The sequence below is a fragment of the Mytilus californianus genome, unplaced genomic scaffold, assembly GCF_021869535.1.
Source record: "Mytilus californianus isolate M0D057914Y unplaced genomic scaffold, xbMytCali1.0.p SCAF_7, whole genome shotgun sequence".
Classification (NCBI taxonomy): Eukaryota; Metazoa; Mollusca; class Bivalvia; order Mytilida; family Mytilidae; genus Mytilus; species Mytilus californianus.
In genome coordinates, this window is record NW_026262723.1 from 21,274,052 (window position 1) to 21,346,140 (window position 72,089).

Genomic DNA, 72,089 nt, shown 5'->3' on the forward strand with positions numbered 1-72,089 from the left:
TTTAAATCAGTTTTCAAGATGTGACCATTTGAAATTGTTTTTTTTACAATTTTCCCTTAGACTTCTATAGTAAACCCCTATGTTTTATTTTTAGCCATGGCGGTCATGTTGGTTGGATGACAGGGTCATCCGATACATTTTTCAATCAAGATACCCTATTGAAAATTGTGGCTAACTTTAATTCTATTTGGCCCAGTAGATAACAATGTAAGTGGAGAAGATTTTTGAAAAGGTTAAAAAAATTTACATAAAAAATATAAAGGGCTTTAACTCCTTAAGGGGTCAATTGACAATTTTGGTCATTTTACTTATTTGTAGATGGTACTTTGTTGAACATTATTGCTGTTTACAGTTTATCTCTATCTATAATAATATTTAAGATAACAACCAAAAACTGCAAAATTTCCTTAAAATTACCAATTCAGGGGCAGCAACCCAACAACGGGTTGTCTGATGCGTCTGACAATTTCAGGGCAGATAGATCTTGACCTGATGAACATTATTAACCATGTCAGATTTGCTCTAAATGCTTTAGTTTCAGAGATATAAGCCAAAAACGGCATTTTATCCCCATGTTCTATTTTTAGCCATGGCGGCCATCTTGGTTGATGGGCGGGGTCATCGGATATATTTTTTAAACTAAATACCCTAAGGATGGTTTAGGCCAAGTTTGGTTTAATTTGGCCCAGTAGTTTCAGAGAAGAAGATTTTTTGTAAAAGTTAACGGACGATGACGGACGACGGACGCCAAGTGATGAGAAAAGCTCACTTGGCCCTTTTGGGCCGGGTGAGCTAAAAACAATTTAATGTTTGTATGATACAAATTGTGACTAACAAATAATAACTTGTATGTGCATGTTTCGGTTTTAGTTGAAACTGGGGAGAACAGCTGAAGTTAATTTATCTTTAAAGCTGTCAACAGAAGTGGTTTCAATGATGGTATGAGGGAACACGTTCTATTGTATGATTGTGCGAGGAAGTGCGACCATTTTATTTGTCCTTTGAAGTTTGGATATGTCTGTATGACTGTGTATGGTGGTGTCTTGTTATATTGTCTGTTTGCTCGAGAACATGTGTTGAAATAGCTACAAGGCAGTGTATTACTTTTTAAAATACATTATTTCGAATTTAATAGTCTCTCAGCTAGTGGTGACCATTTTAGCTTGTTTAACATGTTTGTGACGCTGCTCGTGAAATCGTAGTTGTTCTGTACGCAGAGAGCCGATCGTATGGCAAGCCGTTTTACTCGGCTTATTCTAACTACAAGATATCTTATAAACTTTATAAGACATCTCATATAGTTTGTAAGATATCTTATATACATATGTAGTTTATAAGACATCTCATATAGTTTATAAGATATCTTAATTATATATATTAATGTAAGGATTAGTGAAACTTGGTCATTAAGATTTTTGTATGGACTCGGCCATTGATGTTATCAGGACATGAAGCTTTATGTTGATTAAAGTTTGACTATAATTTTGTAAAACCTTTTTCATTGATAGTTATGTTTGGCATTTGAGGGTGGTTGCTTCTACCTTTATCTGAAATATTATCGTATGTTTCATTAGTAAATACAGAATGAAACTGATGATTTCAAATATTTGCTTTTCCAAAATCATTATTATTGAGTTCTAGCTTAAATGTTCCCATGAAATGACAAATTTTACTCGAAGAGAATATGAAAAAAACGCATTCAAGTATATTCTCGTAGAGTCTTTGCATCAGAAATAAACACAAATATTCTAAAACCAGTCGTTGGCATGATACGAGTTATGTTCTTCTCAAATATTTGAAGATGGTATGTTACTAAACCCCATACGGGAGGGATTGTGCTTGATTTTCATATGATGAATACATGATCTTTTGATCAGTTTAATTGAGGTCTGGAGCTGGCATGTCAGTAACTGCTAGCAGTCCTTTGTTAATTTCTGTATCATTGTCATTTTGCTTAGTTTCTTCTGTTACCTATTCTGATATCGGACTCGGACTTCTTTTAAATTGAGTTTTACTTTACGTATTGCTGTGTGTTTGTTATTCAACATTGGCTAGAGGTATAGGGGAGGGTTGAGATCTCACAAAACATGGTTATTCCCGCCGCATTTATGCGTCTGTCCAAAGTCAAGAACCTCTGGCCTTTGTTAGTCTTGTATGCTTTTAATTTTGGATCATTTTTATGTTTCGGTGTTTAGTGTGACGTCCATTTTCGCTGAACTAGTATACATTATTGTTTAGGGGTCAGCTTATTTAAAAGCCCGCCTACGGATGCGGGATTTTCTAGCTATGTTGAAGACCAATTGGTGGCCTTGAGCTGTTTTCCTCTTCTCTCTGGTCGTGTTGTTGTCTCTTTGACACATACCATGTTTCAATTTTCAATTCTATTGATAACCTTTTGTAAAATAAATATCTTAAAATTAAAATTAAAATATGACTCGTCCTTTCATTTAAGATGAATATATTGATGTTTGTTTTCATTAGCATTGTTATAATTTATTCTATTGTGAGTGTTTATTTAAAAAATATGATATTTAATTTGATATTTGAAAGAATTTTCAAAACGTTTTTGCTCAGGGGGTTCACGCCTATATATTGGTGAGTTTTGGAAGCTTCTATGGGCCATTCGATATCCTGGGAAACAAAATTCTCGGAACGTCTCGAAAATTTTCGATCATTTATACAGGTAGTTATCTATGTCTTTGATACGGTCCCTCTATTGATATGTTACCACGTGACCTTGTATTAATATTTCGACAATCAAATTAAAGTTCATTTGTAGATCGGAAAGTAAAAAAATAAATAATAGATTGCAGTAAGAAAGCCATTTATATATGCCAACCTATTTGCTTTTGACAGAACATATGCGTTTTTATTTGAAAGTATTAAATATGAAGTAAAATGATATTGCAATTATATAATTTATGTTTTGAGACGTTCCCTGTACGCGTTGTTTGTGTAGTATTCAATACAACGTGTTATTGTGCATTGTGACAATAAACATGGGAATAATATACTGACATTCAATTATGTCCCAGAATAAACTGATTATATCTGAACGTTTACCATGTCATATTTGTAATTCCATCAAAGCCTGAGCAAATGTCGGAAAGCAAGAAGAAAATGAGCAAAAAGATATTACTGTTAAAAATATGTATCTTAGGTCGGAAAACAGAAAGATAATTAAACAAAACGATATTCTGTCTAAAATAGTTATTTTCATTAATAGATACTAACAGACCAAGGGAATATTCATTAAAATTATTAAAGTTTAAACTGAAACTAAATTTATCATTAATAGAATATAATTAATAATGTTATATTATCATCCCGCGGGTTTTAACAGTGAATACATTTATGAAAATCATATGCAACATATGAGTACCAATTATAAGGAATGAACACAAATAAATTAGTATCTAATATTTAAACCGTAGGGAATGAAAAAAATAGTTGCGTGGTTATAATTCACAAGAATTTTGAATCCTTGCATTTCACAAAAAACGTATTAATATTTTACAATAATCATAATTATAAACTACGTATACGCAAGGACGTATATTAGTTATAGTATACGTTACTAATTTTATACCGTTTACGTATGGTTTTATAAGTCTCTGCTTATATTTTGTATAGAAATAAAATAGAAAGTTAGACTTGAAGAAGAGATTGACTTAATAAAAAAAAATTGCCATTAGTAAATACCTGAAGTTTGTGTTTATTGATAGTATATTTTAAATTTCTGGAAAAGATTTATTAACAGCTAGGAATGTATGTTAATTAAATTTTAATTCTTTTTGTTTTTGTTTTAAATAGTTCAACCTTATAGCGTCTTAATCTTTGCAATGATTGTGCGATTTTGAAAATTGTATTCATTGTGTTGACCAGCTACCCTACAAACGTCAATTGCCGTTTATTTACATAATATTACTATTACTATTACACCCTGTTCACACGACACAACAAAATCGGATTTAAATTCTGGTTTGACAACAATATCGGTTTGCGTTGACACACATTCCTGATTGAATTGCAATGAATCCGGAGTCAAACCACTTGAGGTAGGCAGTTTGACATCCGAATTCAACTGACATTAGATTTGAACCTAGAATAAATATACGTGGAAATGCATATTCTTATCCAGAATATCAGTGCGTATGCTTGCCATTTGCTATTTCTTGCGCAAGAAAACTACGTGCATGCGTAAACATTGATTTCATTCGTGGTAGGTGATTTTTTTGCATTTCTTTCCTAAATCTAGGACACGGTAGTAAGAGCTTGACATGTGATTTTGAAGCATGCTCATCATTGAGGTACTCTGACATCTAGTTGTTTTTCTAATCTTTTTCTTTCTTTTTGAGTGACTGTCCTATTATAAACTTTGAAATTTTAGAAATACTAAGGATAACCCGAGGAATAGATAACCTTTGCTGTATTTGGCAAAACCTTTCGGAATTTTGGGTCCTCACTGCTTCTCAACTTTGTTCTATATTTGGCCTTTTTTTACTTTTTTGATTCGATCGTCACTGATGAGTCTATTGTAGTCGAAACGCACATCTGGCGTACACAACTTTAATCCTGACCACGTGTCCATGATGAGTTTATTGTTTTGTTTACCAAATATAAACTTTTTATATAAATTGGTTCTTTTGAGTTCATGTTCGGGTATTCACAAGACGTATGAAAACAAGATATTTTTCAAAACTAAGTTTTCCTGTCGAATTTTTGAACTGATTTAAGTTACTTCAGGAAATCCTTAAAATTTGAAATGTTTTATCTGACCAAAATAATTGTCAGTATATAAGAGGTCCTAATAAAGCTGGTGTGTTACTCTCAAGAACAAAATACAAAATCTTCTTATAATTTGTGTCACAGAGTTACACTTCACATGGAAATTGGACTTTCAATTTCTCTACACCACCTCTTCGATCAGTACAGACAGTTTCAATGAGTATCAGAATAATTTAACGCATCCAGGAAACAAAATATGAAGATATGAATGATAAAATAAACGCATCCAGATTATAAAGCAAACTGAGTGCTGAACTTTATATCTTGATTGGTCTGTGCAATTTGAAGAATATACAAGTTTGTATATTGGCAAAACATGAATAATATGTATGTGCTCATCATTCCTTTCGGTTATGATTTTAGAAATAAAAAAAACAGTTTTCCCCCATCAGTTCTTTGTGTCTTTTTTTTTCTACTTTTACTACTGAATCCCACAAACAATGCGGTTAATGTTTTTTTAATTGGTACATTAAAAAATAATACATGCATTAAAGTCATATGAAACTTAAAATTTAAAACAAGAGGCTGTCAGAGCGACAGCAATCCGGATTTTTTAACATTTATTTGTGTCCTGGCATTTTTCAATATCACAAGGACCATAACTCCTGAACGGTAAAAGTGACAATCACCAATATTGAACTTGACCTCCATTTTGTTATCAGTAACAACATATTAAAATTTGAAAAGCTTTTGTTGAACACTTCATGAGTTAAAGCATGGACACGACTGGAAAGACCATTTTTCAATCTTTCAAGAACCATAACTCCTGAACGGTGAAAATGAAAATCGTCAATATTGAACTTGACCTTCATTTTGTCATCAGTAACAACATATTAAAATTTAAAAAGAAGAAAAAAAATCCTAAATTTCATTTATCATTAATACAATGTCTTTTAAAAATCTATCAAACTTATCTGTAATTATCTTCAAAATGTCTAATAATGAACAGTAAATACTATATTTATACAGTCCTACAGAACTTATCACCATCAGCACTTAGGAAACTTTTCAAATAAATCTGTCACTCCAATTATAATTGTGTGATAGATATTTACCACATGCTAAAGTTATCTGATAACAGGTGAAAAATATTTAAAAACACTTAGTGTAATCAACTTGATATATGTAATTAATAGTTCCTAATATTTTTTCTTTCAATTGTCACAAACTAATATAGATCTGCAACTAATCTATCAATGTCAACAACTTTATCTACACAATGTAATGTAATGAAATATTTCCTTTAATAAAAATAGATTATTATCTAATGAAAATGATATTTGCCATTTCTGTTCAATGGGAAATAACTCAATCATGTAATAAGTATAACTTTTGGCTACTAACAGGTCTACAACTCAACAACGAGAATAGCTAAAATTGTGAAAATTGAACTTGACCTTCATTTAGTCACAGGAAACAACATATCAAAATTTGAAATAAAATGCTCAGCTGGGGCGCAGCTTCATACGACCGCAGAGGTCGAACCCTGAACAGTTGGGGCAAGTATGGGCACAACATTCAAGCTTGATACAGCACTGATTTGGATTGTAATTAAATATATGACACAGCATAGGTTTCTGACACAGAATGAATGTGGTCTAAGAACTTAAAAAATTTTAATTTACCTATTCAAACCATATCATTATTATTTGCTTTTATATATAAATCAGAAAAAAACCAATTTAAAATGGAGAATTTTAAAGAAAAAAAAGGAAAAAAAATCCCCAGCCCCCCCCCCCCAAATTTTTTGAACCCCCTTATGATTCATCACCCCAAAACTCAATCCCAGCCTTCCCTTTGTGGTATGGTACCTTGCAGTACAATTTCAGAGAGATCCATACACTTGAACACAATTTATTGTGTGGAAACTACAAAAATGCTTGTTTTTTGGCCCCTTTTTGGCCCCAAATTCCTAAACGTTTCTGGCAATTACCCCCAAACTCAAACCCAGCTTTCCCTTTGTGATATGGAACCTTACAGTACAATTTCATAAAGATCCATACACTAACACATAAGTTATTGTCCTGAAACTAGAAAAATGCTTGTTTTTTTGCCCCTTTATGGCCCATAATTCCTAAAATTTTGAGGCAATTACCCCCAAAATCAATCCCAGCCTTCCCTTTGTGGTATGGTACCTTGCAGTACAATTTCAGAGAGATCCATACACTTGAACACTAGTTTTTGTCTGGAAACTAGAAAAATGCTTATTTTTTGCCCCTTTTTGGCCCCTTATTCCTAAACGTTTTGGGCAATTACCCCCAAACTCAATTCCAGCTTTCCCTTTGTGATATGGAACCTTGTAGTACAATTTCATAAAGATCCATACACTTACACACAAGTTATTGTCATGAAACTAGAAAACTGTTTGTTTTTTGGCCCCTAATTCCTAAAATTTTGAGGCAATTACCCCCAAAATCAATCCAGCATTTCCTTTGTGATATGGAACGGGTACAATATCAGAGAGATCCATACACTTACACATAAGTTATTGTCATGAAACTAGAAAAATGCTTGTTTTTTTGGCCCTTTTTGGCCCCTAATTCCTAAAATTTGGAGGCAATTACCCCCAAAATCAATCCCTGCATTCCTTTTATGATATGGAACCTTGTGGTACAATGTCAGAGAGATCCATACACTAACACACAAGTTATGTCTGGAAATTACAAAAATGCTTATTTTTGGCCCCTTTTTGGCCCCTTATTCCTTAACTGTTGGTACCATAACCCCCAAAATCAATCCCCACCTTCCTTTTGTGGTATGGAACCTTATGGTAAAATTTCATAGAGATCCATTCACTTTAACTAAAGTTAGAGTGCATAAACCAATGTGTCTTCGGACGACGACGACGCCAACATCATACCAATATACGACCGCAAAATTTTTTTGCAGTCGTATAAAAAATTAGTCAAAGTGTTTTCATGTTAATGAACGGACACTGTTTGGCAACCGCCCAACCGCTGTACATCCCCAAATCAATAACCGATTTTTCCTTCGAAAATCCGGTTAAAAAATGTTGAATCTGTTTAATATGCTTGAATGCCAATGTTTTACTAAAAAATACATGTTCATGGACTTTCTTTTAAAACAAAATCCTATATCTTATCAAAATGTTGAAAAATGTACTGCTATTGAATTATTAGCTTCCCGTACTCTAATATGCTGATAGCTTTTCCATTTGCAGTAAGTTTTACCAACAGACCTATCCTTAGTCCTGAATGAAACAATAGTGCATTGGGTACTTAGTTAAGAATATACATGCATGACTTGGATGGAGAGTTTCTCATTGGCACTCATACCACATCTTCTTATTTCTATTAGTTCAATAATTTCTGTAACATTATAATTTCAAGAAATAAGTTCAAAGGACATTAACAAGAAATTACTTTTGAAAATAAAAATCAAACTTATTTATTAAATAATTTACCCGTTTTCAGTCATCAAATTTACTGAAATAAATATGTTATGAACTGTATTCTTTTTTATTACTAGTGATATTATAAACACAACAAGAGTGCACAAGCTGAAATATCTGGCCTGCTTTACTGACCATTGATTTTGTGTTGACAGTCTTAAAGATAAAGGTGGAACTAAAAGCATCACAGAAACTCAGGTCAAATAAATGCGGTCAGACAGACATATACACCTTACAACTTATGTATACACAAAATATATTTGACCTATTGCTTATGATAATTGAAAAACAGTCCAAAACAAAAACAAAACTTAACATTGATCTATAACCATGAAAATGAGGTCAAGGTCAGATGATACATGCTAGACACATAAACACCTTACAATCATTCCATACACCAGAAATAGTGGACCTATTGCCTATAGTACTTGAAAAACAGACCAAAACACAAAAAGTTAAAATTGACCAATGAACCATGAAAATGAGGTCAAGGTCAAATGAAACCTACCAGACTGACATGTACCCATTACAGTCATTCCATACACCAAATATAGTTGACATATTGCTTATAGTACTTTAAAAACAGACCAAAACACAAAAACTTAACATTGACCAATGAACCATGAAATTTGATTTCAAGGTCAGATGATACCTGCAAGACAGGCATGTACACCTTACAATCCTTCCATACACCAGATATAGTGGACCTGTTGCCTATAGTACTTGAAAAACAGACCAAAACACAAAAAATTAACATTGACCAATGAACCATGAAAATGAGGTCAAGGTCAAATGAAACCTACCAGACTGACATGTACCCATTACAGTCATTCCATACACCACATATAGTTGACCTGCTGCTTATAGTATTTGAAAAATGGACCTAATCAAGTAACTTTAACCTTGATCACTGATCCATTAAATGAGGTCAAGGTCAGGTGAACCCTGTCTGAGGGACATGTAGACGATGCAAAGAACCCATATACCAAATATGGTTATGCTATTACTCATAATAAGTGAGAAATTTACATGACAAAAAAAATCATTTTTTTTTTCAAGCAGTCGTTGAACCATGAAAATGAGGTCAATGAATTTGGACTTATGACAGACGCAAACTTCATAACATAAGGTATTTGCATACAAGATATGAAGCATTCAGGTCTTCTACCTTCTGAAATATAAAGCTTTATACAAATAGTTTACACAGCCGCCACCACCACCCGATAGTAATACATATGTCTCACATACTGTCGCAGGCGAGACAAAATGCTATAAAACAAAATTTCAATCAATATTAACACCTAACCTAAGATTCCTAGACTGGTGAGTTGATTGTTGGCTGCATAATATCCATTAGCAGTTTTTATACACATATTTATTAGAAACTGATCTGGTTAAGTACCAGTTACAGTTAGAAAATTGCAGTTTTAAATTATTGTTTAACAGATATGTAGAGTAACCAAAAGTTAGTTTTAGTACCCTATTGGACTTTAAATCCTCTTATTAGCAGTCAAAACAGGGTAACTAATGTGACCATTTTTTAATGGTATGCTAGATGCAAGGAAAAGTTATTATCACTTATGAATTACACATGTGCTATTTAGAGAAAATTTCAATTTATCTGAACATTAATTTCATATTTGGATATTATAAAGAAAGAAGGGAAAGGTCTGTAAAATAAAAGAAACACATTTTCAATCAACCAACAAATTCAGAAGCTGCTCTTCTTTCTCTAAAGCTGAACTTGAAATCAATATATGTGATTTGAAATTATTAAGTTACACTAAATTGAAAAAGAGCATACACGTATACTTTAATTTTGAAATGTCAACAAATTTTTGAATTCTTTTGAAAGAAATTCGTATTCTAAAGCAATAATTTATTAATTTGTCTGAAAACAGCAAAGTTTCTAAAATCATGTCCCAAAATGCTTTTCTTCCCATTAGGCATTAAGAAAACATAAATCTCCGTTTTTACATGTCTTTAATCAGATCAACAAAAACACAACTAATAAACTGAAATAAAATAACAACGCTATGTCCTTTATTGCATTAAATTCCAGGTGACGGTAACTGATGATAATTGTGGGTTCTCGTCCAGTTGAGTAGACAAGGAAAAAACTGTTTTCTACAAAATTTGTAAGAGAGTAGACCAAATAAGATAACTCCTTGCATCTTAAGAACTGTATGTTCAGAAGACGTATTTGTACTCACTTAAAGTTACAAATTCATTCATGTCTCAACAAATGCAACTGTTAACATTTTGTTTAGAACTATTTTATTAGCCTCACTGTCAATTATTGTTATCATTACTCAAGAACTATTTTATAAGCCTCACTACCAATTATTGTTATCATTCCTCAAGAACTATTTTTATTAGTCTCACTGTCATTTATTGTTATCATTCCTCCTTGACCTACATTTAACTTTGATGGATCAAACGGCTGTCCTTTAAATGGAGAACCCTCGGCATTCCAAGCTTGTGCTAAAACATCATGTACTTTCTGAAAAAGGAAACAATAAAAACTCACATTTTAAAACTGCTATGAAGTATATTTAGCCATAATAAAATATTTATGTATTTATCTTTTTTAAATGGGTTAAGTGGAAATTCTAGAGTCATTAAAATTGCAAAAAAGTGAATAAAGTAATAAAATTGAGGATTTTTTGTTTTGATTTTTTTATTTGCATCCTTGTCTTTTTGACCTTGTGCTGTTGGTTGTCTTTTGTCTATGATTGTTTGTCTAATTTTTCCCAAAAAGACGTGTTTTGGTGTTTGATGTGGTATGTAGTACTTTGTAATATTTTTGGTAATTTCTGTTATCCCTTTTTTGTATTAGTTAAGAGTAGCCCACACAAGCTTGGGTATGAAGGACATGCTTAATAGATATTTATTTAATTCGGTATCTCTTAAAGTCATTACAAAAAATTTACAAGAATATAGATACAGTATATATACAATGTTTATATGAAATATGCTCATGGTTTCAATGACTACTGATAGATTATACCTTGGATATATTCTATGCATTAAAAGAGATGAAACAATTTTCTTTTTAACTTGTTTTTGAAGATATCTAACAGTACCTGTAGTTTTTTCATATTGTTCATGTTTATAATCTCTTCAAATATAGCAATTTAAGGACAATAATTACCACAAATAGTCAATAAATGGTTTATGTAATATTAGAATTTTTATAGATATTGCATTGATTATCTTTTTTCCTGCATATTGTTTCTGTTTATTTATAGGAGTATCTGATAATTTTTTCCATCCCATTATGATTTTTAAGATTGTAGAATTAAACAGGAGTGTACACACTGAAATGGCTCATCTGATTTTCTGAAGAGTTGAAATTGAAAATGTCTAATACAAGTATCCTATAAACTTAACATCATCAATTATTCATGTAAATGAGGTCAAAGTCAGGTAAACCCAGCCAGACAAACATGCACACCTTACAATTATTCCATACACCATCTAAAGTTGACATATTGCTTACAGTCCAAACCACAAAATATCTATACTCTGACCAATGAACCATGAAAATGATCTCTGCAAATGAGGCCACGGTCAGATGAACCCTGCCAGCCAGAAATGACACTTCATTGCAATCATTGCAATCTACAGATATAGCTGACCTATTGATTGTAGAATTTGAGATTTATTTGACCACAATGCTTTTACTTGATTACTGATCTATGAAATGAGGTCAGAGTCAGGTGAACCCTGTCTAACATACATGTAGACCTTGCAAGGATCTTATATACCAAATATAGACATTCTAGTACTCATAATTAAAGAGAAATTTGAGTGACAAAAAACAACATTAATTTTTTTAAGAGGTCATTGAACCATGAAAATATAGTCATGGACAATGGAAATATGACAGAAAGAAACTTCTTTATATACGGCACATGTCTTTAAGGTATCTTCTGAAATATGTTAAAGCTTGAAACAAATACATGTACTAAACACCGCCACTGCTGACAGACTAGCATCTTTATGTCTCACTTTCATTGCAGGCCATACAAAAACTATACTCTTCACACCCTAAGTCTCTCATTGTATATCTCATATCAAACAATTTACATAGGATGATTTATACACATAATTTAAGAACACAATACCTTTTCATGTGACTGTGGTAATCCTAACTTCTTCTGTCTCTCATTGAACATCATTTCTTCTATCTTAGTTTGTGCTTCATCATCTAAATCTGTCATTGGTCTGCTAGCATCAATCTTCTGTACATTAATTTTTGGTTCTGTTGTTAAAATAGCCTCCCACCATCTTTCTTGTTTTTTATCCAAATTAATCTTCAAAATATACAGGTTGCACTTTGTAAATATAGCTGATTCACAAACCACACCTCTTTTAAAACATTTAAGTTGAACTTTGAGTTACTGCAAGCTCACTAATGTTTTCGAAACAGGATTTTAAAAGAAATGGTATAGCGTGCTCACATGAATGTTGATTCCAAATTTCAGGATACAAATGGAATATTAAAGCTACACAACATATAGATCTCTCTTCTTTCCTTGAGTTAAAAATATTGACAGTGACTCTAAGCATATTATACATTTCATACAAATGTTTTCATCCTATTGTAAGCTAAAGGCAAATTTGAGATAAAAAAAAACTTATTCATGTATACAAATGGTAATATACATGTTTGCAATAGTAAACCACATAAATCAATCTTATCCAAAAGAGAAATACATTGAAATAGGAAGTTTCATTGCCTTGTTAGGTTTACAAATTTTGCATTGACTAGCTTTTGTGACAGACAAAATATGTATTGATTGATAATTTAGTCCGGGAAAATATGGCTTATTTATAAGCTGGAATTGGCTTTCAACTAGCTTTCACTAAAAAAATGTTTACCTTGTGTTTTATGTCTTTTGATATGGATTTGTGTGTGCTTAGAGTTGTTCTGATGAGTCAAGACTTTTCCAATTGATTTTTATAATTTGTTCTTGTTTAAGCTTTTTCACCACTGTCCCATGTTAGGGGGGTTGAGCACATGGTTAACCCTGCCACATTCTTGTAATTCAATGGTTGCTGTCTGGCATGTTTGTTTTTTCGTTTATTTTTTTTAGCATAGCTCAGGCCGTTGATTTTCTCTATTGAATTAATTTTGTTTCACAATTTGTCATGCTGGGACCTCTTATAGCTTACCATATTGCATGAGTTTCGTTCATTGTTAAAGGCTGTACAGTGCTCTATAGTTGTTTCCACCCTCTTTCTTTGGTCCTGGTGGATATTTTCTCATAAGCTCAGTTAACCTCTTATTGTACATTGTATATCGACAATGTGCACAACAATCTTGGGGAATTTGTGTCCAATATTAAAAAGTTTACATAATTTGTAGACCAAAATATGATTTGAGTTAATTATACAAACCAAAATATGTTCTGCAGGAACGAGATTCCATATTGATTCATCTTTGTTAATTTCCCAGCACAATTCTCCATTCATTAACTCAACCATCTGTCCTGATTCATCTTTATGTGATACTTTAATATGTTTCTTTTCAATACAAACTTTGATGTCTTTGCCCTTTCTGATATAATTCGGAATCTGTATAGATAAATTCAACTAAGGTTTATTCACAATAATAATTTTTATTTCAGATTTATTTATCATTAGATTGTAAACACTGAGATATATATGTAAACACTGAGATATATATATATATATATATATATATAACTCGTCTCAAATTTAGCCCAACAATGTTAGATCTTCAAATTTGCGTTAGCAAATTTTTGTTCTTCCCTCAGCGGGATTCGAACCCTTGCTTCTGTGACATCGTGGCAGGGAAGAACAAAAATTGCAGATTTAACATTGTGCTGTTATTTAGAGTAATTATGAATTTAATATGTGTTTTCAGCCGTGTATCACCTTCACTGGTGATCCAATGGATGAATCTGTCGTAGAGTTGTCACTTGTTTAGACGTACTTATATATATATATATATATTGTTTTCTGTTAGGTATTAAATTAATAGTGAAGATCCATTTTGTTACTTCTGGTGATCCGTTTATCTGACAATCGCCAATGGTAGTCAGCAGGGTTTAAGAACATCCGTTGTTCGACCTGCTAGTCAAATGCATTTTGTTAAAATATACTTTTTCACTTTTTTGGTCTTTTGGAAAATGTTGTTTGTGCTGTATTTAGACCCCTCTACCAAGAAATTTGTTTTGCATGCACACGTATAAAAATTGCCGTTTTTATCCAACGCAATCATAAGTTTGAACGTTGTTTTCAATTTAGACTTGTATATATATATATTATATATATGTATCAACTGCTTTTCAGAAAGGGTGAATACATCAATGTATGGACTCTTGCAATACATGTATATTTAGTGTATATTTAGGAAAAGTTGATGCCATGCACTTCAATTACTCATCATCTGATAACACATCCCACAGCATTGTATTTACTAATTAAATGTCTCTTATCAATGGCAGTCAAATATCAGATAAATGTTCTGAAAACAAGATGTGTCAGTATAAGGAGTAAATTTATCATTTCAGTCAAATTGACATTTTTGTAAGTCTTTAAATGTGATATTTTTTGCTGATTACAGATTCTGTCAATTTTCAAGACAATCAATAATCAAAAAATGCTACAATTTATTATTTAAGAGCAATTAGTTCTAGAAGGCATTAGTTTAGGTTTAAGTCAAAGCCGGATGACCACAGACAGTAAGTGATGGAAAAAGCTGCATCTTGGCCTTTTAGTCCCAATGAGTTAATTTTATCAAAACCCCAAAGATTCTGGATTATAAACCTTGATCTTTTAAGTCAGGATGTTACGTTTTTGATAAAGAATTTGTCTTCTATAAACAGGTCACTCTCATACCTTTAAACATATATCAAGATCTGTAATACTCTGAGACCAGGAATAATTATCACGGATTGCGCCATTATAACTTTCTGAACTGGCTTGGAATATGGCTTGTTGTCTGAAGAAAATAGGAAACAGTTATATTAAATAGTTTGGATGTGCATAAGTTTGATATACAAGATGTAGACGTATTGTACAATGACACACACAAGGATATGTTTTCACATTTTTTCAACATTCGTATATAAAACAATATCCTATTCAAGCAAGCTCTTAGTTAATACATCCTCTAATAAATAGCTATATTATAGAACAGAAAATAATAATGGTCCAGTTTACATCATCCTATTTCTTTAAGAAAATAATTTTGAAAGGATTGAAGAATTTTACAACTTATTTTTCAAAAATGTCAAGGCCAAATAACAGCTCTTATCATATTTCCTCCTCTAATCCATTGATTAATTTTAAATTCTTAAATTAGACATGATGACATTGATATATGTCACTTATATAAAATATCATCTTTTTTCTTGAGAAATAAAAGATAATAAGAAAAATTGATCAACAAACCTTGCAAGTTCAGGATTGTCATCTTGTTCAATTTTTGCACTTTTTGATTTCATAGGAACAGAATCATCTTTAATATCTTCTGGTAGTTTTGAATGAACTTTGAACTCTGTGTTGGATTGCTCCGTTGATGTATTTACAGGTTTTTCTGCGTCTTGATTTGGACTGTGACTGGATGTATCAGCTTTAGAAACTTCCATGTGTTCGGAGGAAGCATCTGACACATCTGTGTATCAAGAAGAGAACAATAAAGAAAAAGAAAAGGATTTATTAATAACATATAGCAGGTAATGTTCGCAGGTGTGAAATTAATCCATGGCTTTACCTAAAAGATCTTATATACAAGATTAATATGTGTCAAATATTTTTGTGGGTAAAGCCATGGCTCATAACTAATTTTACTTTGGACTGTTTATGTCAAATCAATTAATTTCAACATATTAATGATGTCATCGTGACATTACAACTGACTTTTTCTGAACTGAAGTGTCTATATTATATCCCCTATTCATTTATCAGTAGGCAAACATAATTTTGAAAGAGTTGAAGAATTTTAATATTTTTGCAATTTCATGACCTCAATAATAACCTCCTCTTTTCACTAAAATTTATGGATTTCAATTGAAGTAAAATTTTATACTTTTAGTCTGTTGAGTAACTGTTGAAGCTTTTTTTTTATCCCTCTCAGTCTTGTGTCCTTTGTTTTTCTTCTGTTCATCCCCAGTGGCAATCTTCTCATACTTCTTAAATGCCTACCATCATGAAGTTTAACAACTATTTAACAGATGTTTATAAAAAGAGAACACTTTGTAGGATTTTAATTGATAAGGAACTTTTATTTTATTAACATTTATCTATGTCTATGACTATGTGAGGACATACGGTCATCAGAATCATAATTGGTCATCGGGATCATTTATTTATCATGTCTATACATAATAAAGTCATTTTGTGAGCTTAAGTACTGTAAATTCAGAAATTATTGCGTGCATTTAATATTTTGAATTTTGAAGAATGGACTAAAATGCAAGATTAATTATTGCGATTTCAGAAAATCTGCATGCAGTTACATTTATATATGGATTAGATTTAAGAATGAGAGGTTTTATTTTTGCGATACTCATTCAGTTGCATTATTTGCATTAATAAAATCCTCACAATAATTTCTGAACTTACAGTACCTTCAAAGGTACAAATGTATTTATTACTTGACGCCATAAGTAACAAGTGAAACTATAGAAAATATAAATGACATGATTGATATCAAAGTTTGTGGTACATGTATGTCAAAATAACATAAAATTTTACTTATTGCTTAAAATGTTTTTTTATCTATATACTCCTCTTAATTTTAATTGTATGTTATAAAATAATGGGAAAAAAATTACTGCTAAGGCAACTAACTGCCTACCAAAAAGCATGGACTAACTATCAGTCATGTTCCTAAACTGACTTAGTCTTCTACAAGTAATCTAATGACCATGATTGAGGAGTTGGGGTTAAATTTTACCCTTCCCTGGACTTTCCATCCATATGGGATGAAAACTTGATGTCATATGATGGACTTTGATTTTGTGTCATACACATTTGATGGAATGTTTGGGTCTTTGATGGAAAATTGTCCATCATTAAATTTTTGGGGTGACGATTGTTCTCTTAGACTACTATCATTTCTCAGTTTATGTAAGTAAAATGGTTAAGATTTTTGGCAAATTAAAATTTTTACCAATATTAATGTACTTCTGAAACGGCATTACTAGATAGAAGAGAAAATGTTTTAAACTAGAATAGAAATGTTTTATTGAAGCACATGTACATACATTTATATCATGTATTTTCAACACATTCAATATCTTATTTTTACTAATACAATTAATTTCAAATACCATGAAAACATTATTCTTCCTAGAGCCCCAAGCCTACCATCTCCCTAAGATTTGCTCTTAAACATTTATGAATTTTACAATAATACAGTGTACCTACAGAAACCATTAAATTTAAAGCTGTTCCGGGTGTAAATCCTAGCTTGTCTGTCTTAGATTTCATTATACTGTAGTAGTCAGTTCTGTAATACAATAAGTGTTAGAAAATAGTAAGACAATAATCACTATTTTAACATCACAGACAATATACATGTATAGGGTCACCATATGGTCTCAAGTGTTGCTTCAGATTTAAGGCCCATGTACATCATATAACAAGTTCTAAAGTGTTGAAGTTGTGAATAAAGTCAACAGAGATGATTACATATCTTAAACCATCACCAAATTTTCATAATTAGGATGGAACAGTAACTTTTCACTGGCATGACTGGTGTGAAATTATTTAATAGTCATTGGTAGCCTTTGTGCTGTTTTCTGCTCTTTGGTTGGGTTGTTGTCTCTTTGACGCATTCCCCGTTTCCATTCTCAATTTTATGATAGTTATTCTCTTAAAATTTTCGGTTGGAAAAAGATGTAAAGAAAAGTTAACTTCTGCATGTAAGTTTAGTATCCTTTTGAGCCCATTGTTGTTAAAAATAGATATATAATACAAGTTGACTTGTCCTACCTAAACAATGTGTTACCCAACCAAACACAAATCAGATTTAGGTCAGGAATCTGAGCAGGCTATTTTCCCCTATCAGTAGTTAATATGAATCCATGACAACTTGCCCCATTGTCAAATCGCCCCCCAACCAACTCGGCCCACCTTTCTACCAACTCGCCATACTAATGAAAAGGGAGTTTAATCCTGCTGAATAAAGGCTTGTCAACTCCCCCCACTATTTGAAATATGTTTAATCCTGCTGTATAAAGACCTACCAACTGGCCCAACTAATGAAAAGTAGTTTATTCCTGCTGAATAAAAGCATTAATCAAGCAAGTTAAATCAAGTGTTGAAAATAGCTGTGAAACTGTAGCTCTTTAGTCCTTATATTTTTTACCAGATTTCTAGACCATAGACAAAATATCATTAGGACCACAAAAGCTAAGGAACCACAGCTGAACTGAAAAGTTATTGTTGCATGACGCCACAAAGTTATCGACGGAGAAAGATCTAAGAGTCATTGGCATAGGTATTGGGTCTGTTCGTCCCTAACTACATGTTGGCCATGGGTTCATTCGCCCTACTTCTATAATACAAAATATAAGTATTAATGGTATTAAATTTTTATAAACTTATTTCAAAATTTATATGGTTAATATTTAAGAAAATATACATTTCTCAAAATTCATGAAAAAACATGGAAATATCTAAAAAATTAAAATTAATGGCTTGTTTTGGAGCATTAATTGTTACATTTGTTTTTATTTAAAATTACTTTTAATGATTGTTGGTTGTAATTTAGAATGCTGATTAGGTATAATTATGATGTCTTTGATCTCACTGATTGTTGTATTAATTATCTATGGTCAATGGTCATGATGGTGGATTAATAAAGAAAGTTAGCTTGGATTGAGTGAAAACAATGATGATGGAATTGTATGATAATGATATGAAAGGAAATTTTTTTGCAGCTTGGCTTCTAAATATATTAAGTCTCAGATAAATCATGGTTTAGAAATGTAGAGTGAATGGCTGTGTGATTATGTCTTTTAAGTATTTTATCTTTTATATAGAACATGCCACTTCAGTGCTCTTAAAAATAATAGTGTTAGGACATATGATACCTGGTGTGTCCTGCGAATGAGTTCGATCTTGTTATAACTGTTAATGATTTGTTTTAAAATTATTAAAATGTATCAATAAAGAGACATGTAAATACATACAGATAACTTGATCTTCAGTTGTTTTATTTTAAAAACCTTGTATTCCTATAGACTTCAGTGCGGTATCGGGTCCGTTCGCCCTAATTACATGTTCGCCCTGGGTCCGTTCGCCCATAGATTCCGTTCGCCCGGACTCAGTGCAAACAGGCATTAGGGCGAACGTGAATCAGGGCAAACGGACCCGAATTCCTTCAGTGCAAATCAAAGAAAAATAATGCATTATCCATGTTATCTGGTAGCAGCAATTCAACATAAATATTCGATGAAATTTTCGACAAACTTTCACATACTTTATTCAAATAATTTACATCATACAACATGACAAAAAATAAAATCAAAATCAGAGTGAACCGAACCAGGGTGAACAGGTATTAGAGCAAAACGTGACTCACTTTCAGTCCGGATTCATTCGGAGAAAAAGTTCAGCTAAATACCCATTAGTGTAAATACTTCAATAGCTTTAGTGTAAGCAGCAACCCTCTACCTAACAAATCATATTAGGAAACTCAATCTCTGGAACATCAAATCAAAAGGCAGATTTATACTTCAAATGCAGGAGCTAGGATGCTGCTACATAGAAATGCTAATTAACTACCTGGATTCTACCTGGAGTACTGCAGCAATCTTTAAGTTGAAAACTTCTTTAGCCGCCTCCTAATTAAACTTGTAATTAACATATACTATTAAACTATGAGCTGTGTGCTTAGTCATTGTTGTTAGTAAGGATAACTTATTTTCCAATTCTGGTAACCATGATATTTAAATTGGATCAATTACAGATTCACATTAAAAATTAAAATAACTACTATATATCATCTATGTAGGATCACACTTCTTTCCATTCCAATTCTCCTCGTTTAATAATATAATTCTTAAATATATTGACAGATTTTGCAGGACACTTAACTGTTTCTGTTCAACTTTTGACAGACTAACAAAATATTTATGCAAACCTTCTATACAAAAATCCAAATACCGCGTCTAGAAATCCAGATATATTGCCTTCATTCTGAAGAATTCCAATCAAAACATTGTCATATTGTTGGTTTTTATCGTCCATCCTCAAGCTGTCTTATTTTCTTTTTTTTGGTTTCTTAAAGGAAGCAGGGGAATATAAGTAAGGGGGAAGGAAACCAATGATACTATGCTTGGAAGATTTTGTTCGAACCTCTCTGGGTTTGACTATAATTTATGAGAAAATATCAGAGCTGTTCGAAAACTAATTTGTGTTATGCTATTGGTTTAAAAGTTTTGACGGAAGTTATAACATGAATATTTATATATTTGAACTCTGTTTTTCTATCACTAAAAGGTCAATACACAGTTTTGTTTATCTAGGCGGCGTATTAATCACAACCACGCGCCACATCGTTCCTCCATTATACTGTTGTAGATAGTATAACCATTACTGACAGTGTTTTTTTTTTATTAATTAATTTGTTTTTTCTGCTTTTTGCTGTTTTTTTTTTGTGTGTGTGTGTGTGATCGAATTAATAGCAGATAGTTTGTCGTTAATCTGCAATACTTCATGTACACCTTATACTTGGTCCGCGGTGTATTCGACTGACTGTTTCATTTTACCAAGGATTTCATTTCACTATACAAATCCTGGATTTTACCATAGATGTATGTTTTTTTTTATACAGCTATGATTTTACGTACGGTTGTTTTTTCTCTCTTGTTACACTAGTCCGGAAACGTGCGCATTATCCTTTTTTTTCAAAGGTTTTTGGTGATATTTTCATTTTTCTTTATTTTTATTCTTTGGGGGGGGGGGGGGGGGGGGGCATTTGATAGTAAAAACGGTATATAGAAAATAAAATATAAGAAATAGTAAAATAAGCAATGAAAATATCAGAAAACAGAAATAGAAAGTATTGACTCCGAGGTCATAAATGATTGAGCTATTATATTATAATTCATGCAATTTAAATTTTATGACTCCCTTTCTATTTCTTTTTAATAATCGCTGTAGCCGTAACCTTTGCTATTGGTATTGTGTTTGAAGTTTAACACACGGTTTTCATTACCTTTATGGTTTATTCCTATTCAAAGAATTTGTCAGTTTAACTGATTGTAATTTTTCTCATTATGAATTTAAAAATTTGAACTCTCGGTAGGTGGTACTTCGGTACGTGATCCTTTCACAAAACACAAGCTAGGATATGCAGATATACGAACGAATATATTTTGTATAAATTCATGATTTCCCTTAATACGTTATTTCATATCTTACTTTTTTAATACACGGGTTGGCAAGCGATCCGATAGGTATTTATTTTTCTTTCATTGGATAAATAATCCTACAAGTTTATTTGTATTGATGACGAAAAGGCATGTTACCACAGATGTAGGCCAGCCCTACATGCATTTGCTCCAGTTCCAATGTGTGTTTTCAAAACTCTTGAAGAGTAATATATATGCATTGCTTTACATCATATTTTACCCTGTTTTCATCTTCAATCAATGTTTCATATACCATATCCGTTGCTGATCCAGGATTTAAAAAAAAAGGGGAACCACTAAAAAACATCAGGAGTGGGGCATACAGTCTATATGCAAGAGACATTTAGTCCCATAAGGGTGGGCGGGTTCACTTGTCTACCCATCCCCTCACTAGCTCAATCCAATTATGTATGGATTAAGGGGGAGGGCGTAGAATGCGTACGCCCCCTTTTATTGGATAATATATCATTGTTTAGCATTAAATCGTACAAGCAATTCTGGACCGCCCCAAATCTTTACAAATTCTTTTGATTCTTGTTTTGAAAACACACTATCAGAATCAGAAACGAAAATAAAATATGAAAGCCAGCAACCAACGACAATCACCGAAATACAGCAGCACATGCGTTGAAGACCCATTGGTTTGCCAAGGGCTGTTTTCTGCACTTTGGTCGGGTTGTTGTCTCTTTTAACACATTCCCCGCTTCCATTCTCAATTTGATCCTCCATGACATGGGACAAACGCATACAGAACCTGCAGGGTTAATAATGTTTGTTAGTGCCCAGTCCTCCCTGTAACTCGAGACAGTGGTCAATTTAATTCATGACCCACTCTTTGTGACATTTTAAAGATAAACAAAACTTCGTCAGAAAGACATAACAAAGTATATAAGTTCAGCACTGATCCTGATATGAAGCTGTTATCAGTCACAGCAAAACGGTAAACTACAGGCCCAATGCGCCTAAAATGCTGATCTTTTTTTGTTTCAATTCGTCTTTTATTGACATACAATATTTAAGCAATATTTTACACACCACTAAGCACCATCGATCAAGTCACTTTGGTTTGAATTGGTTCAGTAGTTTCAGGGAAGCTCTTTTAACTAGACAATAGTCTGTCACTCACTTGGATCTATTTGCATCTTCAAAAATGGCCACTCTCTTACATTATAGACCGGATTCTAATTCAGCATTCATATCTATTTGTAAATCATGCATATTGCTGATCATTTTGGCTGGTTACAGTTTCTCTTTTAAACTACTATTGAATTTGCCCAAAATGCAATAAAATGCTCCGCTGGGCGCAGCTTGATACGACCGCTGAGGTGGAACCCTGAACAGTTGGGGCAAGTATGGACACAACATTCAAGCTTGATACAGCACTGAATTTGGATTGTGATTATATATTTGATACAGCATAGGTTTCTGACACAGTATGAATGTGGTCTAAGAACTTAAAATTTTTTAATTTACCTATTCAAACCATATCATTATTATTTGCTTTTATATACAAATCAGAAATAACCATTTTAAAATGGAAAATTTTAAAGAAAAAAAAATACCTCCCCTAAATTTTTTGAACCCCCTTATGATTCATCACCCCAAAATCAATCCCAGCCTTCCCTTTGTGGTATGGTACCTTGCAGTACAATTTCAGAGAGATCCATACACTTGAACACAAGTTATTGTCTGGAAACTCAAAAAATGCTATTTTTGGCCCCTTTTTCCTAAATGTTTTGGGCAATTACCCCCAAACTCAATTCAAGCTTTCCCTTTGTGATATGGAACCTTGTAGTTCAATTTCAGAAAGATCCATACACTTACACACAAGTTGTTATCATGAAACTAGAAAAATGCTTGTTTTTTTGCCCCTAATTCCTAAATTTTTGAGGCAATTACCCCCAAAATCAATCCCAGCATTCCCTTTGTGATTTGGAACCTTGTGGTACAATGTCAGAGAGATCCATACACTAACACACGAGTTATGTCTGGAAGTTACAAAAATGCTTATTTTTGGCCCCTAATTCCTTAACTGTTGGTACCATAACCCCCAAAATCAATCCCAACTTTCCTTTTGTGGTATTGAACCTTATGGTAAAATTTCATGGAGATCCATTCAGTTAAACTAAAGTTAGAGTGCGAAAACCAATGTGTCTTCGGACGACGACGACGCCAACGTCATACCAATATACTACCAAAAATTTTTAAATTTTGCGGTCATATAAAAATTGATTAAATCACTATTTAAGGGTAATAATTCCTTAAAGACTCATCCAAAAGTGTTTGCTGTGTACAGACTGACCAGAATAAAAATCAACAAAGTTTATACTAGACACCATTAGAACCATTCACCTCAAATTTGGTAAAAAGTTTACAATGGACAACAAGTAAGTTTATACAGTAGTTCAGTGGCTTTATGGGGATGTGAGCTAAAAGGTTTACAGACGACAAACAATGAACTGAGTATGAAGACACAATTAGTCACTTTTGCCAGATTAGCTTAAAAAAGAGGATTCTCTCATAACTCATCTATTTTTAATTTGTGTATATGTCAATGTATACATTGTTTATTGTATTAATTTGAGTATTTTCTTGATCCAAATCAAACTTGTTTCATAGGTGGCTTTCGGTTGTTGTCTGCTCTTTGGTCGGGTTAATGTCTGTTTGACATATTCCCCATTTCCATTCTCAATTTTATTGTTTAATAAGTTTATGACACTTGCCTTCCTCATGTCAGGTCAAACTTGATATCATTATGATGCCAATGATGATTCCAACAGTCTAAATTGTTATCAGGTCAAATATTTGCAATATTACAAAGCCGCGATGCAGATTTTTTTAAAATTTGTTGGACAAAATGATATATTTTCAAAGGGAATAAAAACAAAGAAGGCAAAAACAGCATTATTCTTTAAAACATATAAAACTTCTGTATCAGACAATTACTTTATTTTTGGATATATTGTAATGTGTGTGTCAGAATTAGATCCTATCAAACTAACTTAAGCAGTAAACTTTTTTGTTTTAAATATGTACTACTTTCCAGAATGTTCTTTTTCGACTTAGCCCGATTGAGTGGTGTTACATCTTTCAAAGTCTATCCAAATTATTTTTGCAAAGAATTCCGCTAAAGTCGGTGATAGGGGCCGTCTTAAACTTGCAGTGAAGTGAGAGTTTTTTTTGCTCCGAGTTGAGGTCTCAATGTGACTTTGAGATGAAGAACAGCAATAAAAGCGCTGTTCCTTTGCTTTTTGTATGTTTTTTTTTATGTGCATTTACTGATTTTGTGTCATGGTTGGATACTCCATATCCTTTGTTTTTCTATTATTATTGAAAATCTCTAAATCCAAGTCACTGCACCATATCCTAGGAACAGGGCCTCAAAATAGTTGTCAAACTGATATGTACTGATAGTAATACAACTTTATATTAAATATCAATGATCTATCACAAGTAATACCTGTCAAACTTACTAACTTAAGCAGAAAACTTAACAATTGTTGATGCAAGAGCCATCGTCGCCAGAAAAGGAACCCTTATGTCTCACTTTCCCGGACTTTCATCCCAGGCGAGAAAAAAATATATACTGTAAATTCTGAAATTATTGCGATGTTTTTATTATTGCGAAAAATGCGACAGGGTTATAATCGCAATAATTTAAACTCGCATTTTGAAATTTTTTATATGAATTAAACAGGATTTTTCTCAATGTCGCAAAAATTTAAATCGCATTTTAGTCTAAAATGACAAAATCGCAATAATAAATGCACGCAATAATTTCTGAATTTACAGTAGTCGATTGATTATAGCTTCTCATACAAAGAATAAAATTATTAATGTTTAAATAACTTATAAATAAAAAGTCAAATAAAGATAAAGTCACATATACATGTACATAAAACTATATAAGCTCAGTATTCAGAATGAATTCAATTAATTTGCTTTCATACACTCAAATTGAAAAAAAAGTTAGGTCTTTAAATAGGAATATAGAACTCCTTACACAATTTATTCCTTGTGAAGAAGCTAATGAGGAACTGAAGAAATGAATTAATATCAGTCATTTCTTATGATTCAAAACAGCATCTGTATGTAACTCCTTTCAACTACACAAACTTCCACAATCAGATGAGTCTCCTGCAAAAATTGAAATTGAGAGATGAATTAAGAATAAAACATTTTATAGCAGTAAAAGGTAAACTGTTTTATCAAAATCAAAACATAACAACTTTATTTTAATTTAACTACAAATGGTACAGTGGCCAATTACAATACAAAATATTAATACCGATTTAATTTTACTATTGAAATGTCCCCTATTCAAAAAGAACAAACTAATTTACTACTGGGAAAACTCACCTATTTCACATGTACTATAAAGACTGTTTAATATCTTTATCCAATCAGTTTTTCCCACTTACATTAAGTGACCAACAGTGAACAAACAATCTGTAAATAAAAAAAAATATTGAAATATTACACTACCAGTAATATTCTTTGAACTGGAAAAAAAGTCTTTTGTTCAAATAATGTTCTTTGATCCATTCTGTTATGTCAGGGTCTTGTATAAGGTATGGGTTTTACTCATTATTGAATAAAATTGAGAATGGAAATGGGGAATGTGTCAAAGAGACAACAACCCGACCATAGAACAGACAACAGCAGAAGGTCACCAACAGGTCTTCAATGCAGCGAGAAATTCCCACACCCGGAGGCGTCCTTCAGCTGGCCCCTAAACAAATATATATACTAGTTCAGTGATAATGAACGCCATACTAAACTCCAAATTGTACACAAGAAACTAAAATTAAAAATAATACAAGACTAACAAAGGCTACAGGCTCCTGAAGACCATTTGTTGACTAATAGTTGCTTTAATCCTGTCATTTAAACTCTGTTGGATAGTTGTCTCATTGGCAATCATACCACATATATCCTTATTTTATACAATACTTGTTCTGTGCATTTAGTATATGAAATTGTTTGAGAAATTGAAGAAATTGATTTTTTTTCTCCTCTTAAAATAACTCAAGGTTTTTCTGTGTAAAATGTTTATATATGGCAATGGTATTATGAAACTACAATATGTTTGAACTGTTCTGTGTAAAATTTAAATTAAATAAAACATGACAATATTGACAGATAGTTTCCAATGTGGCACATATTTTATCAGTCCAAGGACAATTATATATTACTTAAGAAAAATTTGTTTGGTTCTAATATACTTCTATGTATTAAATATCTTACAAAATGTAGTCAAGAAATCTCTAACAATGTAATTTTCCCTATAATATCTATTAACAAGCAGCATAACTCCTGTAAAAACAATTTGACAGCACAGTTCCAAGACCTTGCTGGTATTAACCTTTGATAATGATTTTAATAACTTCTGACACCAAAAAATGTACAATGTATACCTACCATCTGATGGACGCAAGGTACTTCTACAAAATATTCTATATCCCCCATCCAGCATGGGTCAAGAAAACAACAACCACATTACTCAGTACAACATGCATTTAATACCAACTTCTGGGGGTATTGCCTAACCTTAGAAAACCAGGTATATAATAATTTGCCAACCCTGAAAAATTCAATGGCAAACTTTACATGTTATGTAAGTATGCAGTGGCGGATCCAGAACTTTTCATAAGGGGGGGCCCGCTGACTGAACTAAGGGGGGGGGGGGGGGGGGGGGGGGGGCGCTCCAGTCATTCTTCAGTGATTCCCTATATAATCAACCAAATTTTTCCCACAAAAGGGGGGCCCGGGCCCCCCAGGGCTCCCCCCCTGGATCCGCCTATGGTATAAACACTGCTTTGTGCTAGACAGACGCACTTAGTCAGCTTTTTAACATGCCATTTCTACTGTAAACATTCTACAGGAAGACATGAGCGGCTTAAGGTATCAGACATTTCACAGTGATGGATTTTGCCCCCCCCCCCCCCCACATGGAGCTACATTTATGGTTAATTAATATATATAATACAGACTTTTTACCCATTTCACTCCAAACATTATCTAGCTTTGGGGGTTTTCAACTCTTTGATCCGCATCAGTTTAATTATTGTCCTCAGCTGACCAAGTATTTACTCTAGTTACCCCTTAAAGCAGAGGGTGCTTAGCAGAGAAGCAGCAAAACCCTTTTTCAAGTCATAGATTGACTTGGCCCCAGATCCAACTTATAACTTCCCATGATACATGCCTGCACACTACAGTTTAGTTACATTTTGTACCTGACATTACTACAAGACATCTGAGGCAGTTCATGTACATTGTACATATACAAACTGTATATACATGCATGTGTAAATGTAGAAGCAGCCTGCACTGTTAGCCACTAGTCCGATTCCCCAGACTAGTAAAATTTTATTTGGACTAGTTGATATCTGAGGCAGTTCATGTACATTGTACATATACAAACTATATATACATGTATGTGTAAATGTAGAAGCAGCCTGCACTGTTAGCCACTAGTCTGATGCCCCAGACTAGTAAAATTTTATTTGGACTAGTTAATTTTCGCAAAACTTTGTTTAGACACATAAGGAAAATGTCTGAATATTTGCCTTCGGACTAGTAGTTGGAAAAGATTTTGGTGCAGACTGTCTAAGAAGAGGAATGTACAATATGTATTTCTATTAAATAATTAATTGCAATTTTGCCATATATATACATGTAATATATGAGCTTTTCTATTGTGGTAATGTGAATAAAAAAGATACTGCCAGGGTATATATCAATGTATGCTGAGACAGCAACCATACGACACAACTAAATGACATCTAGGCCCTACATGTACATATAAATTTGGGATAGATGATCAGATGGACACATATATGATAGCCAAGGCAGCTGACCTTGGCTATGGATTATACCTTCAGATAACTACCAGACACACTGCATAACTCAACATCCAAGCTGAACATGTATATTGTTTTGTACATCATGCATGTTAAACACTAATTATTGCATTATGGTTGTAAATTGCAAATCACTTTTGCTTCTGAACATCCTTTTCAGAATTAGGGACTATTTCTAGAGTTGGACATGTACTGGGTGGTAAACAATTATTGACGTTGTGTTTCATTAGCATATCAATAAAATAACAACATGTAACATGTGCAACTGAAAACTCGTTATTTTGTTTACCGATCTTACTTTTTCAACATATAATATCAAGTAAAAATAATATATCAATTTTATTTTAAGTTATAACTTAAAATATATGAAAGTATATCTTTTATACGCCAGAAAACTGAAAAAGTTGAAATCCCCATTATCTTGGGATTTCAATTTTAACATTTTTCAATAGCACAACTTTTTTGCAGTCAGATTTAACATATTTGCACCGTGTGATTATATTAGGCATATAGATAAACCGAAAGATCATGATCTTAAATAAATTATGGCAAAGTAACAAGTCATTCTTCTTCATACGATCTGCATAACCAACCTTTTTGTAAACACAAAACTTGATCTTCCCCGGATAGCCGCCATGTTTGCATTAGATTAATGAGTTCTTTCCCCTTACTGAAGGAAGTAGGTGTAGTGCCTAGTGGGGAAAGACACTCGTACATCACCGGTTATTGTCCAAGATAAGTTCCTCCTATCTAAGGAGCACTCATAACGTATTTATTATTCACTTCAAAACCTCGAGGCCTCGGCAATTACTACATGTACTATGTAATGATTGGTAGAGAAGAGTCTCTGGAATAGTAGATATTTCAGACTTGATACTTCTTGACATTTATAGCAAGAATTTAGATGAAATATATGACAAGTTTGTTGAATATCATGTCATACAGAGTCTGGAACTATGTCTGTATTTGTCAATGATACACCGACTAAAACTACAGTCGCTTTTCGAAAGGACCCCCTTTTCTATGTTTTATTTATCTATTTGGTGTTTTAATTTTGTTTAAATTTTTTTTAGTAAAAAATAAATAGTGTATAGAAAAGGGGGGTTCATTCTTGTGGCTAATCATTTTACTTTGAAAACCAGACCAATTAGCCAAAACACCAGGTTTGTTGTAACAGAGACATATAATACAATTTTATTGTATGTCTCTGGTTAAAAGTATTATTCCTGAAATTCTTCTAGCAATTAGAGATCTCTGAAAAACAAAATAATATCGTATTTATAAGAACTACACGCTTGAAACGTTCAACTACAATAATTCCTGTCAGTTAACCTCTAGCTGTCATTGATAATGTTGATTGATTTATGTGATTTGTTCCACCGATATAATTGTTAAATAAACACAAGTATACTTCATATTGTAGGTGCTGCTGGAATGTTGCTACATAGAAATGGAAAGTTCACAATTGGGAAGCTGAAACTCATCTCTTTTTTCGAAAAGTTTTGTTCCTAGATAACCCTCATTGTCAGTTTCTAGATGTAAGTTAAGAAATAAGACAAACTTAACTGTATCCTTTATTTCAAGTTCGATGGGACAGATGTGTTCAACATTCATCAAATTTTGAATCATTTAGTGATAGGACATAATCTTTATAGCGGAAAGTTGAGTTAAAGGATAATGCTAACTTCTTTTCATTCTTGTATCTACGTTGGCCATTCTTTTTTAAGAAACAAAACAGGACCAATTCTTTCAATTTGTCTCCAAGTTTGGAATGGGTAATACATGTGTAAAGGGTAGAAAAGTCAAATGCTTTAATGTTGTTGCAAGAGGAAAGAGGAATGAAGATCTAGTCTTCATCTTTGGTTGAAATTCCAAAGAACAGACCAACGATTATTCAGGATTTCCTGCCAGTTGAGTGTCGTGAGCTTACCTAATTTCTTTAAGAAGCAGTTTACATAATGAAATTTACACACAAAAAAAATGTTGTTTTGGATTTTATATGCGGGGACAACAACATATTTATCCTGGAAGTAGGACAGTTGCATATCATTATTTGGGTCTTTAAAGATCGATGTAGCATGTGTAAGACAGGGAAGAACATTTCACAGCTGGAGAAGACCAAGGCTGAAGGAGCTGGAGGAGATAGGATATACCTGGAGCGAAGCAAAAAGAACAGCCCAAAACAGAGTAAGGTGTAAAGCGAATGTGGCAGCCCTAAGTTCCACAAGGAATGAAGAGGACGAAGTCAAGTAAGTAGCATGTGTATTTATAGACCCTTTCAGAAAAGGAAACTGAATGGACGGGTACCAATCTTTCCCAGACGATGGTAGACTGTGGTGTCCTCACTGCTGGACTGTGGCAATCACAGCCCTGAAGGAGCAGAACCGGTGTATTTGCAACATCAATTTTGATTCTCTAATAAGTTGAGCAAGGGATAAATTGAGTAAGGAAGAATGATAGAGTGATAATAGAGTGTGTGGATGGTTGCGAGTAAGAACGCCAGTACGAGAGTGGTTGGTCGAATGTGTGCGTAAATGAGCGAGAGACAGTGTTAATGGGTAAGCGATAGAGAGAAACTGTCGGTGAAGAGAGAATCAGGTAGGCGGCGATTTTGAATTAGAGCAATTGATTGAGTGGATGAATGAATTGGCGATAGGTTAGGTAAATCAATGAGACATAGAATGGGTGTGTGGTGAGTGAGAAACTACTACAATTGTACTAGTCACGCGTGGATTTCGTCAAAAATATTCCAAGACCTCCATAATTCGATTTCAGGACATCCTGAAAAAGTTCAGGACCTCCGTAATTCGATTACAAATATTTCAGGACCTTCACATTTTGATTTCATGATCTCCTTCAATACAATAATTTTGTAAATCCATGCCTCATAAGAAACGGAAAGATGGTAATCGCCGTCTTTTCAGAAGAAATTGAAATGGTACGGAATATTACGGACGCCATCAGTTGTTTGACCGTTTTGAAATATGAAAACTTATTTGTTCCAATAGCCGTAACCACAATCATATCCTCTTTTCCTCGAATGTGACATTACAGAATTTGTACTTTCATGAGCAACACGACGGGTTCCACATGTGGAGCCGGATCTGCTTATCCTGCCGGAGTACCTGAAATCACCCTCGGTTTTTAATGGTAGTTCGTGTTGCTCAGTCTTTAGCTGCTAATTAAGTAGTGTATTTGTGGACTTATTTGTTTTTTACGTTTTTCGTTTCAAGTTAGCTATGGCGTTTCCAGTTTTTCGACTTATGAGTTTTAAATGTCCCCTTGGTATCTTTGGTCTCTTTTATTCCCTGGACTTTCAGACCATGAACTTGCACTAGAAATTTTGAATTAAATTAAGGAATTTAGGGTTCGTGAGTTTTCGAATCTAGCGGATACCAGTATAGTCGTCTGATTTGTAATTTTACCGATTGTGACATTTCGATAGTGTGTATTCGCATAGCGGGTGATGCATGTATAGCAGGAGACGTTTATCCTGTCGTCGCGGCCGGTCTCGATCCCTTTGGAGTTCGTGCGATTCTTTCTTTTTGTTTGTTACCTTGATTTGTCGCTTCTTGGTCGATTTAAGATATTTGAACATCAATAAACTTCTGTTGCTTTAATTGAAAGCCTCTGAAAACGTGCAATATCATATTGTATGCTTATTTGATTATATGCTGTATTATATATATTTCTATTTACAAATGTATTTAAATCTGGTGTAATGTTTTTGTAATCAGTTGAACAAAATGGTGTCATTAAAATGTTATTTGTGGATGGCATTCAATCAATTGCCAACATGACAATCTTGCTGAAATACTATAAACCAACTTATGTTCGCGGATACTTTATTTAGCGTTTAGCCATTTTAAGCCGACTTCGCGGCAATTTATTTCCGCGGTTTTTCTCATTTTCTTGATGTATTTATATGAGAGAAGACCCAAGTGATATATATTCGCAACGATTCACGTTTTTTTCCACTCGCAAAAGGCGCGAAAATTAATCGCTCGCGAAAAAAATCGTTGGTTTACAGTATAACGTTCAACTTGTATGTCCATAGGCAACCGTTACTGTAGTAAAGTGTCATCACAAAAATACCGAACTTAATGCATCAATGGTGGAAAGATTGGAAGAGTAGTTTGAATAATTTCAAAATAATGAAAACAACATGTTAAATAATGCAAATCACATTTAGGTATGACGTGGGAAATTCCTTCAAAAAGGAAAAAAAAGCTGCTGACAGTTGCATTTATTGCAGTTCTTTAGAAAGATAAGGATTTTTTTCAGTAGATAAATGTGAGTCAATAACAGTGGACCACTTAAATGCATAACAATTTCTATTAAATTGCAATTTCATATTTTGATTAAATAATGTTCACAGTTTGAGGTTTTAGATATACGTTTTTCTGAAACAGATTAATTCATCAAATAGACTCTTCCAATAAAGTCTATAAAGTTTCCTTGTAGGACATTGGACCAGTAGAAAGAGAGACTTTGAGGTAAAGATCATTGTCTCCCCTTATATTAGCATGTAGAGGTTGTTTTTGGGGCATTTGTAAATTCAATCATAGGTAAACTATTTTACTCCTCCAAAGATTGCTTATTGCTTTTCAAAACATTTATTTCAAAAATCATTTAAAAAGATCAGTCTGTACCTATCACTTCTTATACCTATACCAAACCAATTGCAACTAAAATTTTCAGTCACGTGTTGCAGGATCTCAATACTGACGACTTCAAGTCTAAACCTCGGGATTGAACCTGTGCTAGTTCCCCATTCATATATAATCCGACTGGCCACGTTATTTCTGGTGACCTAAACATTGTCAATAACACTTCTCTTCGAAATGTGTTATCCAAAGGCATCAATCCATCAACTTCAAAATACTGATGGATTCAATCAAGAATTATGCCAAACAATGGGTTAAACGCGAGAAAGAAGAAGTAGATACTCCTTCCGAATGGATTAAGGATGCGAGGTCGTTGATACAAATCAAAAAATTGAGTTGGTCTATGAAAACACATGCTACATTTACCTTTAAAGACCCAAATATTGTAAAACATAATGTCCTACCTCCATGACAAATATGTTGTGGTCCTGCAGATAAAGCCCCAAACAACATCGATCGTGTTTGTGTGTAACTCACATTACATAAGCTGCATGCTTGATAAATGAATAAGGTAGACAATTCACTTGGAATCTCAACATATAGCCCCACGACACTTTCCAAGGAGGAAATCCTGGATAATCATAGGTATGTTCTATGTTCCTTAGGAATTTTTCACCAATGAAAGATGAAGAACTGGATATTCCTTCACTGTATGGTCTTGTATTGGATACCTAAATTACATAAGTGTCCTTACAACGTTAAATTGCTGGGTCTTCCAAGTGCTCCACGAAATTCTAAATCATTAACATTAATTTTATCAGCAATCAAAGCCGGGCTTCAAAGTTATTGTGAAACAACCTATTCTAGAGGTGGCTGGAATTATATGTGGATACTACAACATTCCAAGGATCTTTTAGAATACACACAATCTAAGACTCTTTTATCTTACAATAGTATTAACACATTTGACTTTTCTACCCTTTACACAAGTATTTCCCATTCCAAACTAAAAGACAAATTGAAAGAGTTGGTCCTGCTTTATTACATATAAAAGAATTGCCAACGTAGATACAAAAATTTTGTCTTAGGGAGGGATAAATCGTACTTTGTAAAAAAATCACTCTGATTCAAACAAAAAAATAAATTTTCTGAAATCAACTGTGCTCCTCTTTTTGCTGACTTGTTCCTTTATTCATATGAGGCTGATTTCATACAGGAGCTTCTTAGGAAGAATAAAAAGATGGTAGCATTATCCTTTAACTTCACTTTCATGATGTTCTCTCACTAAATAATTCAAAGTTTGATGACTATGTTGAATGCTACTGGGTCGATTACACTGCTGGTGGACGTTTCGTCCCCGAGGGTATCACCAGCCCAGGAGTCAGCACTTCGGTGTTGACATGAATATCAATTATATGGTCATTTTTATAAATTTCCTGTTTACAAAAGCTATGAATTTTTCAAAATACTAAGGATTTTCTTATCCCAGGCATAGCTAGATTTCCTTATCCGTATTTGGCACAACTTTTTGGAATTTTTGGTCCTCAATGCTCTTCAACTTTGTACTTGTTTGGCTTTATAACTATTTTGATGTGAGCGTCATTGATGAGTCTTATGTAGACGAAACGAGCGTTTGGCGTATTAAATTATAAGCCTGGTACCTTTGATAACTATTTACACCACTGGGTCGATGCCACTGCTGGTGGACGTTTCGTCCCCGAGGGTATCACCAGCCCAGTATAGTCAGCACTTCGGTGTTGACATGAATATCAATTATATGATCATTTTTATAAGTTTCCTGCTTACAAAAGGATGAATTTTTCAAAATACTAAGGATTTTCTTAACTATCCCATCAAACTTGAGGTAAAGGATACAACAGATACAGTTAAGTCTGTCTCATATCTTGACTTACATCTAGAAATTGACAATGAAAGTCGGTGGAAAATAAAACTCTATGACAAAAGGGATTATTTCAGCCTCCCAATTTTGAACTTTCTTTTCTATGTAGCAACATTCCAGCAGCGCCTGCATATGAAGTATATATCCCTCAGTTGTCAATATAACAGGGCTTGCATGCATTTCCTATCATGATTTTCTTGATAGCAAATTGCTGTTTACATGGAAGCTATTAAACTAAGAGTTCCAAGTGGTGAAATTGAAAAGATCCCTTCGTAAAATTTACAGACGCCATCAAGAGTTGATTGACCGTTATGGAATATCCATTTCACAGATGACGACGGATATATTCCAATTGTCGTAACCACAATCCCGTCATGTGACCTACCGAATAGACTTATCACCGGATTTGTACTTACATGAACAACACAACGGGTGCCACATGTGGAGCAGGATCTGCTTACCCTTCCGGAGCACCCGAGATCACCCCCGGTTTTTGGTGGGGTTCGTGCTGCTCAGTCTTTAGTTTTCTATGTTGTGTTTTGTGTATTGTTGTTTGTCTTTTGGTCCTTTTCTTTTATTTTCAACTTCATTGTTTGATATTTGATGCGTTTCCATCAGTTTTAGTTTGTAACCCGGATTTGTTTTTATCTCTATCAATTTATGAGTTTTCGAACAGCGGTATACTACTGTTGCCTTTATTTGAATGTCCCTATGGTATCTTTCGCCTCTCTGGCGTACACAATTATGTCTTGTATCTTTCATGACTTTTTACAGACATGGAGATTTTTATAATTTATGGCATTAAAGCAATATAATAGGGGGATAAACACAACATTTTATTGCAGTTTGTTCAGGTTGAGTTTTATAATTTTACTTTTTGTTTCAAGCACATCAGATAATTGTAACCTAAACTATTGATTACTTAAGATGCTTATTGCACTGATTATACAAATAAAATATAGACAGATTTTATCTTTTGTCTTTTCTTTTGAAAAAAAAAAGATCTTGTTAATCCTTTAACATTCATCTTTAAAATATAATTCACAGAATAATTTTACGTAGTGTAAATCAAAAGTAATCGGTAAATGATAAACATTTATCATTTCTGTACATATATATATATATATATATATATATCAAACATATGACATTATATTGAGGTCAATTGTTTTGTAATTAGTTGTGTGCGTATTGAGTTGAATAATAAAGTGTACGCTTAAATATGCAAGACTTACTTAGGTTATTAGTTCGATGATTAGCATTTAAGATTTAGGCATTACGATTAAAGCTCCACCTTGACTCTTATCAGTTTGTTGATCATTGAAATTGTCTCATATTTATATTGTATTAGTACTCTTAATTACCTAATAAAAATTACCAAACTAGCCTGCGAATGAACATAAACTGTTATCACAGAGATATGTCTCGCATTTTTGTAATTTTGATAATGCAAATGTTGAAACTAAAATAGCAATACTTTAACATGTAAGTTATGCAAATATTCAAAGTCGATGAACCATGACTGAAAGTACATGGCTAAACAATCTCCATGGAATGAGATGTGCCAATGCTAACACAACTGCATACCAAATACCATTGACTTATTATAAGTTGTTCCCTTTTAACAAACCTAAACACAAACATTAACTTGTAAACAATGTAAAAGTTTCAAAGTCAATGAACCAGGATCAGGGATGGGGCTATATAATCTCCATGGAAACGATACTTGCAAATGCCAATACATTTGCATACCAAATATCATTGACTTAACATTAGCAGTTCATCTTAAACTGATCTAATCACAAACTAATACATGTAAACTAAGCAAAAGTTTCAAAGTAAATAGACCATGACTGAGGGGGCGGGGCCAAATATTCTCCATGGAAATGAGATGTGCTAATGCTTATACAACTGAACACCAAGTAACATTGCCTACCACTAATGGTTCCCCTTGAACTGACCTAAGCACAAACTAATACATGTTAACTTAGCAAAATTTTCAAAGTCTACAGACCATGACTAAGGGGACGGAGCCAAATAATCTCCATGGAAATGAGATATGCCAATGCTTATATAACTGCATACCAAATATCATTGACCTACCACTAGTGGTTCCCCATAAATTGACCTAATCACAAACTAATACATGTAAACTATGAAAAGTTTCAAAGTCAATAAACCTGGACTTAATACATTGTTGACGCCACCACCACCGCCGCCGCCGAAACCGGAAACAGCATACCTATGTCTCGCTTTTTGACTCCGTCAAGGCAAGACAAAAATTAAAAATACATACTTGAATGAACTGCTCTAAAGATATAACCCATTTTTTTTCACAGTACATGTCTGCATATGGGAATTATTGGGCACTATATTTCAGTGTGTAATGATTTAATAGCTAACCTGGTTACATTATGTTAGTGAGGCTTCTACTTTAGGAAGGAATTGTAATTTGTTTAGGTTCCTTTTAGCCATAAAGCTCTTTACTTGTTTATATGTTGGCTTTCAAATGTTTGAGTTTGAGCATTCCCGATGAAGATTAATCCAGAAAAGGACTTCGGACGTACAAAATTAATAGTGTTAATTCCATTTTGTAACTAATTCCAATTTTTCCAAACAATGAAATTCTGCACAGAGTAATTAACTAGTGGAATATAATGATTATATTATTCATTTAAGACAGGTTAGATTACCAATACTTGAAACAATACATTTCTCGTCAGAAATAGATCTTTCAGATGCAAAATAGTCATCATTAAATTAATAATGACACCACTATAAAAAAACCTCTCTTTTTTAGCTTGGAGTTGACTGCTGTATTGAAGATGTATGGTTGCAATGCAAGTATGGACACTACATTCAAGCTAGATACAGCACTGAATTTGGATTGTGATTAAATATTTGACACAGCATAGGTTTCTGACACAGAATGAATGTGATCTAAGAACTTTAAAATTTTTAATTTACCTATTGAAACTATATCATTATTATTTGCTTTTATATATAAATCAGAAATAACCAATTTAAAATGGAAAATTTTAAAGAAAAAAAGTAAAAAAACGGAAAAAAAATCCCCCCAAAAATTTTTTGAACCCCCTTATGATTCATCATCCCCAAACTCAATCCCAGCCTTCCCTTTGTGGTATGGTATCTTGTAGTACAATTTCAGAGAGATCCATACACTTTAACACAAGTTATTGTCAGGAAACTAGAAAAATGCTTGTTTTGTGGCCCCTTTTTTGCCCCAAATTTCTAAACGTTTAGGGCAATTAACCCCAAACTCAAACCCAGCTTTCCCTTTGTGATATGGAACCTTGTTGTACAATTTCATAAAGATCCATACACTTACACACAAGTTATTGTCCTGCAACTAGAAAAATGCTTGTTTTTTGCCCCTTTTTTGCCCCTAATTCCTAAAATTTTGAGGCAATTACCCCTAAAATCAATCCCAGCCTTCATTTTGTGGTATGGTACCTTGCAGTATAATTTCAGAGAGATCCATTCACTTGAACACAAGTTATTGTCTGGAAACTAGAAAAATGCTTATTTTTGGCCCTTTTTGCCCCCCAATTCCTAAACGTTATGGGCAATTACCCCAAAACTCAATTCCAGCTTTCCCGTTGTGATATGGAACCTTGTAGTACAATTTCATAAAGATCCATACACTTACACACAAGTTATTGTCATGAAACTAGAAAAATGCTAGTTTTTTGCCCCTTTTTGGCCCCTAATTCCTAAAATTTTGAGGCAATTACCCCCAAAAATCAATCCCAGCATTCCCTTTGTGATATGGAACCTTGTGGTACAATGTCAGAGAGATCCATACACTAACACACAAGTTATGTCTGGAAGTTACAAAAATGCTTATTTTTGGCCCCTTTTTGGCCCCTTATTCCTTAACTGTTGGTACCATAACCCCCAAAATCAATCCGCACCTTCCTTTTGAAAATCAATCCGCACCTTCCTTTTCAGGTATTGAACCTTATGGTAAAATTTCATAGAGATCCATTCGCTTAAACTAAAGTTAGAGTGCGAAAACCAATGTGTCTTCGGACGATGATGACGACACCAACGTCATACCAATATACGACCACAAAAATTTTTTGCGGTGGTATAAAAATTAATAATGCGAGTTTAAATTATTGCGATTAAAACCTGTCGCATTTTTCGCAATAATAAAAACATTGCAATAATTTCTGAATTTACAGTAACATGTAGTTTCTATTTCAATCAAATAGTTTGAATTACAAGCCTAGTATTTTGATGAATTTTTTTATTGAAGATTAAATAATTTCTTCACATTAAATGATGTCTGATGAGAAGGCAACTAAATTTACTGTCAGCTGTTCCACCATGATAGAAGTCCAAGGCCAGGTTCTGATATTGATCCCTGAAAACAAAAATGTAAATTAACTGTCAAGAAAACACACCTTTTCAGACAAATTGGACTTAACTCTATATGTCTCACATCTTCGCTAGCCAAGGGTTACGATTCACTTCCCTCCTCTCCACCCTTGGCAGATTAAGCCAACATTTGTGATAACAATGTTGCGCCATCTATCGGTAGATTAAAGTCACGCCCATTCCTAATACATTATTCTTGACCAATGGTAGCACTCGAACTCTTCAATTTGGAGGTAAAAACACGGTAGCGTCTAGATTCTACACACTTGGCACAGCAGGAAACGAAAATATAAGTTCACATTAATGCATTTGTGCAAGTAACATACACAGGAACTTCTATTAGTTGATTAAAAACATTAAAATTGTCACTAAATATAGTCTTATGTTTAGGATTGTAAAGACTTGTTGCACAATAAGCATGTGGCAATTGTTTACATACACTTTCTACATTTACTTGTGATCATGTTATAGGCGCTTTTTGATTGGATGCAGTGAGTTTCAACTGCAACCAATGAAAATCATTACCTTGTGTCTCCGAAATTCTATCTCAATCCGCCAAGGGTGGAGAGGAGGGAAGTGGATCGTAACCCTTGGCTAGCGAAGATGCATGTCTCAAGATTTAGGTCTGATTTTTATACGACCGCAAAAATTGAAAATTTTTTGGTCGTATATTGGTATGACGTTGGCGTCGTCGTCGTCGTCGTCGTCGTCGTCGCCGTCGTCTGGCGTCGTCCGGCGTCGTCCGAAGACACATTGGTTTTCGCACTCTAACTTTAGTTTAAGTGAATGGATCTCCATGAAATTTTACCATAAGGTTCAATACCACGAAAGGAAGGTGGGGATTGATTTTGGGGGTTATGGTACCAACAGTTAAGGAATTAGGGGCCAAAAAGGGGCCAAAAATAAGCATTTTTGTAACTTCCAGACAATAACTTGTGTGTAAGTGTATGGATCTCTCTGACATTGTACCACAAGGTTCCATATCACAAAGGGAAGGCTGTAATTGATTTTGGGGGTAATTGCCTCAAAATTTTAGGAATTAGGGGCCAAAAAAGGGGCAAAAAACAAGCATTTTTCTAGTTTCATGACAATAACTTGTGTGTAAGTGTTTGGATATTTCTGAAATTGTACTACAAGGTTCCATATCACAAAGGGAAAGCTGGAATTGAGTTTGGGGGTAATTGCCCGAAACGTTTAGGAATTGGGGGCCAAAAAGGGGCCAAAAATAAGCATTTTTCTAGTTTCCAGACAATAACTTGTGTTCAAGTGTATGGATCTCTCTGAAATTGTACTGCAAGGTACCATACCACAAAGGGAAGGCTGGGATTGAGTTTGGGGGTGATGAATCATAAGGGGGTTCAAAAAATTTGGGGGGGGGAATTTTTTTTTTCTTTTTTTTTTCTTTTTTTCCTTTTTTTTTTCTTTTAAAATTTTCCATTTTAAGTTGGTTATTTCTGATTAATATTTAAAAGCAAATAATAATGATATGGTAGGAGATACACACCAAACAGGATGTGTAAATTATTATATAATAAGTATTGTGCAATAGCAAGAAATTTTCAATTGCACAGTATTGCACAATTGCAAGAAATCTTCAATTGCACAGTATTGCGCAATAGCAAGAAATCTTCAATTGCACAGTATTGCGCAATAGCAAGAAATATCCAATAGCACAATATTGCGCAATAGCAAGAAATTGTCAATTGTACAGTATTGCACAATAGCAAGAAATATTCAATTGCACAGTATTGTGCAAAAGAAGATACTTCGTATAAATTGCTTATTTCTTGATCAATTTCAATGGGGTTTTATTCTTGAATTCTTGGGGTTCTTTAATATGCTGAATCTAACCGTGTATTAAGTTTTTGGATTTTGGGCCCCGTTTTTAAATTGGTCCACATTGAGGTCCAAAGGGTCCAAAATTTAACTTTGTTTGATTTCATCAAAAATTGAATTATTGGGGTTCTTTGATATGCCGAATCTAACCGTGTATTTAGATTCTTAATTTTTGGTTCCGTTTTCAAATTGGTCTACATTAAGGTCAAAAGGGTCCAAAATTAAACTTAGTTTGATTTTAACAAAAATTGAATTTTTAGGGTACTTTGATATGCTGAATCTAAAATGTATTTCGATTTTTGATTATGGGCCCAGTTTTCAAGTTGGTCCAAATCGGGGTCCAAAATTAAACTTTGTTTGATTTCAACAAAAATTGAATATATGGGGTTCTTTGATATGCTGAATCTAACCATGTATTTAGATTTTTGATTTTTGGGCCCCGTTATCAACTTTGTCCACATTGAGGTCAAAAGGGTCCAAAATTAAACTTTGTTTGATTTCATCAAAAATTGAATTCTTGGGGTTCTTTGATATGCTGAATCTAACCATGTATTTAGATTTTTTATTTGTGGACCCGCTATCAAATTGGTTCATATTGAGGTCAAAAGGGTCCAAAATTAAACTTTGTTTGATTTCATCAAAAATTGAATTATTGGGGTTCTTTGATATGCCAAATCTAACCGTGTATTTAGATTTTTAATTTTGGGTCCCGTTTTTAAATTGGTCTACATTAAGGTCCAAAGGGTCCAAAATTAAACTTAGTTTGATTTTAACAAAAATTGAATTCTTGGGGTTCTTTGATATGCTGAATCTAAACATGTGATTAGATTTTTGATTATGGGCCCAGTTTTCAAGTTGGTCCAAGTTGGGGTCCAAAATTAAACTTTGTTTGATTTCAACAAAAATTGAATATATGGGGTTCTTTGATATGCTGAATCTAAACATGTATTTAGATTTTAGATGTTTGGCCCAGTTTTCAAGTTGGTCCAAATTGGGGTCCAAAATTAAACTTTGTTTGATTTCAACAAAAATTGAATATATGGGGTTCTTTGATATGCTGAATCTTACCATGTATTTAGATTTTTTATTTGTGGGCCCGCTATCAAATTGGTTCATATTGAGGTCAAAAGGGTCCAAAATTAAACTTTGTTTGATTTCATCAAAAATTGAATTATTGGGGTTCTTTGATATGCCAAATCTAACCGTGTATTTAGATTTTTAATTCTGGGTCCCGTTTTTTAAATTGGTCTACATTAAGGTCCAAAGGGTCCAAAATTAAACTTAGTTTGATTTTAACAAAAATTGAATTTTTGGGGTTCTTTGATATGCTGAATCTAAAACATGTGTTTAGATTTTTGATTATGGGACCAGTTTTCAAGTTGGTCCAAGTTGGGGTCCAAAATTAAACTTTGTTTGATTTCAACAAAAATTGAATATATGGGGTTCTTTGATATGCTGAATCTAAACATGTATTTAGATTTTAGATTTTTGGTCCAGTTTTCAAGTTGGTCCAAATTGGGGTCCAAAATTAAACTTTGTTTGATTTCAACAAAAATTGAATATATGGGGTTCTTTGATATGCTGAATCTTACCATGTATTTAGATTTTTTATTTTGTAGTCCTGCTATCAAATTGGTTCATATTGAGGTCAAAAGGGTCCAAAATTAAACTTTGTTTGATTTCATCAAAAATTGAATTATTGGGGTTCTTTGATATGCCAAATCTAACCGTGTTTTTAGATTCTTAATTTTTGGTTCCGTTTTCAAATTGGTCTACATTAAGGTCCAAAGGGTCCAAAATTAAACTTAGTTTGATTTTAACAAAAATTGAATTCTTGGGGTTCTTTGATATGCTGAATCTAAACATGTGTTTAGATTTTTGATTATGGGCCCAGTTTTCAAGTTGGTCCAAGTTGGGGTCCAAAATTAAACTTTGTTTGATTTCAACAAAAATTGAATATGTGGGGTTCTTTGATATGCTGAATCTAAACATGTATTTAGATTTTAGATGTTTGGCCCAGTTTTCAAGTTGGTCCAAATTGGGGTCCAAAATTAAACTTTGTTTGATTTCAACAAAAATTGAATATATGGGGTTCTTTGATATGCTGAATCTTACCATGTATTTAGATTTTTTATTTTGTAGGCCTGCTATCAAAGTGGTTCATATTGAGGTCAAAAGGGTCCAAAATTAAACTTTGTTTGATTTCATCAAAAATTGAATTATTGGGGTTCTTTGATATGCCAAATCTAACCGTGTTTTTAGATTTTTAATTTTGGGTCCCGTTTTTTAAATTGGTCTACATTAAGGTCCAAAGGGTCCAAAATTAAAATTAGTTTGATTTTAACAAAAATTGAATTCTTGGGGTACTTTGATATGCTGAATCTAAACATGTGTTTAGATTTTTGATTATGGGACCAGTTTTCAAGTTTGTCCAAGTTGGGGTCCAAAATTAAACTTTGTTTGATTTCAACAAAAATTGAATATATGGGGTTCTTTGATATGCTGAATCTAACCATGTATTTTGATTTTGGACATTGGACCATAATAGGTAAATTAAAAAAATTGAAGTTCTTAGACCACATTCTTTCTGTGTCAGAAACCTATGCTGTGTCAAATATTTAATCACAATCCAAATTCAGAGCTGTATCAAGCTTGAATGTTGTGTCCATACTTGCCCCAACTGTTCAGGGTTCGACCTCTGCGGTCGTATCAAGCTGCGCCCAGCGAAGCATTTTATTTATTTTGATTTTTGGTGTTTTAACGACACTTTTAAGCACCGCTTTTGGGCTATTTTCGTGGCGGCCAGTTTTTAATGGTGGAGGAAGCCAGAGTGCCCGGAGAAAACCACCGACCTTCGATGGGAAAACTGACAATCCTAGTCAATTAAGATTAGAGTCAAGTGCACCCAGACAAGCAGGGTTTGAACTCACAACCTCAGTGTTGACTGGCTAGTGATTACAGTAGTAACTACATAAACCACTCGGCCACCGAGGCCCCCAGATTTAGGTCTGAATTATGATGCCTTTGAACAATAAACATAATAAAAAAATTTCACCTATGATGCTAACAACTTCAGGAAATCATGTCTAAGTCATGAGTTTTATAACTTAGAAAAAAAATACCCTAAGAGAATAATTTGGCTAAAAGTATATTCCTACATTTTATATATTCTGCTCTGCAGCCAAACTTGGTTAAACTTTAGCAAGAAATGTGAGTTCTGAAATCAATATTGATCATATATTTCTATAATATTAATTTTTCTAATTCTTTTTTTTTTTGTGTTTTGAGTCTACTCACAAGGATGGTATTTTGGTCCTTGGTCCTGATATCAACTTCATTTTTTCAAGATGAAAATTTAACACCACCAAAAAGGCCAAAAAATTGGGATTTTGGTGAAATTTTACAAAATCTTCTGGATTTCAACCAAATTTAGCCCTGAGAAACATACAGTGCAAGCCAGGTTCAACAAAATTAATATTCAAGTCAGATCTGTCATTTGTTATAACAAACATAATATTCCAAAATCTTTTTAATCAACCCATGTGTATAATAGGTTCCCTGTCTGGAAATTCGTCTGTTTTCATTGAATATGATGGAAATTTGGAATTGATGTTACCTGTCACATAAAATAAATGCTAATACATAAACTCTCCATAATAGACATATTTTCTATCTTTTCGTTGTGATAATAGCCATCAAATCCAAACTCATTTGAAATATTTTAGCTAGAAAAAGGAGCAATATAAGGGCCTTTTTGAACCTTCTCCTTTAATTCCGCAAAACAAATCATTATGATTATACTTTAGGAAAAAATATTTGTTGGTGTTCATGCATATGATACAAAAGTTACGTACTACAATTGTGTATGGGGATTTCTTTGATTCAGGATCAGGATTATCACTGGTTTCAACACTGGTACCATCTGGTCCTGTAGGTGTGGTATCTACGAAGGTTTCATCAACAACACGGAATCTTTAGAAAAAAATCATACTGTATACAATTAAGAAGCAATTATTAACTTGACAATTTGCTACAAAGTTTCTTAAAATCAAAAAAAAGCTAATCTCTTTAATTGAGACAATTCATTGTTACTAAGGGGTCACATAATGCAAATACAACTAAAGTAAAAACACTGTATACATGATGACAGCATACAAAATATTTGTTGTGTTTTAAACAAATTGTGCTCATGCAGTGATGCTAATACAATCATATTACTGGCAATTAATTTTAGTGTATATTGCTATATAAGTAATCTAGTAATTTAACAAATCTGGGAGATAGTAAGAATAATCTGCTGATTCAAGAAAATTCAAAATCAGCTGCTGATATTACTAGCCTGGGCTGTCGACTCCCATTTATTTTTATTTTCATGATGCCCATTTAAAACCACTAGCAAGTTATTGTTGATGAGCTCATTAAGAAGACATCTTGACAAGCTAAAGGACCATTAGAAAATAGTACTAAGAGTCACAGGTATAGAGAAAGATATATAACACATCACCTTCCATCAAAAATTAAACATTCTGCCTATACATGTACTAATATTTCAAAGTTATTCGGTCTTATTTCTTTCAATACCAATGTAAAATTTAGAACTTTTGGTGCTTAAATTGACAAACTTTCCTAAGCAACAAAATATCAAATCCCATGTTTTACTGATAGAAAACTATGAGTAAAGACTCCAAGGAGTTTCCTTTTATATATTATAGTTTTCAAGATAGTTTTTAGATAAGTTACAAAATGTGGACTTTTCATACTGAAAACTATGAGTAAAGACTCCAAGGAGTTTCCTTTTATATATTATAGTTTTCAAGATAGTTTTTAGATAAGTTACAAAATGTGGACTTTTCATACTGAAATTCAGCTGAAATTTTTGCATAATGAACTAATACTGGTATTCTCTCTTCCTCTGACAATGCATTTTCAATTTCAAGTTGACAGGTATGAAAAGTTGACTTCAACTTTATCATTATGAACCATTGTTTCAGTACCTTCCATGAAAGCAGCAACACTCTTATAAACAGAATAATGATAGGAAATGAAAACTCTAGAATAACATATATGCAGGAGCTGCTGGAATTTTTCTACACAGAAATGGAAAGTTCGCAATAAGAAAATTGAAATCATCTCTTTTTTTCATCTTGAAACAATAAAACTTAAACTAGAGAAAGATGGACAAGCATAAGAATGACAAGGAATAAAAGTAACTGTCTCAAGTTTATCAGTATAATATCCTGACCTGATCTCTTCACCAATATCCATGAAAAGATCATGTTTTTCTTCATCCACTTCATAGCTCCATGCCCAGAGTTGTTCTTTATCATCACTGCATGTGTTAAAGATTCAAATATATGCATAGATCATGGCATTTTAGTCATGTAGGACTTCTGTTTCTTTAAATTAAAAAAATGAACAAAAAAATAACACAATGGTCACTAAATGAATTCATTATCAGATATGGATCAAGATAATGTTTTTTTGTGTGCACTTATTTTCACAAATTTGGGTTTTCCGATGAATAAGCATCTATTTAATTTTGTGTAAATTCAAAAAAAAAAATTTCATTTTCTTAAATTCTTCATTTGCTCTCAGATCAGTATTGCTGTTTACAAAATGTCACAATGATTATTTCAATTATCATTTCAATTATCAAAATAGTCATCTGCTAGAGGTATTGCACAATTAAGTTGTTAATTACAAAATAAAGCTGTCACATTTGTTGGCTTTGGTAAAAGTTTATTTTTTGTTGTTATGTTTAAAAATTGTTTTTTTTGTATTGATTACAGATGTTGTTTTAATGGTTTCACAGTCCAATATAAGTTATATCAAATAAAAATACATTTACCATGTGTACAGTAACAAACACAGGTGATGTTATTCAAGAAAATAAAAATGCATTTAAAAATTTTCAACACACTTTTGTTGATAACTATATTAGGATACAATCTTGAAGGGTGCTGCATGGCATCTGCAGGTATTAATATATCATCAAAGAAACCCATAGAAACTGAAAGAAAAAAAAAGGCAACACATATTGAAGAAAAATATAAGAAGTTATCAAATCTCGTAATATCATGTGACCATATAAGTATTAAATGCATGCAAGGCCAAAAAAAATAATACATGTGTTTCCGCTAACCCTACCTACCCTAATTTTTAGTGCCTACCCTAACACTTTTTATGCCATTTTGGAACAAGCACTGTTAAAGTCAGACAGATTCCCTAGTAGTAACCAGCTAAAAAATGCTTGTAAAATAAAATAATATTGCCTACCTACCTACCCTACTTGTTTTCAGCACGTTAGCGGAAACACATGTATTATTTTTTTTGGCCTAACTTGTAATAAATCTTAAATTTATTTAGAATTGTTTATCTTGAACTTGTATTATACTGAAAACAGAAGTTAATTAAAAGATAAACTGGTAATTCCTTTGGTGATGGAACATCCACCAACTGTGATATTTAGACACAATTCTATACATATACAACATTTCAATCTCTAAATTAATCTTGAAAAGTTTTGATTAGATTTAGCTGTGACTCTCAAGGATATGCAATCAACATTAAAAATCATAAAAACAAGGTGAACTGTGAGCTATTGCTGCCCCTGCTATATTAAAGTATTCTGTTAACAGGAAGTTGATAATAAATGGATATCATGAAAATGCATCACATAGTATACCATACCCTCCCTCTTAATTCTCATGACATAAAAATTTTGCAATATTTCTTCATTCACTTGTAAAACAGGTAAACAAATATAAACTAATAATTTTGACTTATAAATATGAATATAAACTTTAAATCAAGAATCTTCATAAAACAATACATAAATAATTGGAGAATGTGTCATGATGCCCCGCTTGAATATAACATTATAAAGGGGCATAACTCGAGAATTGTAAAAGTGACGCCACGCAAACTTGATCTGAATAGTGTGGTAATAAGCATTGTGTATAAGTTTCATATCATTTGGTTGAGGCAAACAAAAGTTAGAGAATGGAAACTAATTTTGGGATGTAAGTACGTACGAACAGACAAGGGTAACACTTAATGCCCCCTCCTGTGACAGAGGGGGCATAAATACAAAAGACCAAGCAACACAAACCCCAACAAAACCTAGGGTTGATGTCAGATTCTCTGGAATGGTAAGCAGATCCTCCTCCACATGTGACATCAGTCTTGTTAAAAAAAATTGATACTTAAGTAATATCAAGTGATTACGGTAGGCATCACAAAATTGTGGATTGGTAATTGACTCTTTAATTAACCCCAAGAAATCTCCAAACTTGTAAACTATTAGTCATGTAAATTTTCAAGCCCTAAAACTTTAACAAATGTGAAAATTTGAAATAGAAAAACATAACATATGTCTATTAATAGAAGCTTACCATACACTCCTTCTTTACTACAACTTTTAGTTTTACCAGTCAATACTTCGTCAACAAATGGTCTGTACACTATATATCTGAAATGGACTGTTTGGAAGCAAAGAATTCAATATGTTTATTTTTAATTTTTTATATACCTCTTTATGTTACTGTTTACATTGATTTACAATATTAACTACAACACAACTAAGGATGCAAACTATCACTTTGATTGGTTGATTGGTGTCATCATATTCATCCTTGAAGGCTTTATCAGGACAGTTTTACAAAGGTTTTTCATGAGCTAAAGTGGAATTTAGTTTGAACAAATTTTATTTGCTTAAATATGCAAAAGGCAAAAGAAAGGGATGAGACACAAGTTTATAGTCAAACTTTAAAAGTCTTATCCCACGAACAATTTGTAAATCTAGAAAATAAACAAAGGATGTTTACAATACATAACAGATATATATATTATATAAATAACACATAGCTGAGAGAGTGATAGAGCAGATTGTTACCCAGAGAAAACATTGTATTCTGAGTCGAAGCAAGTGAATCAAGTATAATTTCATAAATTTTGATCTAAAACAGGACTAATTTGATAAAAGCCACGGAAAAATTCTGGACACTTAGCTTAACCATGTCATTTGCAAAACTATTTACCATGACAAATTAAGATATTTTGCTTTACTTGCAATTAATTTCTACAATTGCAACATCATTGTCGAAAGTTTGACCTGATTTATTGATATAAACATCTTATTAGTATTTTATTTACTCTTTTGTGAAAACTGAGACAATAAGTCATGACCAACTGCACCAAATAATGACAAAATCTCTGCATTTAATATTCCCTGGTATGACAAAGCTACAACCACAATGTGATTATTGGTCAATGAATAATAATTTCTTTAGTAATGATTCAATGCTTTACCTATTGAATGTGAAGCTCCATCACCTGGGAAAATAAAACTGTCCTCTATCTTGGTGATATCCCACAATGCAATGCACAGTCCAACATTATGTACTACCTTCAACGTATAAAAAGATAAATTCATAAACAATATCTTTTGTATTTATTTGAAGAGATTTAATTTTATGGTCATTAGTTTAATTTTTTAAGGAAACAAGAGCGTGTACTGAGTCTGACCTAATGTGAAAAATGTAATTTCTTTTAATATTCCATGTTCAGTCTAATTTTTCTTCAATTTCATTGTTTTAGAAATGTTTGATGTTGAAAGTCTAACACATTAAAAAAGAATATTTTAAATGACTGCATATAACTAAATTTGATTCTGATGGTAATATACTGATGTGTAGCTAAGCCCTTGATATCCTGAAAGTCTCACTGCCTTGGTGTTTTTAAAAACATTAAAATTAAGAAATATGTGTTGCCTGTATATTAGTTTGATAGTAAAATATTCAAGGTCAATTAATCATAACATAAAATTGAGAATGGATATGGGGAATGAGTCAAAGAGACAACAACCCGACCAAAGAGCAGAAAACAGCCGAAGGCCACCAAAGGGTCTTCAACAAAGTAAGAAAATCCCAAACCTGGAGGCGGGTTTTAGCTGGCCCCTAGACAAAAATATATACTGGTTCAGAGAAAATGTAGTCACACTAAACTCCGAAACATATAATTGAACCAAAATTAAAAAAAACATACAAGACTAACAAAGGCCAGAGGTTCCTGACTTGGGACAGGCGCAAAAATACCGGGGGATTAAACATGTTTTGTGAGATCTCAACCCTCCCCCTATAACTCTAGCCAATGTAGAACCAGGTAAAATACAAGAAGAACTATCAAATGGGAGAAAAGACAAACATCGATTGTTCTCTGTCTGTCATTCTTGTTTTTCAATTATTGTTTTTATCTATTGTTTATTGGTTTTCTCTTTGGAATTCATTTTTACCCTATGTCATCTTAATGCCTTGCATAGCTTACAATTAGCCTATAGTTAAACATGTTAAAGGCAGAGTGTATGTATGGAAATAAATGATCAACGAACTGCTGATGATTTTCTAAACATTGCTAGTCTGTATATAAACCCTGCACACTGTTGAGTTCAATTACCTTATTGGCAAATTTTTTGTTCAAAGCTTCTATTACTGCATCATTGAATTTAATATTGAATAGCCATGGTGGGATCCTCACAGTATCTTTCATTTCTACCAACACAAACATTATCAGGATTTTTCTTGGTTACATCTTTTGTCTAAAATATAAAAGGTGACTGATTTATATAACTATATTTCAATGATAAGAATGATACACAATCTAATTAAAATTAGTTCTCCACACTTGCTCCTTATTTTCGTTCAGTTGTTTATATGTCACATGTGGGAATGTATACAGAGTTTTTACTTTAGTTGACCCTAGACATGACCCTCAAGCAGCTGTAGTTAGATCTCCCACACGCAACATATCAACAACCGAATAATAAAATGCTCCGCTGGGCGCAGCTTGATACGACCGCAGAGTTTGAACCCTGAACAGTTGGGGCAAGTATGGACACAACATTCAAGCTTGATACAGCACTGAATTTGGATTGTGATTAAATATTTGACACAGCATAGGTTTCTGACACAGAATGAACAATGAATAAGTTTTTAGGCCCCTTTTTGGCCCTAAATTCCTAAACATTTCGGGCAATTACCCCCAAACTCAAACCCAGCTTTCCCTTTGTGATATGGAACCTTGTAGTACAATTTCATAAAGACCCATACACTTACACACAAGTTACTGTCCTGAAACTAGAAAAATGCTTGTTTTTTGCCCCTTTTTGGCCCCTAATTCCCAAAATTTTTAGGCAATTACTCCCAAAATCAATCCCAGCATTCCCTTTGTAGTATGGTACCTTGCAGTACAATTTCAGAGAGATCCATACACTTGAACACAAGTTATTGTCTTGAAACTAGAAAAATGCTTATTTTTGGCCCCTTTTTGGCCCCTTATTCGTAAATGTTTTGGGCTATTACCCCCAAACTCAATTCCAGCTTTCCCTTTGTGATATGGAACCTTGAAGTACAATTTCAGAAAGATCCATACACTTACACACAAGTTATTGTCATGAAACTAGAAAAATGCTTGTTTTTTGCCCCTTTTTTTGCCCCTAATTCCTAAAATGTTGAGGCAATTACCCCAAAAATCAATCCCAGCATTCCCTTTGTGATATGGAACCTTGTGGTACAATGTCAGAGTGATCCATACACTAACACACAAGTTATGTCTGGAAGTTACAAAAATGCTTATTTTTGGCCCCTTTTTGGCCCCTAATTCCTAAACTGTTGGTACCATAACCCCCAAAATCAATCCCAACCTTCCTTTTGTGGTATTGAACCTTATGGTAAAATTTCATAGAGATCCATTCACTTAAACTAAAGTTAGAGTGCGAAAACCAATGTGTCTTCGGATGACGACGCCGGAAGACGATGACGCCAACTTCATACCAATATTATATACGACCGCAAAATTTTTTTGCGGTCGTATAAAAATTAGAGGCAAGTGCGGAGAACTAATTTTAATTAGATTTTGGAATGATACCCAGATTTGATACAATACATAACTATCTAGGCTCCATTGATCCTGAATCTCTCCTCTAGGACACATGGGAACGCTCTTTGAGAATACTGACCTGAGAATTTGCGACATTTGAAATTTTTACATCATACAACAATCACTTTTCCTTTGTGGTGTCAAAACTTTACAGGGACCATTGTGATGTCCAGTACTGGCTGACAAATAGCAATAAGGTGTATTTGTGGAACCCAGGTGTGAACCCAGGATTTGATGTTAGAAGGGGTGATCCTGAGAGTTAATCTTCCATATTTTAACCAAAAAATGATTGTAACTTTACCTATATATTGCATTTTTGTTACTTTTTTAGGGGTGCGTCTGTGTGCAAATAATATTTTCTGTCTTCATTAATTATTCAACCTACAGATCATGCGGACCAGGCCAGCAAAAACAATGAAAAATGCTGTCAGTCCAGTAACATTATCCTGAAAAGAGGACTCACAAGCTATATATTTCGATACTGGTCAAGGACCAGTTACAGTCATCTGCCATTTTATGTAATAACAGAAACGTTTTGTAAATGTATCATACTGCTATTACCCTCACACAATAACTTTAATCTAATTTTTACAAAATTTATCTTGTTTGATCAGATTAAGACAAAAAAATCTTTCACTTTTTTTAACACGTCGTGGGAAGATACGCTTGCGGAGCATGACACAATCACTTTATGATGTCCTCGATTTTGGAGAACTTACCATATTCAGACAAAGTAATATCAAAGGTTGATAAGAATTAAACTAGAGCCTGTGTCACTCACCTGATTCTACTTTGGTTTTGGAAATCATGTAAAAATAGATTAAAATCATAACAGATACCCTTATAATGATTGAAGCCAAATTTGGTTTAATATTGGCCCCGTAATTTAATCAAAAGCAGAAGACTTTTGTAAAGTTTACAGAAATTACCAATAAATTCATTGAAATTGTAGAAAATGACTTTATACAGTCAGGGGACTTACTTAAATGAGTGATTTTCTAAATCACTGATTCAAGTAACATTATGTCCATAAAGGTTGGAAGTAAGAGTTGTCTTTCTTTAATAATCACCTATCTAAGTAGTACAAATTAATCACTGGCGGACTAAGTGATTTAATTTTATTGAAGCTTTAAATATAGAATACCAATGATCCAGGGACTTATTATGTTGCTAAAATTATCAGAACCAACATCTGTGTTTATAGGATGACGGGGTCATGTCAGGTGATGACCTTGTACTGAATCTAGGATAATGACATAAAAATTACTTGTTTAAGTATCATACCTCAATTTCCTTCCAAAAAATCACTTCTTTAAGTATCATTATTTTAATAACCCCCACTAATTTTAACACCCCGAACAGTGAAATTTTGATCGTGAACAGTAGAATTTTATTACATAATCTGTAAGATGAAACCTTGAATTTTACAGGAAAAATACTCCCACTGCTGGGAAAAATCTGTTAAGAAAGTATCAGTTCATTATGTAAAACCATTATTATAGCATTTTTTCAATTAAAATAGAATTTGCAGCTAAATGATTTCATCACAGACATAAACCTTGCTACTTAAAAGAAGCAAAAAGTTCATTTTTTTCAATTTTACTAATGAAAAGATATTATCTAAAACTTTGTGGTTTAAAATTTTGGTAAAACTACAAAATCACAATTTGTGACAAAACTTCGAATTTGCTACTTAAATAAGTGATTTAAAAATCACTGATTTCAATAAGTCCCCTGACTGTTTATAAGGACAATAACTCCAACAAGATGTCAATTGACAATATTACTCATGTTGACTTATGTGTAGATCTTCTTTTCTTGATATTTTTGCAGTTTACAGTAGATCTCAATCTATAAAGATACATATATTAAGGTCTTCATCAGAACCTCATAAGGAACATTTATGCCATGTTTAGTTTCATTCCATTCAGTGCTCCTCTAGAAGAAGCATTTGTATGTATTTCCCATAGGGTCTTATGTTAAACTAAGTCCCCTGCTGGCGGCCATCTTGGATGATGGTTTGGCTACAAAGTAACAACACTTGGTCAGCACCTCATAAGAACATTCATGCCATGTTTGGTTTCATTCTATTCAGTGGTTCTCTAGAAGAAAACATTTGTATGTATTTCCCATAGGGTCCTATGTTAAACTTACTCCCCCTTCTGGCAGCCATCTTGGACGACAAATCAGCTATAAAGTAACAACACTTGGTCAGCACCTCAAAAGATACATTTATACCATGTTTGGTTTCATTCCATTAAGCAGTTTTCTAGAAGAAGACATTTGTATATATTTCCCTTAGGGTCTTTTGTTAAACTAAGTCCCCTGTTGGCAGCCATCTTGGTTGATTGATCGACTACAAAGTAATAACACTTGGCCAGCACCTCATTATGAACATTCATGCCATGTTTGGATTCATTCCATTCAGTGGTTCTCTAAACATGCTAAAAGAAGACATTTGTATGTATTTCCAATAGGGTCCTATGTTAAACAAAGTCACTCTCTGGTGGCCATCATGGATGATGGTTTGCTACAAAGTAACATCACTTGGTCAGCACCTTATAAGGAACATTCATGCCATGTTTGGTTTCATTCCATTCAGTGGTTCTCTAAAAGAAGACATTTGTATGTATTGTCCAGAGGGTCCTATGTTAAACAAAGTCCTGCGCTGGCGGCCATCTTGGATGATGGATCGGCTACAAAGTTACAACACTTGGTCAGCACCTCATAAGGAACATTCATTAACCATGTTTTATTTTACTCCATTCAGTGGTTCTCTAAAAGAAGACATTTGTATGTATTGTCCATAGGGTCCTATGTTAAACGAAGTCCCCAGCTGGCAGCCATCTTGGATGATGGATCGGCTACAATGTAACAACACTTGGTCAGCACCTCATAAGGAACATTAATGCCATGTTTGGTTTCATTCCATTCAGTGGTTCTCTAGAAGTTATCGATGATGACGTACGACGGACAACGACAGACGAAGGACGCCAAGTGATGAGAAAAGCTCACTTGGCACTTTGGGCCAGGTGAGCTAAAAAAGATTATAAATTTGAAAACTAACTTCTTTGCTTCTATTAATTGAATACAGTCATGACAGTGTAACTTGTTGATTTCAAGTAAAATAAATTCATGATCAGTTCAGATTTAGCAAAGGGAAGAAAAGCTTTGGAATTGGCGATGGAAGAACTACATGTTAAGTTCATTTGAAATTCAACCTTCTCTTCTTTCACCACAAAATATCAAAATTTGAAACTTATGTTCAGATTAAGCGAATATTTCTATAATTTAGTAGCTATAGATTCAGAAGTGACGTTAATTGGTTCTTATACTCGTAAAATGTCACCCAAAAACTGCCACTCCAATACCCTGTTTACATTAGTTACAAAAGGATTTGAAGTCCTAATCCATGGTGCTAAAACTAACTTTGGGTAACCTGTTATAAATTAATAGGTCCAAATTGCATTACTGTTACAATAATATTTGAGAAAAACTGTGAATTTCTGACGGTAACTGGTACCAGTAGTATACACAAATTAAAGAAATGTTGCGACAGATTGATGTTTGACTTCACTGACAAGGGCTTGTTTAGTGGGTCAGACGAGGTTTTACTGTCAACAGCGGTCGCTATCCTATATAAAACACCTAGGATAGCGACCGCCACTGAAAGTAAAACCTCGTCTGACCCATTAAACAAGCTCCTGGGGGTTTATACTTCAAAAAGTCTAATATTTGTTGAAGAGGGGACCTAGCTACTAAAGATTTTATTTTGTTTTGGCGACAACGGTTTTGATTTTCTTACATGGCTAAAAGTCTAAGTAAAATCTAATGATTATTTATATTAATTATACCTTTAGATCAAATAACTTTTAAAATTTAATGCATGTTTGACATCAACTGTCTTCATAGGACATCATAAGCGTCATCTCGACGTTGATCTCCACATTGTTTAGTTTTACTTTGTACTTTCGTTTTTACTTTGGTAATACTTGTTTCTGTCATAGGTGTACGCCGAAGTCCGGTGGCATACTGACTGCATACGTGTTACTATCGAGTTACGTCATTGTGCATTACCGATGTAAGCAGTCATTAAATTTTGACAGGCTAGCAAGTGAAACAATATTGCATGCATTAATTTTTAAAGAAATGCGGAAGATACCAGCCTTTTTAGTAGTAAATTTTGTGCAACATAAAATTTGAAAATTAAAACTGTGTAATAAAAAAGAGAATATTGAATCATATTATTTGAAAGTTCTCTAAAATAAAATTATTTTCAAAGAAAAAATCTGCCTAGACAGTTAACTTTTTTGAATAAAAAAGTCAGAAATTTCTAAGGAAACTACGATTGAATTTTTAAATGAAATAAGTTCTATAAAACGACTGTCTGGCATGTTATTTTTGCAAGATTATGAAGTTTAAGCCCTTAATTATGATTAAAAATATCTACTTTTATTATTTTACAAAACGGTTATCATACTATAAAATAACATGTCTATTATATTGCATAGATAAGATCTCAGATCAATATATAATTAAATCAGTCCCAGTAAAGATTGATATATACACATTTATAGAGTAGATTGTTATTTATTTCAATGATAGATGTCTTTACGGTAATCTGTAGGAGTCACAAAAATACTTGCATTCAGTTTTCTTTTTCAAGTGATACTTGGTAAAAAAGATATCACCATCTATCTTCAAAGACCCAAATGTTGGCAAGCACCTGTCCTACCCCCATGACAAATAGGTCATTGTCCCCGTATACAACGACCGAAAACAATATTGTTTTCGATTGTTAATCACATTGACATCTTTATAAAGTAGTTAGGTGTTGACAATTCAAGTGGAAAGCCAACACTCAAATGACACTTAAAAAAGAGAAAATCCTGAACATTCATAGGTCAGATTTATGTTAAAATCAAAGATGATGAACTAGATCTTCCTTCACTATACTGGATACCCAAAATAACATAACTTACATATTCTAGAGGTGGCGTGAATCAGATGTGGATACTAAAAAAATCCAAAGATCTTTTAGAGTACGTACAATCTAAGACTCTTAAGACTTTCATCTTGTAATAGTATTAAAACATTTGACTTTTCTACACTTAATTTACACAAGTATTCCCCATTCCAAACTAAAAGACAAACTGAAAGAGTTGGTCCTGCTTTGTTTCATAAAAAAGAATGGCCAACGTACATGTAGATACAAGTATCTTGTCTTAGAGAGGGATAAATCGTACTTTTTAAAAAAATCACTCTGATTCAAACAAAAAATTCTCTGAAACTGACATTATCAAGATGCTTGATTTCTTGATTGACAACATATTTGTTACGTTTGGAGGACGTATTTTTCAACAAACAATCGGTAGGAACCAACTATGCTACTCTTCTTGCCGACTTGTTCCTTTATTCATATGAGGCTGACTTCATACAGGAACTTCTTCACCGAATGTGACCTACCGAATTAGACTTATTACCGGGTTTGTACTAACATGAGCAACACGGCGGGTGCCACATGTAGAGCAGGATCTGCTTACCATTCCGGAGCACCCGAGATCACCCCAAGTTTTTAGTGGGGTTCGTGTTGCTCAGTCTTTAGTTTTCTATGATATGTTTTGTGTACTGTTGTTTGTCTGTTTTTCTGTTGATCTTTTTCTTTTTTTTTTATGCCATGTCGTTGTCAGTTTATTTTCTACTTATGAAATTGAATATCCCTTTGGTATACTTCGCCTCTCTTTAACAAACAACTTAACATTACTGGGTCTGCCAAATGCTCCATGAAACTTCTCTCCAAATTATTATTACTAGTATCTATTTTATCAGCAATCAAAACCAGGTTTCAGGATTAATGTGAAACGGCCTACTCTAAGGTGGTGTGATGGATATGAATTACTGAGACCTGTTAGAGTACTGAATACAACCAAAGTTCCTCTCTTAATACATTAGTATAAAATACATTCGACTATATATACACTAGTACTCCTCATTCATAACCTATAGACAGATTGAAAGAATTAGTAAAAGTGATTCAAAAACAGAATGGCCAACAAATATCTTGTTGATAAGGAAGGGACAAGTAATACTTCGTAAAAAATACTCTGATTCGAGTAAAAATTTCGCTGAAACTGACTTCAATATAAATGCTGAATTTTCTTGTTCAGAACATATTTTTTACGTTTGGAGGACACATTTTTCAACAGACAATCAACATTTATATTAGAACAAACTGTGTGCTTTCCGACTTTGTTCCTTTATTCCAATGAGACTAACTTCAAACAGAAGCTTCTAGAAATGAAAAGAATCTAGCATCATACTTAAACTTCACTTCCTCGTTATATAGATGATGACCGGCTTTCACAGAATAATTCAAAGTTTGGTGACTATGTTGACTACACATCTATCCAAAAAATGAAAACAACATGTTATAAATTTCATGCGTCCGAAGCGCTTTTCTGGATTTACTGCCTTCATCAGGAACGCTAACTGAAGCCGAGAAATGATCTAAAGATACAGGATACCACAGATACAGTTAAGTCTGCTTCAAATAGACTTACATCTTGAAATAGACAATTAGGGTCGCGCGTTTGAATACTAAACTTTACAACAAAAGAGATGATTTCAGTTTTCTCATTGTGAATTTTTAATTTCTTGGTTGCATCATTCAAGCAGTGCCTGTCTATATTGATTATATACCTCCCAGTCAAGAAGATATTCTAGAGCTTGCAAATCCTAAAATGATTTTTTTGATAGAGGGTTACTGCTTACAATCAAGCCGGAGCGTCTTTTTACCACAGAACACAACAGAATACCACAGAACACCACATAATACCACAGAACACCCAAAATATACCACAGAACTACACAATTTAATACAATAAAACTTCTAAAATAGAACAGAACATTGAATTACTTTACAAAATGCAAAACTAATAATTCAGAATTATATTATTTTTATAATTCGGGCTACACTAATGACAGGACGATTGACCGGATGAGATATAAATTTCTTTAATGATCATAACTTTTTTTGTTATTTAGTAGATCTTTTTTATATTTAGAGAACTTTAAGATACTAAACTATATTTTATAAAAATCTTTTAAAAACAATTTATTGTAAAAAAAGTTTTTCCATAAAAAAAATGATTTTCTATAAATAAATGTTTTTCTAAAAAAAAAAATGCTTTTTCTATAAAAAAATGTTTTTCTATAAAAAAAAATGCTTTTTCTATAATAAAAAGTTGACATGATGAATTTTACCGGCGCCAATTACACTATTAAGATTAAGTTTGTTCTCCCACTTCTGTTAATAAATTTCAAAATAATCAACTATTTACAAAATTGTCAATTGATTGAATTCTAATTGCCATCTGATTATGCAAGGTATAATTCAATTAAATGGTTTATTTCTCCTAAAATCTTGTATGTCATTTGTAAGAAATCCATGTAGGAATAGAAGGAATAGTTGAATAAACAAGGTATTCATCAAATTAGATTGTCAAAAAATAATGCTAATTAACTTCAGGTAAATATCCATAAAACCCAACAAGTTAGTTTTCATCAATGTAACTACTATAGGGGGTTCATGGACCCCCAAAAAAAATTTAAGACCCTCAAGTTATATCATCTTACATAATCTCAAATGACATAATATGACATAATATGACATAAAATGATATAATATAGGGGTCATAAAGAGAAGATGGGGGTCATAAATAAATTATATGAATTAAAACCTCATAATATGTAAAACTTAATGTCATAAGATGGGGGTCATAACAAACTTAATTGAATATGACCCCCAAATTATATTATTATATCTTTATAACACCTGAATTACATAAGATGGTGGTCATACATAAATTAAATATATATCTATTAAATACCTTTAAGAAACCACACACCATGAACTGAAAAAACTTATAATTATCAATCAACATTATAAACATTTATCATACAAAGTTTCCATACATTATCTGATGGGCTTCGAAAGAAAAATGTGAACCTATAGATGTGGGTGTTTTTTGTTACAATATCTAAACTGACAATTGTATAAAATATCACCAACTAGCATAACAGAATGATTAACCTCTCAACAAAACAAATGAAAAATACAATAGTATCAACAACAACAAAAAATAAAAAGGATATGTAATGAAATTAATATATACTTTATTCTCATTAAACACATGTTATTAATTTAAAAAAAAAGATCCAATTAAAATATCCTAGTTTATTCTGTATAATATTATAGTACACATGATATAAAGATGAGACAAAACACCATTCAAGTCACAAAATAAAATTTATACACTTTAAAGTTTAGATAGTTCCTTTATGATCCTAATCCATTTCTTACCCTACGGTAACACAGACGTTCAGTATAAGCGAGAATTTTTACAACTTTATTAAGCAAAACACTAAACTATATGGTATTTGTTAAACATTTAAGAACCATTCCTTTTCTTATACCACGACCAAAATTATATATATTTTTTCAAGTTTCATATGTTTTTTATGTACATTTTGATTTACCCAAAAAGTTATTTAAGTGTGTTATTTCATTAATCAATTAAAGTTCCCTATGAAACTGAAATTGGCACCTCCATTTATTAATCCTTAAACCCCTGAGTGACATGACCATCCAATAACCCCAAATGATTTTTACTTGTCAAAGTTTAAATCTTCTATCATAAAAGGTTTCATCATTATTACACAATTAATGTATTCTAAATTACTAGACCTTAGAAATCTATTCATTTCTATTACCAAAACAAAAAGTTGACCAATCCCTAGATTACTGGAGCATAACCATCAATATCTATTGACAAAATTTTATTTTAAAAGACTATGTACCTAATTATGATATTGTTAATGTTAACTGTTTTAAACTTATTAAAAGAATAAAAACATGTTTAGCACTCTCCGTACATAGTTCGACTGTTACTTTACCTCTTTTCAATGCAATTTTATAAAACCGATGTTAAACTTCCAGTTTTTATAACAATAGGTTAAACTAATACATTTTATTCATAATAGTATCATACAGAAATCCAAACATAATTTTATACATTGATGATATAATATGACAATAATTTTAGTAGCTTTTTAGTTAGATTTTTTTTTTAGTTTAGATATTGTTAAGTTTAAGAAATGTTATGTTTATAAGCATATTGTTTTGATGTAATGCATGGATTTTTTCTGTCATCTTTTATACTGATTTGAGATATGGTTAAAGTTAAATAAAATCACTTTGTACCAACATATATCATAAAAATGATAACTGTTTTTCCATTTCCTTAATGTTAAACTATCTCATTGTAAAGCAATTTATAATATCAATGTTAAACTTTCCCCTTTTATAGCAATTTATCATTTAAATGTTAAATTTCTTCCTTACAGAAATGTAATCAAAAGCTTATCCTTTGCCTATATTATAGGACAAATTCTTTGAATTTTTTACTAATTTGAGGGTAGACTTTTTTCTTTCTTTGTTATAAATAGTATAATTATATTGTTTTGATTTCAAGCAAGGATTTTTTATTTTAAGGTCATCTTTTATACTGACTTGAGTTATTATTAAAGTTAAAATATCTCACATTATCACAACATATATCATAAAAATGTTCACTGTTTTCAATTTCTTTAATGTTATATTATCTCATTGTAAATCAATTTATAATACCAATGTTAAAAGGGCATTTGCTGTCAAATCCATGTTCACCGAATTGACTCAAATTCTCATATTTGATTTATAACATACTAAAACCTTATCCAAATTACAATAAGTCTGAAATAAACAATTAGCAATGCATGGACTCGATAAAATGTATCAGCATTTCATATCGATTTATGTTTTTTTAAGTATAAATATTGTTGAGGTTAAGAAATGTTAAGTTTATAAGCATATTGTTTTGATGTAATGCATGGATTTTTTATGTCATCTTTTATACTGATTTGAGATATGGTTAAAGTTAAATAACATCACTTTGTACCAAAATATATCATAAAGATGAGAACTGTTTTTCCATTTCCTTAATTTTAAACTATCTCATTGTAAATCAATTTACAATACCATTGTTAAATCCCCCCTTTTATAACAATTTATCATTTTAATGTTAAATACGTCCTAACAGAAATGTAACCAAAAGCTTAATCTTTGCCTATATACTAAGACAAATTCTTTGGTTTTTTGACTAGTTTTAGAGTATATTTTTCTCTAACTTTGTTATAAATAGTATAATTATATTGTTTTGATTTAAAGCAAAGATGTGTTATATTTAGGTCATCTTTTATACTAACTTGAGTTATTATTCAAGTTAAAATATCTCACTTTTTAATAACATATATCATAAAAATGTTCACTGTTTTCAATTTCTTTAATGTTATTATCTCATTGTAAAGCATTTTGTAATACCAATGTTAAAAGGGCATTTGCTGTCAAATCCATGTCCACCGAATTGACTCAAATTCTCATATTTGATTAATAACATACTAAAGCTTATATCCAAATTACAATAAGTCTGAAATAAACAATTAACAATGTATGCACTCGATAAAATGTATCAGCATTTCGTGTGTTTTTTAGTCTAGACGCCAACTAATTAACCATCGAGATGACCTCAGAAGGCTGTCGATGGTCATATAATCCGAAATAAGCATAAACATGAATATGAATAGATAGCAACCTCGTGCATTTGGACTTTTCTAGGTCTGTTTGATTTCATGTTTTAGGTTAAACAAAATAAGTTAATCGTCGTTTTTACCTGTAAAAGAATGATTTTTTTTATTGATTGAATCATTCAACGAAATGGTTCACTTTAGTTTCACTTTTAATGTTGACATTCTTTTCCTTTTAATGGCTGAACACGACTAATATACGCGTACCCAATCTCTAGTTAATGAGTTATATTGAAGTTTACATGAATATAGATTCAATGAGATCGAATTATTCACTTTTTGCTTATTTTGACAAAATTGAACTAAACTGGCTGCTAAAAGCCAAATGTTATTTCACTATTTCACTTTCATTAAGGATTAGGAAAAAAATATACTTTAATTGTTTTTATATCCCATAGCTAATGCTCCTTTAAACTATCTCCTTTTATAATGATTTGTCATATTAATGTTAAATTTCCTCCTTACAAAAATGTAAAACTGATATGATAGGACAAATTAGTTATTTTACTAATTTAAGAGTAGATTTTTCCATACTTTGTTAAAGACATGAGTTTAGATATAGCTAAGTTTAAAAGTGGGGCAAAAGATACCAGAGGGACATTCAAACTCATATGTCGAAAATAAACAGACAAAGCCATGGCTAAAAAAGAAAAAGACCAACAGATAAACAATAGTACACAAAACACAACATAGAAAACTACAGACTGAGCAACATGAACCTCACCAAAAACTGAGGGTGATCTCAGAAATCTTAAGAAATATTATATTTACGTTTGTATTGATTTCCTAATACATAAACACCATGCTAAATGTTAAATAAGAGAATAACTACATTTGCCAATGAATTGTCTTCCTAGCCATTGTTAACCCTAATGATTTGGTGCTTTTTATATATTGAAATATACATGTATATATATTTAGTCATGTTATGTTTGTAAATTTGGAAACAACTCTGTAAACATGGAAAATACTGAAGATTTTTGATGATAGGTAAACAGTGTAACTCTATAAGTTTTGGTTTTCTAGGAACAAATATAACAAGACTTGAATTTTGTTATATGGTTTATTGAATGTAAACATGATAGAAATTTTTTTTATAAATTTTTACTGTTGTTTTTATTTATCAAAGAAAACACTCATTTTCTATATACAAAATGTAATTGTTTAATAAAAGATAAACATGTGTAAGGTTTCTTACAACTACTCTTTTTGTATTATTTAGATTATTTTTTTTTATGATAAATGTACATTTTTATTAAAAGCTACAGCTGCAGTACCCACAATTTCAGATACAGTGCCCAAAACTACTGCTACAGTGTCTAAAATAACTGCAAGGCCTCTGCCAACAATTACAGCTACAGTGCTAACTATAGAAACCAGTTCAACCATTAAAGTTATAACGGACATTTCATCCATATTATTATCTACCAAATATCAAAAAAAAAAGAGAAGAATTTCAGAACTAACTATGTTAATACTACTAGTTCATTTTCATTTATTCAAAATGAAAGTACTGAATCTATGATAAATGGCACCATCACATTTTTCTGAATACTATTACTTATGATAAAAAACTAACATATATCATACTCACTGTTTTTATTTGTGTTATAATATTATTATTTCATATTTTTAAAATATATTTTGTAATAAAACAAAAGTTTTAAAAATTACAATTGAATGAAAATTCATATGAAAAAATAACATATATAAGAAAACCACTACAAATTTATAGATTGTTTTCACTTATGGTATAAAGGATTGTGGATATGGGCAAACATTGTCACCTTTTTGTCATAACTGCTTTTGCAAGATTCCATTACCTACAGCAAAGAAACCATCAATACCTACCAATTCATACTATTTTAGAAAGTCCAGAATTATATTCTCTTAATGATATACACACAACACACTCCTCATTAACCTTATTATCATCGCAACCATCCTATTCAAGAAATCCAGATACTCCAGATTCATCTGAACTACCAAATATCCAAAATCCATCTTATCATCATCATCATCCCTTTGACCATCTGCACTGTATTTTGAAAGGTGGTCTTATTCAATTCCTACAGGACCAGGAGTGCAAACCCGGTTGAAAAGCCATCTTCTCCAGTCACAAATAGAACACGAAAGAAAAAAAAAGAAAAATATCATTTTGAAGAGATGATTGATTAAGAATTGTGTTTCATACAAATTTCATTGAGTTTCAATAAACATAACAAAAAGGTTCAGAACTAGATGCCAGTGTCAAACTCATTTATATATACATGTACTTGTTTTGCTGCTTGACCAATTTTCTATAACAAAACACATATGAAAAATAGGTAGTATAAAGCTATTAAAAATCATAATAATTGTTTTAAAACTAACATTAAACATTTATGAAAAATACAAAAAAAACCACCATTTTACATGTTATGTAACTCGTAGTGTTTCAGTCATAAAAGTAAAATGTTCAATACAGCATTACAATAAAATGATTGTGAAAATTTTCATTTAATACTTTGCAAACTAATTTTTAATTCGTTTAGATTTAGACATATGTAGCTTGTTTTGTTTTTTTACATTTTTTTATGTAGATTGACTTATGTCTTAATTTCTTAATACTTATGTGTATGTGTGTGTGTGTGTTGTTTTAATTTTTTATATACTGTTATTGGAAAATTCAGAAACAAAAAAAAAGCCAATGACTTTTTAGTAGCTAAGATTTAGACAGATATATTTTCTATTTTTTATTTTGCATTCCTTATGTGGATTAACATATGGTTTGAATTCGTAATACTCATCTGTATGTATGTGTGTTTTGTTACCTTTTTTTTGTGTCTTAAAACTAACAATAAACATTTATAAAAAGTAAAAAAAACACCAACCATCTTACATGTTGTGTAATAGAAGATTTTAAATCACAAAAGTAAAATGTTCGATACAGCATTACAAGGTTTGAGTCAATATTGATGTCATCCTCGATTTGGTTGCCTTTCCAAATGATATTTGATGAAAGTGTTTATTATGGAGTGGGGTATCAGTATCTTATAAACACCCTCTGTAGTTTAGTAGTTTAGATATAATTTAGTGTAGTTATTTTGTTATGCTTCAAGTTAAATTTCTGAATATTATTTTTTTATTTGTTTTGAAATTGGTAATACTACAAATATGTATGCTAATAAAATGATTGTCAACATTGTCATTTAATACATGCAAACTAATTTTTCAGTAGTTTAGATTTAGACAGATGTTTTTTTTTTTTTTTATAAGATTGACTTATGTCTTAATTTCTTAATACTTATGTGTATGTATGTGTTGTTTTAATTTTTTTTTTATACTGTTATTGGTAAATGCAGAAACAAAAAAAAGAGCTAATGATGATTTAGTAGTTAAGATTTAGACAGATCTATTTTCTTTTGTATCAATCCTTATGTAGATTAACATATGGTTTGATTTTTAATACTCATGTGTATGTGTGTTTGTTTTTTTCCCCTTTGTTTTGTCTGAAAACTAACAATAAGCATATATAAAATATACAAAAAACATCTAACATTTTACATGTTATGTAACAAGAGTTTTTCAATAATAAAAATAAAATGTTCAATACAGCATTATAAGGTTTGAGTCAGTATTGATGTCCCCCTGTATAGTTCCTCGATTTGGTTGCCTTTCCAAAGAGTATTCGATGAAAGTGTTTATCATGGAGTGGGGTATCAGTGTCTTAAAAACACCCTCTATAGTTTAGTAGTTTAGATATAATTTAGTATAGATTTTTTGTTATGCTTAATGTCGATATTCTGAATATTAATTTGTTGTTTGTTTTGATATTGAAAATACTACAAATATATGTGCCAATACAATGATTGTGATATATTAGAAGTTTTTATTTTCATTTAATACATGCAAACTAATTTTTTAGCAGTTTAGATTTAGACAGATGTATATTTTTGTTTCATTTTTTATGTAGATTGACTTATGGTTTAATTTCTTAATACTTATATGTATGTGTGTGTATGTATTGTTTTATTTATTTTTTATACTGTTATTGTTAAATCCAGAAACAAAATAAGTGCCAATGATTTTTTAGTAGTTGAGATTTAGACAGATGTATTCGTTTTTTAATTCTTATATAGATTAACTTATGGTTTGATTTCTTAATTCTCATGCGTATGTGTGTGTGGTTTTTTCTTTTTTTTTTTTTCTCCTTGTACGGTTATTGTTAAACTTTTGTGGAACAAAATGAGTGCCAATGATATATATCTATGTATGCAATACTGGTAATTTCATACTTGTTTTAAACATGTTATTATTGATAAGAAAATCTTGATAATGTCTCATTTAATTGAGAAAATGTCTTAAAAATATGTCATATATGCATTTAATGTTTGCAAATTAATATTACACAATTCACATATCATTTTTAATCTTGAAGTATTAAGGTATTGTTATATAATTTGTTATTATTGTTAAATACCCTTTCTATGTGTATTATGAACTGCTATAGCAAATAGTAACAATGTTAACTCAGAAGGATCACATATATGTATCAAAAAAGAAAGAAAAAAAAACATGATTAGGAAGAACCAAATACTTTATTTTATAATTAATAGTTCTAAAAAAACAAAAAGAAAAAAAGCATCGTTTTTGTGTGTGTGTGTGCACATATTCAATGTTTTAAAGTTTTATAAAGCAGAGTTATTGTTTATATATTTTTAATATTAAAGTTATCAAAAAAGAACTACTTCGTTTTATACTTATTTGATACATATTGCTTTTATTAATAAAAAATCTCTATTTGATATGTTTAAAAAAAAAAAAAAAAAAAAAAAAACAAGACTTGCGTACCAATGTTGAAAGTCTCTAAAGAACTATCTCATATTCAATTTTAATAAAAAAAAAAAAATACACGCTAATATGTTTAAAAAATAAATTTATAAATCTATTTTGTTTTTTTTTCACATATGAAAATAAGCAGATTTATTCTTACATATATGTTTTTTTTTTTTTTTTTGTTTTTTTTTTATGCTGTTAAAAAATACTGTAAATACGTTTTTATGATTGATGCATATTTGAATAAATGCTGAGTAAAACATATTTGATTATTTATGTTATTTCATTGAACAATCCAAATTGCAAATTGAGGTCCTATTTCTATGTGCTCTGTCAATAGAATTGGAAGGAGATTGAGCTTTCTTTTCTTATATATTCATTGATACCTTGATTTAATTTGTTGTTTGGGTTACTTAAATTTATTGAGATTTACGCCAGAGTCATATCACAGGAACTATTGAACAGGTACATAAATGTATTTAGGGTAATAAAACAGGCAAACGAAAAATTAATGTATAAGGAAATTTTGAGTTCTAATAAACCCAATGTTCATGTATTCTTTAAACTACTGGACTACATATCTTGGAGGTACTAGAGATTTCATCTGCGATTGAAAAAATTGAAAAGTCACCTTAAGAGAAAGCTTTGCAAATTGTGTCATCATTTGACAGAGGAAAATATACACAATCCGCTTAATGCAATGCACGGCACCAGGGGAGACCATCAGATACTATGTTTTTACAAGGTTGTTAAAAATAAAATTCGATGGTCTCCCCTGTTGACGTGCATTCATGGCAATTCTTTTTTATGTATCCCAGAATTTAACATTAAATATGGTCTCTCTTGCAAGGCTTCTCTTGCACGACATGAAGACCATACCATGATTTTACAAGGTGGGTAAAAAAAAAATTAATAAAAAAAAAAAGAAATTTATATGGTCTCTCTTGCAAGGCTTCTCTTGCACGACATGAAGACTATACCATGATTTTACAAGGTGGGTGAAAAAAAAATTAATAAAAAAAGAATTTAAAATTGATAAAAAAAAAAAATTTAATTTGAAAAAATTTAAAATTTGAAAAAAAATTGGTAATTTTTTTTTTTTTTTTATCAATTTAAAATTTGTTTTTTATTAATTTTTTTTTTACCCACCTTGTAAAATCATGGTATGGTCTTCATGTCGTGCAAGAGAAGCCTTGCAAGAGAGACCATATTTAATGTTAAATTCTGGGATACATAAAAAAGAATTGCCATGAATGCACGTCAACAGGGGAGACCATCGAATTTTATTTTAAACAACCTTGTAAAAACATAGTATCTGATGGTCTCCCCTGGTGCCGTGCATTGCATTAAGCGGATTGTGTATATTTTCCTCTGTCAAATGATGACACAATTTGCAAAGCTTTCTCTTAAGGTGACTTTTCAATTTTTTCAATCGCAGATGAAATCTCTAGTACCTCCAAGATATGTAGTCCAGTAGTTTAAAGAATACATGAACATTGGGTTTATTAGAACTCAAAATTTCCTTATACATTAATTTTTCGTTTGCCTGTTTTATTACCCTAAATACATTTATGTACCTGTTCAATAGTTCCTGTGATATGACTCTGGCGTAAATCTCAATAAATTTAAGTAACCCAAACAACAAATTAAATCAAGGTATCAATGAATATATAAGAAAAGAAAGCTCAATCTCCTTCCAATTCTATTGACAGAGCACATAGAAATAGGACCTCAATTTGCAATTTGGATTGTTCAATGAAATAACATAAATAATCAAATATGTTTTACTCAGCATTTATTCAAATATGCATCAATCATAAAAACGTATTTACAGTATTTTTTTAACAGCATAAAAAAAAAACAAAAAAAAAAAAAAAACATATATGTAAGAATAAATCTGCTTATTTTCATATGTGAAAAAAAAAACAAAATAGATTTATAAATTTATTTTTTAAACATATTAGCTTGTATTTTTTTTTTTTTTTTATTAAAATTGAATATGAGATAGTTCTTTAGAGACTTTCAACATTGATACGCAAGTCTTGTTTTTTTTTTTTTTTTTTTTTTTTTTAAACATATCAAATAGAGATTTTTTTTTAATAAAAGCAATATGTATCAAATAAGTATAAAACGAAGTAGTTCTTTTTTGATAACTTTAATATTAAAAATATATAAACAATAACTCTGCTTTATAAAACTTTAAAACATTGAATATGTGCACACACACACACAAAAACGATGCTTTTTTTCTTTGTTTTTTTTTAGAACTATTAATTATAAAATAAAGTATTTGGTTCTTCCTAATCATGTTTTTTTTTCTTTCTTTTTTGATACATATATGTGATCCTTCTGAGTTAACATTGTTACTATTTGCTATAGCAGTTCATAATACACATAGAAAGGGTATTTAACAATAATAACAAATTATATAACAATACCTTAATACTTCAAGATTAAAAATGATATGTGAATTGTGTAATATTAATTTGCAAACATTAAATGCATATATGACATATTTTTAAGACATTTTCTCAATTAAATGAGACATTATCAAGATTTTCTTATCAATAATAACATGTTTAAAACAAGTATGAAATTACCAGTATTGCATACATAGATATATATCATTGGCACTCATTTTGTTCCACAAAAGTTTAACAATAACCGTACAAGGAGAAAAAAAAAAGAAAAAACCACACACACATACGCATGAGAATTAAGAAATCAAACCATAAGTTAATCTATATAAGAATTAAAAAACGAATACATCTGTCTAAATCTCAACTACTAAAAAATCATTGGCACTTATTTTGTTTCTGGATTTAACAATAACAGTATAAAAAATAAATAAAACAATACATACACACACATACATATAAGTATTAAGAAATTAAACCATAAGTCAATCTACATAAAAAATGAAACAAAAATATACATCTGTCTAAATCTAAACTGCTAAAAAATTAGTTTGCATGTATTAAATGAAAATAAAAACTTCTAATATATTACAATCATTGTATTGGCACATATATTTGTAGTATTTTCAATATCAAAACAAACAACAAATTAATATTCAGAATATCGACATTAAGCATAACAAAAAATCTATACTAAATTATATCTAAACTACTAAACTATAGAGGGTGTTTTTAAGACACTGATACCCCACTCCATGATAAACACTTTCATCGAATACTCTTTGGAAAGGCAACCAAATCGAGGAACTATACAGGGGGACATCAATACTGACTCAAACCTTATAATGCTGTATTGAACATTTTATTTTTATTATTGAAAAACTCTTGTTACATAACATGTAAAATGTTAGATGTTTTTTGTATATTTTATATATGCTTATTGTTAGTTTTCAGACAAAACAAAGGGGAAAAAAACAAACACACATACACATGAGTATTAAAAATCAAACCATATGTTAATCTACATAAGGATTGATACAAAAGAAAATAGATCTGTCTAAATCTTAACTACTAAAACATCATTAGCTCTTTTTTTTTAATTTTTAATTTTTAATTTTTAAATTAAAACAACACATACATACACATAAGTATTAAGAAATTAAGACATAAGTCAATCTTATAAAAAAAAAAAAAAACATCTGTCTAAATCTAAACTACTGAAAAATTAGTTTGCATGTATTAAATGAAAATGTTGACAATCATTTTATTAGCATACATATTTGTAGTATTACCAATTTCAAAACAAATAAAAAAATAATATTCAGAAATTTAACTTGAAGCATAACAAAATAACTACACTAAATTATATCTAAACTACTAAACTACAGAGGGTGTTTATAAGATACTGATACCCCACTCCATAATAAACACTTTCATCAAATATCATTTGGAAAGGCAACCAAATCGAGGATGACATCAATATTGACTCAAACCTTGTAATGTTGTATCGAACATTTTACTTTTGTGATTTAAAATCTTCTATTACACAACATGTAAGATAGTTGGTGTTTTTTTTACTTTTTATAAATGTTTATTGTTAGTTTTAAGACACAAAAAAAAGGTAACAAAACACACATACATACAGATGAGTATTACGAAATCAAACCATATGTTAATCCACATAAGGAATGCAAAATAAAAAATAGAAAATATATCTGTCTAAATCTTAGCTACTAAAAAGTCATTGGCTTTTTTTTTGTTTCTGAATTTTCCAATAACAGTATATAAAAAATTAAAACAACACACACACACACATACACATAAGTATTAAGAAATTAAGACATAAGTCAATCTACATAAAAAAATGTAAAAAAACAAAACAAGCTACATATGTCTAAATCTAAACGAATTAAAAATTAGTTTGCAAAGTATTAAATGAAAATTTTCACAATCATTTTATTGTAATGCTGTATTGAACATTTTACTTTTATGACTGAAACACTACGAGTTACATAACATGTAA

At 31.8% G+C, this 72,089-nt stretch overlaps 2 protein-coding genes and 1 long non-coding RNA gene across 3 annotated transcripts; all 3 read right to left on the reverse strand.

Annotated features, from left to right (window-relative positions):
- Positions 1-10,166: 10,166 nt before the first annotated feature.
- On the reverse strand, positions 10,167-20,479 carry LOC127710307 (nudC domain-containing protein 3-like). The gene is made up of 8 exons (XM_052216108.1): positions 20,331-20,479; positions 17,609-17,690; positions 16,266-16,377; positions 15,629-15,851; positions 15,074-15,176; positions 13,607-13,783; positions 12,331-12,519; positions 10,167-10,703 (listed from the first exon to the last, which is right to left on the reverse strand). The coding sequence occupies exons 1-8, from the start codon at positions 20,435-20,437 to the stop codon at positions 10,560-10,562; spliced, it is 1,137 nt and encodes a 378-aa protein (XP_052072068.1). The 5' UTR covers positions 20,438-20,479; the 3' UTR covers positions 10,167-10,559.
- Positions 20,480-25,008: 4,529 nt separating this feature from the next.
- On the reverse strand, positions 25,009-29,134 carry LOC127710309 (uncharacterized). Its single transcript, XR_007986104.1, has 3 exons — positions 29,060-29,134; positions 25,963-26,052; positions 25,009-25,740 (listed from the first exon to the last, which is right to left on the reverse strand). It is a non-coding gene; the product is annotated as an uncharacterized LOC127710309 (long non-coding RNA).
- A 10,097-nt stretch (positions 29,135-39,231) lies between these two features.
- Positions 39,232-56,125, reverse strand: LOC127710308 (DNA-directed RNA polymerase III subunit RPC8-like). Its single transcript, XM_052216109.1, has 8 exons — positions 56,003-56,125; positions 50,667-50,808; positions 49,524-49,620; positions 48,608-48,694; positions 47,160-47,223; positions 46,456-46,542; positions 45,068-45,185; positions 39,232-39,363 (listed from the first exon to the last, which is right to left on the reverse strand). Exons 2-8 carry the CDS (start codon positions 50,775-50,777, stop codon positions 39,313-39,315), a joined length of 615 nt encoding a protein of 204 aa, XP_052072069.1. The 5' UTR covers positions 50,778-50,808; positions 56,003-56,125; the 3' UTR covers positions 39,232-39,312.
- Between the last annotated feature and the right edge of the window lie 15,964 nt (positions 56,126-72,089).

What these genes read in the sequence shown, in the direction of transcription:
- LOC127710307 (XM_052216108.1), bottom strand. Translation starts at nt 20,437, where the DNA reads ATGGACGATAAAAACCAACAATATGACAATGTTTTGATTGGAATTCTT. An exon ending in AGTTACTCAACAGACTAAAA is followed by an intron (nt 15,852 to 16,265) that starts GTATAAAATTTT and finishes CTTGATACACAG; the next exon opens with ATGTGTCAGATGCTTCCTCC. An exon ending in ATCTTGATATATGTTTAAAG is followed by an intron (nt 13,784 to 15,073) that starts GTATGAGAGTGA and finishes TTATCTATACAG; the next exon opens with ATTCCGAATTATATCAGAAA.
- LOC127710308 (XM_052216109.1), bottom strand. Translation starts at nt 50,777, where the DNA reads ATGTTTGTGTTGGTAGAAATGAAAGATACTGTGAGGATCCCACCATGG. An exon ending in TAGTAAAGAAGGAGTGTATG is followed by an intron (nt 47,224 to 48,607) that starts GTAAGCTTCTAT and finishes TTTTTCTTTCAG; the next exon opens with TTTCTATGGGTTTCTTTGAT. An exon ending in GATATTGGTGAAGAGATCAG is followed by an intron (nt 45,186 to 46,455) that starts GTCAGGATATTA and finishes TTTTTTCTAAAG; the next exon opens with ATTCCGTGTTGTTGATGAAA.